Here is a 72089-nt window from a genome sequence, read left to right as displayed (position 1 = left end):
AGCTATTGGAAGCAGCACCCTCTTCCCCCAATGGATGCCAATCTGGGTCAACAACTGGGTCATCCATCACCTCCTCTTCTATGTCATGTGCACCTTCCTCTGTGTCACCGTGTATGGTGGTATAGTGTGCGGGAAGGGGCACCTGAGTCTCATCAGGGTCAGAATCTGGCTCTGTACACTGCGAGGACAATGTAGTGCTCTGAGTGAATGTACCAGCAGAATCATCCATCAGCGGCTGTGCATCAGTGCACTCCATGTCAGATTCATCTTGGCCTGGGTAATTCACCATTTCACTTGATAATCCAGGCATGGTATGTGAAAACAGCTCCATGGAGTAATCAGTAGTATGGCCTGCGTCATCCTTCAATCTTGGTTGGGGTGAAGGACACAAGGAAAGGTGTGGTTCATGAACATGAGCCTCCAATGACGACTCAGTGCTTTTACTTTTTACAACTGAAGAAGAGGAGGCGATAGAGCTGGAGGCTGAGTCAGCAATGTAAGACAAAACTTTTTCCTGATGCTCTGGCTTTAAAAGCGGTTTGCCAACTCCTAGAAAACTAAGCGTTCGAGGCTTTATGTAGCCAGACGATGACGCAGGCTCAACACCTCCTGCATTCGGTCCTATTTTGCTCTTGCCACTACCATCAGATCCACCACCAACACCATCATTACCAGCTGCCAACCCCCGCCCAATTCCACGGCCTCTTCCACCAGCCTTCCTCATTTTTGGTAGAAATGTAGACAAAATCCAACAAACTATATAATAATGTAAAACAAGGTACAAGGTGTCTATAGGACAGGGGAGATTTTGAATTTCTGCAGACACTTGTGGACACTGGACACTTTTGGATTGTGTGAGGCCCACTGATATCTGAGCGCTATGTCACAGGCTCGATGGCACAGCTGTGACAAAAGTGACTAGAGGATAAGGGAGATTTTGAATTTCAACAGACACTTGTGGACACTGCACACTTTTGGATTGTGTGAGGCCCAATGAATATCTGAGCGCTATGTGACAGGCTCGATGGCACAGCTGTGACAAAAGTGACGAGAGGATAAGGGAGATTTTGAATTTCTGCAGACACTTGTGGACACTGGACACTTTTGGATTGTTTGAGGCCCACTGATATCTGAGCGCTATGTCACAGGCTCGATGGCACAGCTGTGACCAAAGTGACTAGAGGATAAGGGAGATTTTGAATTTCAGCAGACACTTGTGGACACTGAACACTTTTGGATTGTGTGAGGCCCACTGATATCTGAGCGCTATGTCACAGGCTCGATGGCACAGCTGTGACAAAAGTGACTAGAGGATAAGGGAGATTTTGAATTTCAGCAGACACTTGTGGACACTGGACACTTTTGGATTGTGTGAGGCCCACTGATATCTGAGCGCTATGTCACAGGCTCGATGGCACAGCTGTGACAAAAGTGACGAGAGGATAAGGGAGATTTTGAATTTCAGCAGACACTTGTGGACACTGGACACTTTTGGATTGTGTGAGGCCCAATGAATATCTGAGCGCTATGTGACAGGCTCGATGGCACAGCTGTGACAAAAGTGACGAGAGGATAAGGGAGATTTTGAATTTCTGCAGACACTTGTGGACACTGGACACTTTTGGATTGTGTGAGGCCCACTGATATCTGAGCGCTATGTCACAGGCTCGATGGCACAGCTGTGACCAATGTGACTAGAGGATAAGGGAGATTTTGAATTTCAGCAGACACTTGTGGACACTGGACACTTTTGGATTGTGTGAGGCCCACTGTTATCTGAGCGCTATGTCACAGGCTCGATGGCACAGCTGTGACAAAAGTGACTAGAGGATAAGGGAGATTTTGAATTTCAGCAGACACTTGTGGACACTGGACACTTTTGGATTATGTGAGGCCCACTGTTATCTGAGCGCTATGTCACAGGCTCGATGGCACAGCTGTGACAAAAGTGACTAGAGGATAAGGGAGATTTTGAATTTCTGCACACACTTGTGGACACTGGACACTTATGGATTGTGTGAGGCCCACTGAATATCACAGCGCTATGTCACAGGCAGAAATTGGCTAGTGTATCACAAACTACAAGGTGTATGTAGAATTGGGCAGAATAGGAATCTCACTAGAGTGCAGGTCTGTAAGAACGGAACATGTCCTCGTTTTATTCTCACAGAGTGACACACTGATAGCTTCACTGTGGCTGTGATAACAGCCGTTACACGGTACTGTGTGAGGAGCGTACACCGCTGTATGGTGTGAAAAAATGCACGCTCAGTACCTCAGCAGGACAAAAAAAAAAAATTGGGATTGCTTTTAAAAAAGCAGTTTGCGGAGCAGTGGGTCAACAGCAATGCAGGAATGTCAGGAAGCCTTAGAAGGCAGCCCAACAACCAACACCACTGATACACCCCTATATAGCCTCCCCTTGCACTGCACACACAGTGACTGATGTGTTGTACAGGCAAAATCGCTAGCAGCAGAAGCAGTTTTTTTTTCTTCTCAGCAGGACAAAAAAAAAAATTGGGATTGCTTTTAAAAAAGCAGTTTGCGGAGCAGTGGGTAAACAGCAATGCAGGAATGTCAGGAAGCCTTAGAAGGCAGCCCAACAACCAACAGCACTGATACACCACTATATAGCCTCCCCTTGCACTGCACACACAGTGACTGGTGTGTTGTACAGGCAAAATCGCTAGCAGCAGAAGCAGTTTTTTTTTCTTCTCAGCAGGACAAAAAAAAAAATTGGGATTGCTTTTAAAAAAGCCGTTTGCGGAGCAGTGGGTAAACAGCAATGCAGGAATGTCAGGAAGCCTTAGAAGGCAGCCCAACAACCAACACCACTGATACACCACTATATAGCCTCCCCTTGCACTGCACACACAGTGACTGGTGTGTTGTACAGGCAAAATCGCTAGCAGCAGAAGCAGTTTTTGGTGTCTTCTTCCCTGCCTAACGCTCTCCCTACAAAATCATCAGCAGCAGCAGCTCTCCCTATTCTGAGATCAGCATGAGTAACATGGCGGTCGGCGTGCACGCCCTTTTATACCCCCTGTGACGCCCCCCAAAGCAAGCCAATCACTTGCATGCCCTTCTGAAAGATGGTGGTGACCCGTGCCTATGTCATCACGTTGCCCACAGTGTCCGTGGATTCTGATTGGCTGAAAAAGAGCGCAAAACAAACTTTTGTAACGCGACTTTGGCGCGTAAGTCGCCGACCTCGTGGCCGACCTCATCCTAGGGTCGGGTTTCGTTTCATGAAACCCGACTTTGACAAAAGTCGGCGACTTTTGAAATTTTTCGACCCGTTTCGCTCAACTCTACTCACAACATAGCCTATGACACTCTTGGGGTCCAGACGTGTGACTGTGCAAAATTTTATGGCTGTAGCTGCGACGGTGCGGATGCCAATCCCGGACATACACACACACCCACATTAAGCTTTATATCTTAGATTGGAGCAGAACCTGGAAAATGTTAGTACTAACCACGTACCGTAAAGTTCTATGCAGCATGCCCCCTTATAGTTACAGATCTCACCCATGCATTTATTTTGTGGTGACAGATCTCAAGTAATTTGTATGTAACCCCTTCTCATGTACAGCACCATGAAATCAATTGTGCTAAATAAATAAATAAATAATAATAATAATAATAATAATAAATGGTTATTAAGGTTTATTTCCTTTTTTTATGAATAGGTTCTGCGCATTGTGGTGATCCACAAAGTATTATGGGACAGAGACTAAGCATGTCTGATGTGATTGCAAAGTTATATGACTGTAGGTGATCAGCATTGTATTCATGGGCTTCACCCACAGGTTGTAAAGGACAAAGAAATTAAATACTTTACCAGTAGATCGAAGAAAAGCAGTGCATGTGTATAGTTTAGGTCCGGCACTTGCTGGTAACATATTTCTTTTCTTTCTTGTTGCTGTTGACAGTTTCTTTACTGTTCTTGTCATTTGCAGGCTTCAGGCTGAGTGTAACTCCCTCCCTCGCCAGCTCCTGCTTCGTGTCAGCTTGTATTAAACAAACTGGCCTTAGTTTCAGGCCTTGCATCCTGCCATGGGGGGTATGACTAGGGATGAGCGTTGGCATCGCTCCTTCTCTGTCCTTCGGTGGGGGGAGCATATTAAGCCCACATCACTCACATGTCGCCATGGGCTGTGCTGTATAACATATGTAGAGTAGGAGAGGCCACGGTCACCATGGATTTACATACTGTATCAGGACTTCCATAAAATGTAGGTTACAGAAAAAAACATATGTATATATACCGTATATACGTACATATACCACCAGCTCTTTCTGAAGTATATATATATATAACATAAAAGGGAAGGACTTCCTGACCAATAAAGTATCTATACGTCAAGGCGATCACACACGCGTGATCGCCACCGGGTGTTCAGCGAACATCACAGCTGACACCCATCCTTCACTGCCAGGAGCGGCGCCAGCCCCCTAAATGCTGCAATAGACATCCCCTCTCCCCTCTGATCGTGAGGGCCCAACTGTTGCAATGGTGACTCGAGGTCGTCATGACGACATCCAGGTCACAACGCTATGGCAAGCCCCTTAGACTATGCTCAGCGCACGGTTTAAGGGGCTTGTGTCAGTGCAGCACTGACATTTCTAAAGCACTGCAATACTTCATAACAGAGATTAGACTGCTGAAAGTGAAAGTCCCATATATATACTGTATATGTATGTATGTTGTGACAAGATGTGTTGGGGGGAGATGTGTTTCACTACAGTCATATAAAACCAAGAGTTTTTCCTCCAGCATACTAAGTGCGGTGAGAGGTTAGCTAATTTGGTACAATGGGCTGGCTTTTATGTCGACACCAAAGAGCAGGTGGGAGGATGTCCACCTTATTTCCACCCCAGGGTGTGATCTGGGGCGTAAGTAGCTGGCCTCCAAAGGCAATAGTGTTCAGTGTCTGGAGAGGAACATTCCAGAGAAATGTTTGTGTTTTTTTGCTTATGCCTGAACCGTGGGTCTTGCTAACCCTGAGCGAGCTGATCCCTGCTAATACATGGACTGTGCTACCATTTTGTTTTTGTTTTGCTGTTTTGCCCAGAGGCCCATATTTACTTTGTGCTTCACCTTAGTTTATGCCGCATCTAAATAAACCAAATGGATTCCTAAAGCCACAGAGTCCTCGAGTCTACATCCGTATACAGCCGAGTGAGCCGATCTACCACAAAATATATATATATATATATATATATATTACACACATTTTTTAATGTTTTTTACTCATTTATTTTAAAAAATGAAAAGCAAAAAAGCAAAGTTATACTCACCTGCCCAATGAGGACATAATCCATAGACACCTATGTCCCCTGTAAAAGACAAAAAATAATAAAATAGCATATTTCTCACCTGTCCAATGAGAACATAATCCATATCCCCTATTAAAGATAAAAAATAATAAAAGAGCATATTTCTCACCTGTCCAATGAGAACATAATCCATACCTGTTCCACAAAAATCCAGATGATTAGGAGGTCAGACACATCAGTAATGCGACTGCTCTCCATACCAGCCAGAACACAATAAGCAGATAAGCACAGCATGAGAAGCTCTACCTGTGACTAGCAGTAATCTCAATGACGTTGAAGATTCTTTTTACAGCGGGGTAAATAAGTATCTGATTTACTGCCGATTTTGCAAGTTTTCACACCTACAAAGAATGGAGAGTTCTGTAATTTTTATCATAGGTACACATCAACTGTGACAGACAGAATTTAAAAAATCCCGAAAATCACACGATATGATTTTTACATAATTAATTTGCATTTTATTGCATGAAATAAGTATTAATACAATAGAAAAACAGAAATTAATATTTGGTACAGAAACCTTTGTTTGCAATTAAAGAGGTCAGACGTTTCCTGTAGCTCTTTACCAAGTTTGCACAGACTGCAGCAGGGAATTTGGTCCACCCCACCATATAGATCTTCTCCAGATCGTTCAGGTTTAAAGGGTTGTTGCTGGGCAACATTGAGTTTTAGCTCCCGCCAAGGATTTTCTAATAGGTTCAGGTCTGCAAACTGTATAGGCTACTCCAGGATGCTTCTTAAATGATTCTTACGGAGCCATTCCTTAGTTGCCCTGACTGTATGTTTTGGGTCTTTGTCATGCTGTATGATTCAGCCACGACCATCTTCAATGCTCCTACAAAAGGTACTGTCACACTTAGCGATGTACCAGCGATCCCGACCAGCGATATGACGCGGTCAGGATCGCTGGTACATCGCTAAGTGGTCGCTAGTGAGCTGCCACACAGGCAGATCTCACCAGCGACATAGCAGGGGTCGGGGGTCATTACTTACCTGTCACACGAGGCGATCTTGACGTCCTCCCGCCCGCATCCACGCGTCGCTCGTCTCCACAGCAGGAAGACCAGCAGGAAGCTGACGACGAGAAACGGTCCAGGACGTTCTCGCGCGATCAGCGATAACCAGTGGGGGAGCGGTCGGAGGTAAGTATCAGACATAGCGATATCGCTAGCGATATCGCTATAACGTCACAAAAACCAGTGACTTTATAGCGATATTGCTAGTGATATCGCTTAGTGTGACAGGCCCTTAAGAGAAGGAGGTTGTTGGCCAAAATCTCGCAATACATGACATCATTCACTGTCCCTTCAATACAGCGCAGTTGTCCTGTCCCCGTAGCAGAAAAGCATCCCAAAAGTAAGATGTTTCCCCACCAAGCTTGATGTTTGGGACATTACTTTTTGGGTTGGACGCATCCATCTTCTTCCTCCAAGCATGGCGAATGGAGTTGATACCAGAAAGTTTTATTTTGGTCTAATCTGACCCTAATTACCTTCCCCCATGCCTTCTAATGATCATCCAGATGGTCATTGTCAAACTTCAAACTGGCCTGGACATGTGCTGGTATGAGCAGGGGGACCTTGCATTCCCTGCAGGATTTTAATCCATTACGGCATAGTGTGTTACTAACAGCAATGATTGAGACTGTGGTCCCTGCTCTCTCCATTTCATTGACCAGGTCCTTCCGTGCAATTCTGGGCTGATTCCTGACCTATCTCAGAATCGTCCTTACCCCACGAGGTGAGATCTTGCATGGAGCGGTTGGAGTGTGATTGATTGTGTGGACAGTTGTCTTTTATACAGGTAACAAGTTCATAGAGGTTTAAGTAATCCAGGTAATGAGTGCAAAGTAGGAGGCTTCTTAAAGAAAAACTAACAGGTCTGTGAGAGCTAGAATTCTTGCTGGTTGGTCAGTGATTAAATACTTATTTCATGCAATAAAATGTGATTTAATTATTTAAAAATCATACAATGTGGTAGGAAACTGGCACAGGAATGGATGGCACAACAGGCACAGGCGGGCGCTGGACAGTAACGGCTGGTATACAGGTGGACGTTGGCAAGCATGGCTGGTATACTGCAGGTACGGCAGGCATGGCTGGTATACAGGCAGTTAAGGCAGGTATTTTCAGTTATAGGTGATATAAAAGCAGGAATGACAGGCACAGCTGGTATACAGTCAGGTAGGGCAGGTGCTGGCAGGGATGGCTGATATACAAGCAGGTATGACAGATACTGGTGGACACCACTGTTACACAGGCTAGTATGGCACGTACTGGCCGGTATACAGGCTGTTAGGGCAGGTGCTGGCAGGCACGGCTGATATACAGGTAGGTACAGTAGGTATTGGTGGGCATGGCTGATATACCGGCAGGTACTGGCAGACAAGGCTGATATGCAGGTAGGTATACAGGATGCAAGAACAGGGGACCTGAAAACTAGCAAGCATGCAAACAAACTGACAGGACACATTGCTCAGGCACCATTCAACAGGTGGAGGCACCTTAAACAATAAGTGTCTTCCAACGTTTGGCTGGGGACACTTAAGGATAATGCGTGCTGTCTCTATAAGAGACTGGGAGTACGTGCCCATGTGTCCTTAGCACAGTGCCTGGGGATCTGCCAGACATTCACAGACCCTGGGAGACGGCAGCAGCAGGGACGGCAGCAGCAGGAGGAAGCACTGGCCGAGGGCAAGGGCGGAGAGTGATTGTCATCCCTGCAGGAGGGGAGGAGGATGGGAATCGCGTAGAGATGCCGGCGCTACAGATTAGATACAAGGACACAAAATTACTTCTGGAATTGCTTATTTCCTAGAGGTTTTACGATGCTTTGACATCATCCGGAAGGTTTGCCATCTTTTCCAGGAGAATAGGAGATCATCAACACCTTTCGCCAGGAATCTCCTGGATATTGTGGGAGAGTTGCCAATTATACTTTAACTTGAAGTTTGGGAGAATAGTATAATGGAGGTGCCATGGTAATCATAAAAGTGAGGGAGATTGTCTCTATAATTTTCTTTTTCTGATTGCAATGCCCATATTGACTATACTCCAAAGTAATATTGTGGGGAATCGTAGATCTGTATACATATTCCTTCTAGATGACAAACCTTGTTTTGTAAATCTGTATTAATCTGAATGACATGAAATCAACTCTGTTATATTTTATTTATAACAGTAAATGTGGCTGCAAAAAATATGGCATAAGCTTTGTACCACAGGACAATCACTCATAGCTTAAAAATTCGGCATTTCTTTAGCACATTTATTTTTAGCAATTATGAGATAAATGCTGTGATTGTTATTCATGTTTATCAGTCTATTTTTGTAGGGGATTTAATTTTAGTTTTACATTAAAAACTGCAGTTTGTTATAATTCAGTATCCAGTAATGAAGTAATAATACATTCCCAGAGCTGCTGCTCACTGGGAAAAAGCTTCAGTCATCTTGACTTCTGACATTTGCACAAACTATTGGCTATAGAAGGAAAGAATTTGAGACATTGTGAAATTATTATGGAAAATAGACACCCAGTTTTTCTTCACTCCTAGTTTGGGAAATAATGAACCAGGCAGTACCAATCTGTGACACTTTATGTTTGTTATTTTGTATGTGTAAGGGGATGAAGGAATGTGTTTCCCTTTGTTCCTTCCCTTAAGTTTCTGACATCGTTTACTGTAGTGTAACGTATAGTTAATATTATTGTATGGTATTGTTACATGTTTTCATGTATTACCTCTTATTTATAATGGTACTGCAACATTTTTATGTATTAAATCACAAAACTCAAGATAAAAAGCGGACAGCACTGCTGTTACCATGTGACTTCAAATGATGTGCGGCATACAGAAGCCCAGCAACTGGGAATCTCGGGTGCCAGACCTGGAAACAGTCAATCCTGGGAATCCATGCAAAGAGAAGAGGTCGCACTCATCGAAATGAAAGTTTCACTGATTTATTGACATATCATGAACATGTCAAGTCGGGGGAGTGACATAAGGAGTGCAAGAAAGGCTGACAACGGTCGTTTCGCGCTACTCGAGCGCTTCAACGGGTTATGTATTACCGAGCCCTGTAAATATAAATATCTGCTGTTTCTGTACTAGTAATAGGGAAAGAGTAATATTCTGGTTGGCCACCAGATGGGGATCATTCTAGCACACACTGTTCCTAGATTAAGATATAAAGTTAGGACATAGTTAAAGTAGGAGGGGCTGCTGGGAGTTAAGGTTAGATGAGAAGGAAGTTAGTTCAGACGGGGCTAGGGTGCTCAAAGTGTTCACATGGGCTATAGGCCCAGGATGGCTCAGCAGCCACGCAACATTAAGCAGCGACAGTCCAATTTATCTACATCCATCAGTTTAGTGGACCCAAAGCAGTAGAAAAGATGTGGTGACTTGTAGTCTGGGTGGGCGCCCGTAGGACGGGAGTCGGATGGAGTGATGAACAGAAGGATGCAGGAGCTTTGCAGGGAGCGGTAGACAGGTTGGAATGGTTTCCAGAGGGAACCAAACCAGGTGGCGGATGATTTTAAGTTTGGGGCAAAACAGGCAGAAGGAATTGTCATCATGGCGAGGTTAGGCCAGGAAGGAACTGGGAAGCAGTCTAAGTCGGTCCGGTCTGGGCATGTGCCATACAGATGCTGAGGAAGCAAGTAAAGTCGAATGTGTAATCTATGATGTGCCAACTGTGGATATAATGTGTGAAGTTATCAATAAAGATACCGTTCAAGTTAACATGAACTGTGTCTCAGTTACTGGGAGTCACCTCGGAGAGGGGCCATTGCCGCTTGGGAAGTGCCCAGGGGAACCCGAATCTGGAGATGCAGGTACGCCGAACAGTGGATTGCAATTTTCTGTGGGGGAAAGCCAGGACACTGATGCCGTAGTGTCTTTGGCCATGACACTGGCTCAATGATATTGAAGTCAGGAGACTCAGATGGCCACACCCGAACCTTCACTTTGTTCTGCTATAGCCAATGACAGATCGACTAGGCCATGTGTTTTGGATTGTTGTCATGTTGGAACATCCAAGTACATCTCATGCGCAGCTTCCAGCTGATGATTGCAAATTTGCCTCCAGTATTTGCTGATAACGTGCTGCATTCATCTTTCATTCAACTTTTACCAAGTTTCCTGTGCCTTTGTAGCTCACACATCCCCAAAACATCAGCAATCCACCTCCGTGCTTTACAGTAGGAATGATGTAACTTTCATCATAGGCCTTGCTGACCTCTCTCCAAATATAACATTTATGGTTTTGACCAAAAAGTTCACTTTTTGTCTCATCACTCCAAATTACCTTGTTCCAAAAGTTTTGTGGCTTGTCTCTGTGCTGTTTTGCATATTTTGTGGCATTTGCGCAGTAATGGCTTTCTTCTGGTGACTCGACCATGCAGCCCATTTTTCTTCAAGTGCCTCCTTGTTGTGCATCTTGAAACAGCCACACCACTAGTTTTCAGAGCGTCCAGTATTTGAGCTGATGTTATTTGTAGGGGTTTTTTTTAAATCCCGAATAATTTTCCTGGCAGTTGTGGACAAAATCTTTATTGGTCTACCTGACCATGGTTTTGTTTTTACAGAGCCTATGATTTTCCATTTGTTAGTCACAGTTTGAACGTTGCTGACAGGCCTTATCAATTCCTTAGATATCTTTTTGTATCCCTTTCCTGTTTTATACAGTTCAGCTACCTTTTCCTGTAGATCCGATGAAAATTCTTTTGCTTTTGCCATGACTCACAATCAGGGTCAGTCTGGTCTGGCTGGGTATCGGAGAAATCCCCGGTGGGCTCTTGGCTGTGGGAAGGAGATGAGGAGAAAAGGAAATATAAAGTCTGCGTTTTCCACTGGCGCAGGCCCTTTAAAAACACAGGCAGAATCTATGCATGGACGAGCGCACACAGTGTTTATTACCTGAACCACCGCGGCACACGTCCCAATCAACACTGAAGATTGTTCGCCTGCTGTCGCCGGCGTATGATGTCAGTGTCATGCGCCGCATGCGACGGACGCACACATTCACTGCCGGCCTCTGTTTTGTCGGCAGCCATGATACTATGTGCATGCCAGACCTGCAGAGGAGGAGGACGCCGCCCAGGGGACCAGGCTGGATATATGGGGGGCAGGATGGATGCACATGGGGCCAGGCTGGAGACACATGGGGAGCCAGGCTGGAAACACATGGGGAGCCAGGCTAGAAACACATGGGGGCTAGACTGGAAACGCATGGGGGGCCAGGCTGGAGTCACATGGGGGGGCCAGGCTGGAGACACATGGGGAGTCCTGGCTGGAGACACATGGGGGCCAGGCTGGATGGATATATGGGGGGAGGACAAGGGGCCAGGATGGATGCACATGGGGCAGACTGTAGACACATGGGAGCCAGGCTGGAGACACATGGGAGGGACAAGCTGTAGGGCTGTATGGGGGCAGGACAAGGGGCCAGGATGGATGCACATGGGAGCAGGCTGGAGACACATAGTGGGGCCAGGCTGGAGACACATGGGAAGACAGGCTGGCACGTCCATTATTACCTGCACACTGACAGCACTCCTGTGTATAATGTCACTGGTGATCTCTATATTATCTGTACACTATATACAGAGCTCCTATGTATAATGTCACTGGTGGTCGCTGTATTATCTGTACACTGACACTATAAACAGAGCTCCTGAGAATCATGTTACTGGTGATCACTGTAGTACCTGCACCCTGACACTATATACAGATCTCCTGTGTATAATGTCACTAATGATCACTGTATTACTTGTACACTGACAATATATACAGAGTTCCTGTGTGTAATGTCACTGGTGGTAATAACAGTGTTAGTATTGTGGTTTGTATTCATGATCAGTATTGTAGTATTTGGTCACTATGTGGTGGTAATTTGTGGTCTGGTCATGGTGTGGCAGTATTTCTCCTTGTATGTGGTATTATTCAGTCACTATGTGGTGGTAATATATGGTCTGGTCATAGTGTGGTGGTATTTCTTCCCTGTATGTGGTATTATTGGTCTTGGTATAGGGGATTGTGTTGTGTATAGTGGTCATATTTTCTCTCTGATATTAATTAAGAAAAGATTCTTTATTTCCATTAGAGATTAGACACTTGGAACACAGCTGCAGAGATGCACTTACAGGGGTTTTCCTGTGAAAAAAGTAATCACCTCTTCACAGGATAAATGATAACGTATTGATTAGTGGGGGTCTGACTGCTGGGATCCATTCAGCAAAATGTGGAACTTTTATCCCCATTAGACTGAAGTATCATGTCCAACTTGACCACTGATCCATTCATTCCCTCAGTGGCTGTACTTGTTTTTTTCTGGAAGCCCCAAAGAGAATGAATGGAGCTACGGTCAGACATCCCACCTGCTCCATTTTAAAATGGGGATAAGTGTTCGATCGATGTAGTTTAAAATGGCCGGATCTAAGCGATCACCTACCCTGTGGAGCCCATGGATTGGTGATAACTTGCTTTAACCAAAGAACCCCATTAATGGAAACTACCGTCATTATACATCCCAGTTATGGGGTCGCACAGTAGATGTGCAGGAGCCGCCTGTGTTTTACAGTCGATGCTCCACTATAATGAGGATAACGACTGACAGATATTTGCATATAGCTGTAGGGTGGGCCCCTAGATTCCTTTCCCATGGTGGGCCCCAGACACCCCAGTCCGACCCTGCTCACAATCCAGAAATGTCAGTGGCTGGATGAAAGATGCAAGAGTTTTTCTGGATCTCAGAAACTCACTCAGCTTTTATGCACACACACTGATTACAAGCAAACAGGTCACAGTTGAGGATGTTACCTTTAAGCTGGAGTCACACATAGCAATCTCGCTAGCGAGATTGCTGCTGAGTCACAACATTTGTGACACAACAGCGATCTCACCAGCGAGATCGCTGTGTGTGACAGCGATCAGCGACCGGCCCCCCTGCTGGGATCGCTGCAAGAAACCTCTGGACTTTTTTTTTGTCGCTGGTCTCCCGCTGGCCAGCACGCATCACTGCGTGTGACAGGTGGGAGACCAGAGATCAGCTGTAAAAAATAATAATAAAAAATAAAAAATATTGTTATTCTCACCTTCTGACTTCCCGCGCAGCCATCCCGCCTATTTCCACGCTCCCGATCCCAGTGATCCTTTGCACGAATGACCGTGAGACGTCGCACTCCTGCGAGACCGTGACATTCTCGCGGTAATTCTCGTAAAGGATTACTGGGACCGGAGCGTGGAGAGAGGCGGGATGGCTGCGCGGGACGTCGTAAGGTGAGAATAGCAATATATTTTATTTTAATTCTATTTTTTTACAGGGATGGCATCAGCGCTAACGAACACAGCGATGCCGCGCGCGGCGTCGCTGTGCTAATCGCTGATGAAGCTGTCTGTGTGACAGCTCACCAGCGATCACATAGCGACTTACCAGCGATCCTGACATGTTGATACCATTGTCGGGATCGCTAGTAAGTCGCTATGTGTGACTCCAGCTTTAGTTGCCATTCCAACCCATTTGTGTCAACTTCTGTGCATGTTATCAGGCCAAAATCACCAGGGTATGTAAACTTTTGATCAGGGTCATTTGGATGTTTTGGGTTGTCATTATGATTTAAAAAGAGAAAACACAGTTGTTTGACAATAAATGGCTTCACCCAACCACTAACCATGAGTGGAGAAAAACTTTTGGTGCTATCATTCATATTCTCTGAAAAAAGGCCAAGAATGCAAAAAATTCTGCTGAGGTATGTAAACTTTTGAGCATAACTGTATACAGTTCAGTTGGGGAAGAGCTATATAGCAATTGGATTAAGTCCCTTTGTTCCAGTGAAGGGGAGCACATTTTAGGCAAATTTGTTGGAAGAGTTAGTGTAAGGTCCTTCTGTGTTTAGGCATGACTATACCCCAGTATACAAAGCAACAAAGCAAACTCCATTTAGGCAGTGTTGGAGGAATTTGGTACAGAACAACTTGACTGCGAACACAGATTAGTAAGCTCAATGCCATCCAACACTTTTGGGATGAAATAAATTGAAGTTTGTTCAATATCAGTGTCTGAATTTCAAAATGCTTTTCTGGAAAAATGGGCAAAAATACCCATTTACACACTCAAAAAGTGTTATGGGGATAAGGACACCATGAATACTTATGGATTTATAATGTGATTGTATAAATGCTCTTCAAGATGCATTGTGTAGAAGTCTCAATACTTTTTTCTATATAGGGCATCTTTCCAGAGGCCTGTAAGTGGGAAAAAACTTGTGTGTTGCTTTGACACGAAACATGGCTCCCGAGTCCCAACTAAAAGATGTCACAGTGCAAATAGACTTACTCAGGCAGATAGGCAAGCATACCAGTTAGAGTCTCCCGGTGAGTAGACAGCTTAAAGTTTACCTAGCAATATGCATAGGTATACAATGTTGGTTACACTTCATAACTGAGGCTGTTAGGTTGGTTGTTATAGTGTTACAGGAAATATTTATAACTTGGTCACACTACTAAGAAGCAGTAGAACTTGGCATTTAGACTAGTAAGAGGTGGAAAGCTTATAGGGTGAAGACTATCTGGGACAGTCTCTTACAGCAGGGGTTTAACAAGGCGCAGGGTGATAACCATGAAGAAAGTACTCATCTCTTATGCCTCGTCATGTTACATGAAAGTGGGGGTCCGGGCTGAGTCTGTGAACTTTTGCTATGGGATCACTACGCACTTGTAGGCCTCATGATGTCGGTGATTTCAGCTGGCCAGGACCAGATGTTTGACAGTTCAATGAGAGAGACCACCAGTCAATAATAAATTTTTTACTAAATGATAACTTGCTGGAGATTATAAACAGTAGATAGTGGGGACACAACTTTATGAACATTTCCTTCACAATACAAAGCATTTTTCACACACTGTTCCAATTCTATCCTTTGTACTCACTTGTTTTCTATCTTCACCATTCCTCTTAGCTTCACCACAACCAAGTTAAGTACTACAGTACTGCTACCTTGGATCTAATCCTTATAAACAGGGAGGAAATGGTTGAGGAGGTAAAAGTGGCTGGGACCCTAGGAGGTAGCGACCATGCTATTTTAGAATTTTGGATAACTAGAGGCGGAAGACCTGTGAAGACTCAGACGTCAAGGTTAGATTTCAGAAAGGCAGATTTTAAGGGATTCAGAAAGAGAATTGGAGGGATCCAATGGCTGGATATCCTTAAAGACAAAAATGTCCAGGAAGGATGGGAAATCTTGAAAAATGAAATTCTCAAAGCACAGTTGTTAACAATTCCGAAAAGAGGGAAGAATAGGACGCATTTAAGGAAACCAGGATGGATGAACACAGAACTTAAGCACATGCTAAAAAGGAAGCAAAAAATGTTTATAAAATGGAAAGAAGGAGGCATATCTAAAGAAGAATATAATGCTGTCTGCAGAACCTGCAAGGCACAAATCAGATTATCTAAAGCTGAAAATGAATTGAGGCTTGCAGGAGATGTCAAAAGCAATAATAAAGGATTTTGGGGATATGTCAAAAGTAAAAGAAAAGTCAAAGATGCTATAGGATTTTTACAGGATGAAAATGATGAAATGGTAAGACAGGATGTTGAGAAGGCTGAACTTTTAAATTCCTATTTTGCATCTGTTTTCTCTCAGAAAGGAAATGTAACATCAACTGTTATTCACTGTCCTATTAAGGGAATAGAAGAATCCAGGATATCTATAAACGGAAAGATAGTGAGGAAACACTTAGCTAACCTAAATGTATTCAAGTCTCCAGGTCCAGATGAATTACACCCCAGAGTACTGAAGGAGATAGCAGAAGAAATTTTTGAACCCCTCTCCATAATCTTTGAAAATTCTTGGAGAACAGGAGAAGTGCCAGAAGACTGGAGAAGAGCAAATGTTGTTCCTATCTTCAAAAAGGGGAAGAAGGTGGACCCAGGCAACTATAGGCCGGTGAGTCTGACTTCTATACCAGGAAAGATCTTTGAACAAATTATTAAACAACATGTATGTCAATACCTGGATAAGAATGAAGTGATTAAACAGAGTCAGCATGGGTTTGTAACTAATAAGTCATGTCAGACTAATTTAATTTCCTTCTATGATGGTATTACTGATTGGGTGGATCAAGGAAATGCTGTAGATATAGTATATCTTGACTTCAGCAAAGCATTTGACAAAGTCTCTCATACAATCCTTATTGAAAAAATGACTAAGTATGGAATGGACAAGGCAACTGTTAGGTGGATTCATAACTGGCTTAGTGATCGGACCCAAAGAGTGGTCGTAAATGGCTGCACATCCAGTTGGAAGAATGTCTCAAGTGGGGTACCACAGGGCTCTGTCCTGGGCCCTGTATTGTTCAACATCTTTATCAACGATTTAGATGAAGGAATTGAGGGTAAACTGATTAAATTTGCTGATGACACAAAGCTAGGAGGGATAGCTAATACTAGAGAAGAGAGAGAGAGGATTCAAAAAGATTTAAATAAACTGGAGAAGTGGGCAGCAACTAACAGAATGGTTTTTAACAGGGAGAAATGCAAAGTACTACATCTGGGCAATAAAAATGAAAAAAGCATATATAGAATGGGAGGAATAGGGCTAAGTGACAGCACATGTGAAAAAGACTTGGGTATACTAATAGATCACAGACTGAATATGAGTCAACAGTGTGATGCAGCAGCAAAAAAGGCAAATGCAATTCTAGGATGTATTAACAGAAGCATACAGTCTAGATCACGTGAAGTAATTATTTCCCTCTACTCCTCTTTGGTCAGACCTCATCTGGAATATTGTGTCCAATTTTGGGCACCACATTTTAAAAAAGACATCAACAAACTGGAGCAAGTTCAGAAAAGAGCGACCAGAATGGTGACCGGTCTGCAAACCCTGTCTTATGAGGAAAGGTTGCAGGATTTGGGAATGTTTAGTTTGCAAAAGAGAAGACTGAGAGGAGACTTAATAGCTGTCTACAAATATCTAAAGGGCTGTCACATTGTAGAAGGATCAACTTTATTCTCATTTGCACAAGGAAAGACTAGAAGCAATGGGATGAAGCTGAATGGGAGGAGACACAGATTAGATATTAGAAAAAACTTTTTGACAGTTAGAGTGATCAATGAGTGGAACAGGCTGCCACGAGAAGTGGTGAGTTCTCCTTCAATGGAAGTCTTCAAACAGAGGCTGGACAGACATCTAACTGGGATGATTTAGCGAATCCTGCTTTGAGCAGGGGGTTGGACCAGATGGCCCAGGAGGTCCCTTCCAACTCTACGATTCTATGATTCTATACAGTCCAGCTAGCAAGAGTCCTATTCTCAACCCACATTTCAGCATTTTCTTTCCCATCTAGGGAATTATTGGCAGTATGGCAGGTACTTAACTTCTCTGTCATTGACACCTTTGGAACTTCCGCCTGGGGTACTCATGAACTCTGTCCTGTCTTAGCCCATTACCTCTCTGAGTTGTAAACTCTGGGCTGTACTGCAAGGTGTCTACTCCCATGATCCATCTCCAATCGATCACTCTACCTCTCAGGCACTACTTTGCTTCTTTGCCCTAGGGTCTCATTATCCTCTTTAATGGTCTCTTCTCTTGTTAGGGACAGACACGACATGCGGCACTGCTCACTGACCAGACTTTAGGTGTGCTTTCTACACAAACTCCATCCTAACTAAGTCCTGACAGGGAACTGTCTCCACCCCTTCACCATTCCCCTCCCTCTCTGGACTTATCCCAAACTTTAACTCGAACTTTCCCCACCATCGGGCAACATACAACATTAACTCTTTTAATGCATGCCACAGTTCACATTACACAATACAACATTACCCTTGTTCTTCAAGGGGGAACACAGGCCATATATCCATCTCCTTACAGGTGGAAAAGGTTTGCAAACTCAACCCAGCTACTCTAATCACAACAAACCTTTGATTGTCTGTTTGATGTAGGATGCAGTTTGTTCAGCACACTCCCTCTGAACTCAGGTTTTCTGATAGATTCCACAATTGCTTTTTCCTGCCTAAGGCACTGGGAAGCTAACACTTTTAGTCACCACATGAATGAGGCTGGCCAGTTACATCCCATGGTCCAAAACAATAATGCAGCTCAAGAATATGTCATCTGTGAGGTGTGATGGTGGTGGTGGAGATGGTAGTAATGCTCCTTGACTAACTTTGTACAGCCACCACAGTCTCTGCCTGGATTTCAATATAGTTTCCTCCAGCGTCTTCCTTTCTTCTGCACAGTACTTGATGTCCTCTTCTCCCATGTTCGCTCTTCACTTCCGGTAAAGGGAAGCCCTCTGGTGTCACAACTGTGTCACCCAAGATGCAAACTAAGCCTTGATCAATGCATCACAACATGTGTTGTGATATCTGAAGCCTACTCAGTGCCAGAATCCCCAGTGCAGAGCGAAGACTGAGGAAGAGGAAATCACATGCAGTGCAAAGGTGAAGAAGATGCTGAAAGAAACAAGGCTGAGGACCAGATGGGAGGCCGTGGTGGCCGGACAGGTGAGCAGCAAAGTAAATATTATCTCTTAACACTTTTCAATGCCCTTTAAAAATGTGCAAAATCGCTGCTGGCTGGACACAATTTTGCAGAATTTCCGCGAAGCCAATTACAAAAAATTCTGATTTAGAATCCAAATTTTTGGGAAAAATTTCAGGCAACTTCATTTTACTGTCAACGGATCTGCTCATCTCTAGTTACTCATAATATTAGTGTCTTAATATGTGACAGAGGGGCCTTCAGGCTCCTCTGAGTCCAGAGCTTAGGTGCAATGTGCTATTTTTCACGACCTATAAATCTGTCTCTGCCCCGTGAATGCAAAAAAGACTCCCTCGCTCTTCCTCTCCCTGTATATATTCATATTAATGTACACACATCTGCTCAGTAATGGGTATGTCAGGATTATAACTGAGATGCCAATTAGTTTCTTTGCTGGCACATAGCACTGGCAAGCTCAGCCTCATCCTACAAAGATCACTTTTATCTGTGCTCGCTGTTCCCTCTCCTATGCCTGACGCTCAATCCCATGAGAATTTCCCATAGCAGATTTGCTACCTAAAGACCAGCACAGTGTTACCTGGAGGGCACAGGGCTACACTGCTTGTTTTGCCAGTGCAGCTTTCATTATGCTCTGTGTACTCACTTCTCAAAATCTCATCAATGCTTAAGGTTCCCTGTAGGTTTTCTCTGTGAGAAAAATAAATAGAAGGTGTATTTTGTCATTCTTGTCTGTGTCATAAGGGAAAAATGTAATAGTTACATTGTGTTACTTAATAAAATATAGCTAAATCAAATGGAAGTTGTCTAAACTGTACATACCGGTAATGAATACCTGCAATACTTAATATTTCTTATATGTGAAATGCCATGCTTAAAAAAATACAAAAATTGGGATTTAGTCAGAGCTTGCTTTCTTGCTCCTTGATACTTATCTAGGGTTCCTAAAATATTTAGAAGTTCGTTCGCTCTCACCTTTTATCCAGCCAACACTGTATTTGAAAAAATAAAGCATAGAAGTGTTTGCACCAAGTACAAACATAGCAAACGGTGTAAATGAAATATATATATATATACATTGTTCACAAAAAAGTTACCTAACTAAATAGTCTGATAAAAAAAAGGGTACCTAATAAAAATATTTTTAATGAAAATCAATATTAAAAACGATAATTAAAAAAGAAAAGGTGCTCAAAATACAAGACCAGAGACAAACTACCATGGAGTGCCACCAATGCATAAGCTGTTAAATAAACAGCGGTCCAATGATAAGGTACAATAAATAGTATAACCGCAAAACAAACAATTTATAATGTAAATAGCACTAAAATGCAAACAAATATGTTATATTATAAGGAGCAAACACTTTAATATAAGGGCTATACTAAAATATGCCAAAAAATTAATAAAGTGCTAAATGCTCGATATATAAACAATTTTTGAAAAATAGATATGGCAATCCATGCCAAATGAAAGTGTTAAGTGCTCACAACTAGGGCTAAATGTCCATATAATGATAATTGATAGCGGTAAACAAGTGAAAAGACAATAAAAACAGGCCAAAAAATTCCTGTAAGGTGCACGTGGATTCCTGGCATCCCTGCTGCCCCGACGCGCATTTCGCAATCCTTATTCGCCTCCCGAAGAGGGGAGTCATACTGTATATCATCGTGGTTGGTAACTTCATTGATGTGAGCTCGAAAAGCATGCTCCAGAGCATATAGTGATGAGAGAGTTATTAAGCCATTCCATGACCAGGTTTTACAAGCATTCATAAGAGATGGGTGGGAATGATTGCTCACATATCCACACCCCAGGGGCGTGGTTTGGCAGATAAAATGGAGACGGAGTGTCTCATTCAGTGTCTGGCTCTGGAGATGTGCGGATCTCCTGTGTGTTGGAGTGTGCTAAGGCCTAAAGAGCAGGACACTATCCTGAGCAGGCGGACCTGCTATATTGTATGGACTTTTATGCAGTCTTAAGGAACCTGCCTGGACATTTCAGCAATACCAATTCCTGTGCCTACCTCAACCGCAGCTGAGTGAGTACAAATCTCTACAATATATAATTATATATAAGTGCTAAGTGCTGGATTTCAGACACCAATGATCTCATTTCCCAAGAGAACTCCATCTGTGTATACCCCGGCATCCATTTTCCCAGAGTCCACCCCACGCACATCGGAACACCCCCTCATCCCAGCCTGCGGCCTGCAGCAGCGCTCCACTCTTGCCTTCTCCAGCAGCGACCCTGGGGCCCTGCTCCACCGCAGCCGGTAAGATATAGCCACATTATAAGACGCACTCCCATTTTCCCCCAAAAAAATTGGGAAAAAAGCCTGTCTTATAATCCGAAAAATACAATAACATGTAAGATTGCATAGAATTTTATAGGCACTGATTGATGTGGTTATTGTAATGTAATGTGAGTGTGCAATGTGAGTAATGTGTAGTTCATAGGGAAAGTATAGTCAGATTTATTACATAAGGTTTAGTATAGGGTTTAAAGGGAATCTGTCAGCTATTTTGTCGACTATCAGCTGCCGGCACTGCCATCAGGGACTTATCTACAGCATTCTGTAATGCTGTAGATAAACCCCCGATGTAACCTGAAATAGAAAAAAAATTAGTTAGATTATACTCACCCAGGGGCGGTCCGGGCCCGGTTTTGATCCGATGGGTGTCGCGTTCCGGCATTGCAGAATGCTGTAGATAAGCCACTGATGGCGGTGCCGGCAGCTGATAGTTGAAAAAATAGGTGGCAGATTCCCTTTAAAGGATAGGCTAGGAGGAAGCGCCACTGCAGCGCGAAACATCTGTCATCATCTCCACTCCTGCTCCCATCCTCCCTATGCCGATGTTTTAAAGAAATAGAATAAAAAAGATTTTAACCGGTGAGTGCCATCTGTATTTCTTTTTTGGTGAAGGATAGCCTAGGAAGGAAGATATGCAGCGTTGGGCATATTGGTAGTAAGAAATAGCGTACTGTAAAAAATAGGATTGGATACTGTAAAAAATGTTGGAACCAGCCAAGCATGGGAGGGGTTATGGTCAAACAAAAAGGGAAAGTATTTCCTGATTTTGGCCAGACAGTGTTAGACAGAGATAAAGGAGAGTTCAAAGGCAGTAGGCTGGAAGCATGAGAAGTATTGTTCTGGCGGTGTGGGATGTTTTGAAATTTCTTGCGGACATTCCGGCAACTTCCAGAGCCTCGGGCTAGAGTCAGTTGCTATGGAGAGCCCCAACAACACTTCCACACTGAGAAAGTTGTATGTGCAACCATGGGAGATCTCATTGGAACTGTGGAACCAGACGGAAAATCCTTGAAGCTGAAGGAGTAAGTAAGCAGAGGGATAGTTCAGGCTGAACAAACAGAGAACATGAACATGAACTGTGCTATGGATTTAAGCAGAAAACCAAGTTGTGCCCAACACTCCATGGTGTCATCTATGGAACTTGGACTGTTAAGTAAAGTTGAACTGGTTATACCGAACCAGGTGTCCCCTGATTTATGTGTGTAAATCAACAGCCGCGGAGACACCATCACATGTTTCTCAACGCAAGCAATGACTAGCCAGGTCTTTCCCCGGGAAGGAACAACCACGGGAAGGGCAGTCTCCAATGAAGGAAACCACCTATGCCAAAACATGGTATCCATCCACAGACAGCTGTTTCGGGGTATTGCCCCTCATCAGTGTGGAGTAGGAAACTGGCTAGTAGGAGCAATGCCTAGTGAAAGGCTATGAACATAAGGATGAGTGACCTCATGGAGATCAACATCCAACACTGCGGAGACACCATCACATGTTTCTCAACGCAGTGATCTAGAGCAATGCCCCCATCCCTTATGGGAAATATGCAAAAGCATGTAAATCAACAGCCGCGGAGACACCATCACATGTTTCTCAACGCAAGCAATGACTAGCCAGGTCTTTCCCCGGGAAGGAACAACCACGGGAAGGGCAGTCTCCAATGAAGGAAACCACCTATGCCAAAACATGGTATCCATCCACAGACAGCTGTTTCGGGGTATTGCCCCTCATCAGTGTGGAGTAGGAAACTGGCTAGTAGGAGCAATGCCTAGTGAAAGGCTATGAACATAAGGATGAGTGACCTCATGGAGATCAACATCCAACACTGCGGAGACACCATCACATGTTTCTCAACGCAGTGATCTAGAGCAATGCCCCCATCCCTTATGGGAAATATGCAAAAGCATGTAAATCAACAGCCGCGGAGACACCATCACATGTTTCTCAACGCAAGCAATGACTAGCCAGGTCTTTCCCCGGGAAGGAACAACCACGGGAAGGGCAGTCTCCAATGAAGGAAACCACCTATGCCAAAACATGGTATCCATCCACAGACAGCTGTTTCGGGGTATTGCCCCTCATCAGTGTGGAGTAGGAAACTGGCTAGTAGGAGCAATGCCTAGTGAAAGGCTATGAACATAAGGATGAGTGACCTCATGGAGATCAACATCCAACACTGCGGAGACACCATCACATGTTTCTCAACGCAGTGATCTAGAGCAATGCCCCCATCCCTTATGGGAAATATGCAAAAGCATGTAAATCAACAGCCGCGGAGACACCATCACATGTTTCTCAACGCAAGCAATGACTAGCCAGGTCTTTCCCCGGGAAGGAACAACCACGGGAAGGGCAGTCTCCAATGAAGGAAACCACCTATGCCAAAACATGGTATCCATCCACAGACAGCTGTTTCGGGGTATTGCCCCTCATCAGTGTGGAGTAGGAAACTGGCTAGTAGGAGCAATGCCTAGTGAAAGGCTATGAACATAAGGATGAGTGACCTCATGGAGATCAACATCCAACACTGCGGAGACACCATCACATGTTTCTCAACGCAGTGATCTAGAGCAATGCCCCCATCCCTTATGGGAAATATGCAAAAGCATGTAAATCAACAGCCGCGGAGACACCATCACATGTTTCTCAACGCAAGCAATGACTAGCCAGGTCTTTCCCCGGGAAGGAACAACCACGGGAAGGGCAGTCTCCAATGAAGGAAACCACCTATGCCAAAACATGGTATCCATCCACAGACAGCTGTTTCGGGGTATTGCCCCTCATCAGTGTGGAGTAGGAAACTGGCTAGTAGGAGCAATGCCTAGTGAAAGGCTATGAACATAAGGATGAGTGACCTCATGGAGATCAACATCCAACACTGCGGAGACACCATCACATGTTTCTCAACGCAGTGATCTAGAGCAATGCCCCCATCCCTTATGGGAAATATGCAAAAGCATGTAAATCAACAGCCGCGGAGACACCATCACATGTTTCTCAACGCAAGCAATGACTAGCCAGGTCTTTCCCCGGGAAGGAACAACCACGGGAAGGGCAGTCTCCAATGAAGGAAACCACCTATGCCAAAACATGGTATCCATCCACAGACAGCTGTTTCGGGGTATTGCCCCTCATCAGTGTGGAGTAGGAAACTGGCTAGTAGGAGCAATGCCTAGTGAAAGGCTATGAACATAAGGATGAGTGACCTCATGGAGATCAACATCCAACACTGCGGAGACACCATCACATGTTTCTCAACGCAGTGATCTAGAGCAATGCCCCCATCCCTTATGGGAAATATGCAAAAGCATGTAAATCAACAGCCGCGGAGACACCATCACATGTTTCTCAACGCAAGCAATGACTAGCCAGGTCTTTCCCCGGGAAGGAACAACCACGGGAAGGGCAGTCTCCAATGAAGGAAACCACCTATGCCAAAACATGGTATCCATCCACAGACAGCTGTTTCGGGGTATTGCCCCTCATCAGTGTGGAGTAGGAAACTGGCTAGTAGGAGCAATGCCTAGTGAAAGGCTATGAACATAAGGATGAGTGACCTCATGGAGATCAACATCCAACACTGCGGAGACACCATCACATGTTTCTCAACGCAGTGATCTAGAGCAATGCCCCCATCCCTTATGGGAAATATGCAAAAGCATGTAAATCAACAGCCGCGGAGACACCATCACATGTTTCTCAACGCAAGCAATGACTAGCCAGGTCTTTCCCCGGGAAGGAACAACCACGGGAAGGGCAGTCTCCAATGAAGGAAACCACCTATGCCAAAACATGGTATCCATCCACAGACAGCTGTTTCGGGGTATTGCCCCTCATCAGTGTGGAGTAGGAGTAGGTGGAGTAGGTGGTTTCCTTCATTGGAGACTGCCCTTCCCGTGGTTGTTCCTTCCCGGGGAAAGACCTGGCTAGTCATTGCTTGCGTTGAGAAACATGTGATGGTGTCTCCGCGGCTGTTGATTTACATGCTTTTGCATATTTCCCATAAGGGATGGGGGCATTGCTCTAGATCACTGCGTTGAGAAACATGTGATGGTGTCTCCGCAGTGTTGGATGTTGATCTCCATGAGGTCACTCATCCTTATGTTCATAGCCTTTCACTAGGCATTGCTCCTACTAGCCAGTTTCCTACTCCACACTGATGAGGGGCAATACCCCGAAACAGCTGTCTGTGGATGGATACCATGTTTTGGCATAGGTGGTTTCCTTCATTGGAGACTGCCCTTCCCGTGGTTGTTCCTTCCCGGGGAAAGACCTGGCTAGTCATTGCTTGCGTTGAGAAACATGTGATGGTGTCTCCGCGGCTGTTGATTTACATGCTTTTGCATATTTCCCATAAGGGATGGGGGCATTGCTCTAGATCACTGCGTTGAGAAACATGTGATGGTGTCTCCGCAGTGTTGGATGTTGATCTCCATGAGGTCACTCATCCTTATGTTCATAGCCTTTCACTAGGCATTGCTCCTACTAGCCAGTTTCCTACTCCACACTGATGAGGGGCAATACCCCGAAACAGCTGTCTGTGGATGGATACCATGTTTTGGCATAGGTGGTTTCCTTCATTGGAGACTGCCCTTCCCGTGGTTGTTCCTTCCCGGGGAAAGACCTGGCTAGTCATTGCTTGCGTTGAGAAACATGTGATGGTGTCTCCGCGGCTGTTGATTTACATGCTTTTGCATATTTCCCATAAGGGATGGGGGCATTGCTCTAGATCACTGCGTTGAGAAACATGTGATGGTGTCTCCGCAGTGTTGGATGTTGATCTCCATGAGGTCACTCATCCTTATGTTCATAGCCTTTCACTAGGCATTGCTCCTACTAGCCAGTTTCCTACTCCACACTGATGAGGGGCAATACCCCGAAACAGCTGTCTGTGGATGGATACCATGTTTTGGCATAGGTGGTTTCCTTCATTGGAGACTGCCCTTCCCGTGGTTGTTCCTTCCCGGGGAAAGACCTGGCTAGTCATTGCTTGCGTTGAGAAACATGTGATGGTGTCTCCGCGGCTGTTGATTTACATGCTTTTGCATATTTCCCATAAGGGATGGGGGCATTGCTCTAGATCACTGCGTTGAGAAACATGTGATGGTGTCTCCGCAGTGTTGGATGTTGATCTCCATGAGGTCACTCATCCTTATGTTCATAGCCTTTCACTAGGCATTGCTCCTACTAGCCAGTTTCCTACTCCACACTGATGAGGGGCAATACCCCGAAACAGCTGTCTGTGGATGGATACCATGTTTTGGCATAGGTGGTTTCCTTCATTGGAGACTGCCCTTCCCGTGGTTGTTCCTTCCCGGGGAAAGACCTGGCTAGTCATTGCTTGCGTTGAGAAACATGTGATGGTGTCTCCGCGGCTGTTGATTTACATGCTTTTGCATATTTCCCATAAGGGATGGGGGCATTGCTCTAGATCACTGCGTTGAGAAACATGTGATGGTGTCTCCGCAGTGTTGGATGTTGATCTCCATGAGGTCACTCATCCTTATGTTCATAGCCTTTCACTAGGCATTGCTCCTACTAGCCAGTTTCCTACTCCACACTGATGAGGGGCAATACCCCGAAACAGCTGTCTGTGGATGGATACCATGTTTTGGCATAGGTGGTTTCCTTCATTGGAGACTGCCCTTCCCGTGGTTGTTCCTTCCCGGGGAAAGACCTGGCTAGTCATTGCTTGCGTTGAGAAACATGTGATGGTGTCTCCGCGGCTGTTGATTTACATGCTTTTGCATATTTCCCATAAGGGATGGGGGCATTGCTCTAGATCACTGCGTTGAGAAACATGTGATGGTGTCTCCGCAGTGTTGGATGTTGATCTCCATGAGGTCACTCATCCTTATGTTCATAGCCTTTCACTAGGCATTGCTCCTACTAGCCAGTTTCCTACTCCACACTGATGAGGGGCAATACCCCGAAACAGCTGTCTGTGGATGGATACCATGTTTTGGCATAGGTGGTTTCCTTCATTGGAGACTGCCCTTCCCGTGGTTGTTCCTTCCCGGGGAAAGACCTGGCTAGTCATTGCTTGCGTTGAGAAACATGTGATGGTGTCTCCGCGGCTGTTGATTTACATGCTTTTGCATATTTCCCATAAGGGATGGGGGCATTGCTCTAGATCACTGCGTTGAGAAACATGTGATGGTGTCTCCGCAGTGTTGGATGTTGATCTCCATGAGGTCACTCATCCTTATGTTCATAGCCTTTCACTAGGCATTGCTCCTACTAGCCAGTTTCCTACTCCACACTGATGAGGGGCAATACCCCGAAACAGCTGTCTGTGGATGGATACCATGTTTTGGCATAGGTGGTTTCCTTCATTGGAGACTGCCCTTCCCGTGGTTGTTCCTTCCCGGGGAAAGACCTGGCTAGTCATTGCTTGCGTTGAGAAACATGTGATGGTGTCTCCGCGGCTGTTGATTTACATGCTTTTGCATATTTCCCATAAGGGATGGGGGCATTGCTCTAGATCACTGCGTTGAGAAACATGTGATGGTGTCTCCGCAGTGTTGGATGTTGATCTCCATGAGGTCACTCATCCTTATGTTCATAGCCTTTCACTAGGCATTGCTCCTACTAGCCAGTTTCCTACTCCACACTGATGAGGGGCAATACCCCGAAACAGCTGTCTGTGGATGGATACCATGTTTTGGCATAGGTGGTTTCCTTCATTGGAGACTGCCCTTCCCGTGGTTGTTCCTTCCCGGGGAAAGACCTGGCTAGTCATTGCTTGCGTTGAGAAACATGTGATGGTGTCTCCGCGGCTGTTGATTTACATGCTTTTGCATATTTCCCATAAGGGATGGGGGCATTGCTCTAGATCACTGCGTTGAGAAACATGTGATGGTGTCTCCGCAGTGTTGGATGTTGATCTCCATGAGGTCACTCATCCTTATGTTCATAGCCTTTCACTAGGCATTGCTCCTACTAGCCAGTTTCCTACTCCACACTGATGAGGGGCAATACCCCGAAACAGCTGTCTGTGGATGGATACCATGTTTTGGCATAGGTGGTTTCCTTCATTGGAGACTGCCCTTCCCGTGGTTGTTCCTTCCCGGGGAAAGACCTGGCTAGTCATTGCTTGCGTTGAGAAACATGTGATGGTGTCTCCGCGGCTGTTGATTTACATGCTTTTGCATATTTCCCATAAGGGATGGGGGCATTGCTCTAGATCACTGCGTTGAGAAACATGTGATGGTGTCTCCGCAGTGTTGGATGTTGATCTCCATGAGGTCACTCATCCTTATGTTCATAGCCTTTCACTAGGCATTGCTCCTACTAGCCAGTTTCCTACTCCACACTGATGAGGGGCAATACCCCGAAACAGCTGTCTGTGGATGGATACCATGTTTTGGCATAGGTGGTTTCCTTCATTGGAGACTGCCCTTCCCGTGGTTGTTCCTTCCCGGGGAAAGACCTGGCTAGTCATTGCTTGCGTTGAGAAACATGTGATGGTGTCTCCGCGGCTGTTGATTTACATGCTTTTGCATATTTCCCATAAGGGATGGGGGCATTGCTCTAGATCACTGCGTTGAGAAACATGTGATGGTGTCTCCGCAGTGTTGGATGTTGATCTCCATGAGGTCACTCATCCTTATGTTCATAGCCTTTCACTAGGCATTGCTCCTACTAGCCAGTTTCCTACTCCACACTGATGAGGGGCAATACCCCGAAACAGCTGTCTGTGGATGGATACCATGTTTTGGCATAGGTGGTTTCCTTCATTGGAGACTGCCCTTCCCGTGGTTGTTCCTTCCCGGGGAAAGACCTGGCTAGTCATTGCTTGCGTTGAGAAACATGTGATGGTGTCTCCGCGGCTGTTGATTTACATGCTTTTGCATATTTCCCATAAGGGATGGGGGCATTGCTCTAGATCACTGCGTTGAGAAACATGTGATGGTGTCTCCGCAGTGTTGGATGTTGATCTCCATGAGGTCACTCATCCTTATGTTCATAGCCTTTCACTAGGCATTGCTCCTACTAGCCAGTTTCCTACTCCACACTGATGAGGGGCAATACCCCGAAACAGCTGTCTGTGGATGGATACCATGTTTTGGCATAGGTGGTTTCCTTCATTGGAGACTGCCCTTCCCGTGGTTGTTCCTTCCCGGGGAAAGACCTGGCTAGTCATTGCTTGCGTTGAGAAACATGTGATGGTGTCTCCGCGGCTGTTGATTTACATGCTTTTGCATATTTCCCATAAGGGATGGGGGCATTGCTCTAGATCACTGCGTTGAGAAACATGTGATGGTGTCTCCGCAGTGTTGGATGTTGATCTCCATGAGGTCACTCATCCTTATGTTCATAGCCTTTCACTAGGCATTGCTCCTACTAGCCAGTTTCCTACTCCACACTGATGAGGGGCAATACCCCGAAACAGCTGTCTGTGGATGGATACCATGTTTTGGCATAGGTGGTTTCCTTCATTGGAGACTGCCCTTCCCGTGGTTGTTCCTTCCCGGGGAAAGACCTGGCTAGTCATTGCTTGCGTTGAGAAACATGTGATGGTGTCTCCGCGGCTGTTGATTTACATGCTTTTGCATATTTCCCATAAGGGATGGGGGCATTGCTCTAGATCACTGCGTTGAGAAACATGTGATGGTGTCTCCGCAGTGTTGGATGTTGATCTCCATGAGGTCACTCATCCTTATGTTCATAGCCTTTCACTAGGCATTGCTCCTACTAGCCAGTTTCCTACTCCACACTGATGAGGGGCAATACCCCGAAACAGCTGTCTGTGGATGGATACCATGTTTTGGCATAGGTGGTTTCCTTCATTGGAGACTGCCCTTCCCGTGGTTGTTCCTTCCCGGGGAAAGACCTGGCTAGTCATTGCTTGCGTTGAGAAACATGTGATGGTGTCTCCGCGGCTGTTGATTTACATGCTTTTGCATATTTCCCATAAGGGATGGGGGCATTGCTCTAGATCACTGCGTTGAGAAACATGTGATGGTGTCTCCGCAGTGTTGGATGTTGATCTCCATGAGGTCACTCATCCTTATGTTCATAGCCTTTCACTAGGCATTGCTCCTACTAGCCAGTTTCCTACTCCACACTGATGAGGGGCAATACCCCGAAACAGCTGTCTGTGGATGGATACCATGTTTTGGCATAGGTGGTTTCCTTCATTGGAGACTGCCCTTCCCGTGGTTGTTCCTTCCCGGGGAAAGACCTGGCTAGTCATTGCTTGCGTTGAGAAACATGTGATGGTGTCTCCGCGGCTGTTGATTTACATGCTTTTGCATATTTCCCATAAGGGATGGGGGCATTGCTCTAGATCACTGCGTTGAGAAACATGTGATGGTGTCTCCGCAGTGTTGGATGTTGATCTCCATGAGGTCACTCATCCTTATGTTCATACCCTGATTTATGTGTGGCTGTTCCTGAACCTGGAAGCATGGAGACAGAAGAGCTCTGGGAACGGAAAGTGAGCATTCTGCACCACACACAGCACATATCAACTGGGGCTCGCTTTACTTGCAAGGCACCAGAGTGACGTGCGGCAGCCCTCAACCATGACTTTGCACCTTACAATTGGACCACATCATTTCTATTTTGTGCATCAGTATTTTTGCTGGAGCATCGGAAATAAGAAATTAGAGTGAACCAGAGTTATCTACCGATCTGTGCTAAAACATACTGCAACATTTTCCTCTGCACTTAAATTTTTTTAATACCAAACCATTTATATTCCTACCCTATCATTTTAGCTTATTTATGTTTTTTTATCCTCAATTCATATAATTTCCGGATCACGCCACAAAATATAAATGAAAAAAACCCTGTTTGTTCTCACCCATAATGTCTATTGATGGCGTTAATCCAATAAATGGAACACGTTACCGTCCAGTTAAATATATAAAAAAGTCAAATTACTGTCTTTAATCATTAATTATGATAATAAATAGTTCTGTAATAATTACTTAGAGTAAACAGAAAAGCAAGCCAGCGCTTATGTTATATTTCTTCACATCCTCGCTTCATCTACAGACTTTAATGGCCGTTAATTAATAAACATCTATACAGCACTACATCCTATATTTCCTCAAGGTCAAAGCAGTTAAAAGCGCATAGAAATATGAAATTAGTGACTGTATGTTCTATGTAATGTTTGTTTTCAATGTGCGGCGGTCAATTTGCAAAGCTATTACTGAAGTACATTGTCTTACTTGCCTAGACACAAAAAAGCTAATTGGTGAATGACTTCAGTTCAGGACAATTTTTTTTTATTATTTTACAACTTAAAGATGCTGAGTAATATGGTACTAATTCAAAAAATTAGTTTCTATTTCCTTTTTCTAAACACATTGTAGAGATCGTACTCACTCAGGTGCGTCAGGAGGAAGACAGGAGGCTCATTTCATTGAAAAAGTCCACGCGGGTTTATTTGCTCCATAAACCCCTGAGCAACAACAAACGGTAAAAGGCAAAACAACAAAAAATGTCCTTAGCTGGGATCTGCTCCAGCTCAGGCATGTGGGCGCACAGGCCGGGCAATGTCCAACACGCAGGCTCGGGCTGGAGCCACTCACACAGGAAGGCTTCTCCCTCCCAAGTCTCCGAACATGTGCCAAACAACAGCCTCCATTATGTAGGCTGTAATCACACCCACAGGTGAGGTATGTGGGTAGTCAGACCCGCCCATCTCTCATAGCTACCCGCAACCCGGACACAGATGCACTAAACAACATCCTAGTGCTTACGTGCACTAGAGAAAAATACTCCGGGTTACATCACAGGGAGCAGCCATCCCTGTGACACATACCTCCCATTTATTACACAGCCATTAACCTCCTTACAACATCTAAAGCACCACTCCAACACTTTATTTCAGCGCTGGGGTGGTGGCACAAATGTAAGGTCCTTGCTTGCTGTTCTCGATGCCAGTCCGGTCGCGATCTATCATCTTGAGACCTCTACATCTGACTGACCGGAAGTTAGAGGTAAAGGTCGCAATTTAAATGTAAGTCTACGAGATCTCTTTCAGGCTTTCATATACTTACATTGAGAGGTGACCTCCAAATCATCCAGCAAATGGTGGAGAAATCCAGCAGGTCACAACCTGCAGAAGATGACCGCAGCGGCATCAATAATAGATGAAGAGGGCGGCTGGTAAATATAATATTATGGGCAAGAAACTGCCAAGTCAGAGGTAACAGTCACAATTCTAAATGTTAGTCTATGAGATCTCATTCAGGCTCTCATATACTTACATTGAGGAGTGACCTCCAACTCATCCAGCAAATGGTGGAGCGATCCGGCAGGTTATAACCTGCAGAAGACGACCGGAGAGGCACCAGTAACAGATGAAGATGGCGGCTGTTGAATATAATACTAAGGGCAAGAAATTGACAATAGTGGCACCACTCCAGTGCTGAAATTCAAAGAAACTTGCTAGAGTGGTGCTTTAAAAATCTATAGCTTCCTAATATTTCTGGTTGATTGGAGGACATTGTTTTTATTTTTAAATGGCACAATTTTGGAATTGACATTAATGTATTGTATATAGAGTCGAGTGAATATATTCAGGTTGATTTGAACTTGACTAGAATATTGCAATATTAATTATTTTTGCCAAAATGCGCATTTTTAGGGTATGTGCACACGCTGCGGATTCTGCTGTGGATCCGCAGTGGATTTGGCCCTGCGGATCCGCAGCAGTTCCGCAAACACAGTACAGTACCATGTTAGCCAATGGGATTTAAAAACCGCAGTGCACATGCTGTGGATTTTTCCGCGTGGATTTGCTGCGGTTTTAAATCCGCAGCATGTCAATTCTTTCTGCGGATTCCGCAGCGGTTTGACCCCTGTTCCATTGTTCAGGTGTCAAACTGCAGGGGAAAACCGCAGGCAAATCCGCAGGAAAACCGCAGGTCACTTTACCTGCAGTTTTACCTGCAAATCCGCGCGGAAAAATCCGCCGGTGAATCCGCATTGTGTGCACTCACCCTTATAATTCACTTTTGTATGGATTCAGAAAAATGGCTTTTTTCTGAACTGTACAGGGCCATCCATAGGTCAAAAATAAAAAAATAAATACTTATACTGATTTTACCATTCACCTCTCGAGCTCCTCCACTCATCACCATCATCTGTCTGCTTTTCACCACATATTCTTATTACCGACATAGGTGCTGGATCCCCATACGTCCATATTTTAGGCCTGGACTTTCTGTTCTGAGGAGGCTCGAGATAGTTCTGCGAATGTGCATGCAAGGTCATGGCGTGCTTTGTGACATCATGACTAGTGATGACTGAGCAGTAAACTACCTGGGTGCTCGCTACTCAAATATAGCATGTCGGACCACTAAGGGGCTCAACTCTGATACCAAGCATAAGTCAATGAAGGAGTCGAGCATTTTTCTGGGAGACTTGCACTCGATGGCAGGGTAGGAGAAAGAGAGAGAGATGCTCCAGTCCCTGTAATACGCTCATTTGAATTTGAGGCGCGTAGCAATGAAGTCGGGAATTCCCCTGCTGGGAGTACAGGTACTCCACTGTCAGCCAGACTCTTTGTGAGCTCTCACCTACACAAACCAATTATATGCAGGGTTGGACTGGCCCACCGGAGAACCGGAAGATTCTCCAGTGGGCCCAGTCACTGACACCTGCTGGCATACAGGGCCAGCAGCTGCCTAGCACCCTCGCTGCTCCAGGGTCTCCTAGCCAGAGGCATGTCGCTAAGCGGCACAGCACTCAGCTGCTATGGGGTCCCGATACCAGAGGAGCAGTAGCGGGTGACAGAAGGTAGACGCCGGCTGCTATAGCTAAATCCTTTCCCCCGTGCTAAAGATAAATGAATATTCACCCTTCTCCATGCCCCAATAGGAGTGGAGAGGGGTGAATATTCATTTCACTTTAATAGCTGGCAGTGTTAGCTGCAGACTGTGGCTAACACTGCCTGCTATCAAGGCCGGCAGACTAGGGCTCCAGCTACCCAAGAGGCCCCTAGCCCGCGTGGCTGCTATGAAGCCGTATGTCAGTGGGACCCGGTGGCAGTGCCAGCCCCCCATTGCGCTCAGCATTCAACTGTATCGGTATCATAGATGCTGATACAGTTGAAAGCAATAATATAGGAGAGTGTGTCAGGTGACACTCCCTCTCCCATCATTCCGCTCTGCCTCTGACACAGACAGTGCGCGATAACGTCACTTCATCGCGCACCTGCTGTGTGTCTGGCAGACGGCAGTGCAGTGCTGAGACTGGAGTAGAGCCGGAAACGGAGTGGGAGCGAGGAGGAGAGGTAAGTATTGTGCTTGTATATATATATATATATATATATATCAATGAGTCCTGGTTGCATTGTACCTTATGAGGGGGGTGCATTATACCCTATTGGGGGTGCATTATATCCTATGGGGGTCATTTTACCCTAAGAGGGGGAGGCAGGATCATACCCTATGATGGGGCAGCATTATACCCTATGAGGGGGGTGGCGTTATACCCGAGGAGGCTGCATTATACTCTACAAGGGGGGCTGCATGATACCCTATGAGGAGAGCTTGCATTATACCCTATGAGGGGGGCTGCATTATACCCAATGAGGGGAGCTGCATTATACCATATGAGGGGGCTGAATTATACCCTGTGAGGGGGCTGCATTATATTCCATGGGGGCTACTTTATACTCTGTGGGAGGCGTCATTATACTACATGAGGGGGGCTGCATTATATTCTGAGGGGGCTGCATCACATTCTATGAGGGAGCTACATTTTATTCTATGAGGGGGCTGCATTATATACTATGAGGGGGCTGCATTATATTCTATGAGGGGACTACATTATATTTGATGAGGGGGCGGCATTATACTATATGAGCGGGCTGCATTGAATTCTATGAGGAGGCTACATTATATTCTATGACGGGGCTACTTTTTATTCTATGAGGGGGGCTACCCCCAACTCCTGCTACATAATTAAAACATGTACTACCTTATATTATACCCTGATATTAGCTCGTTTTACTGCACAATTGGTGGTCTTGCATTTATTTCTATGTAGCTACATAGTGGGCCCCAAGAATAGTTTTCTCTGGTGGGCCCAAGGTGTTCCAGTCCAACTCTGATTACATGTACGCTGCTCCCTCCAGAGAACCAGCCACAGCAGCACAGAGGATATCAGGAATCCCTGCCACAGCAGCACAGAGGATGTCAGGAAAGCCAGCCACAGGAGCACAGAGGATGTCAAGAGAGCCAGCCACAGCAGCACCAAGGAGGCAAGGGTAGCCAGCCACAGCAGCCCTGAACATGTCAGGAGAGCCAGCCACAGCAACACAGAGAATGTCAGGAGACCCAGCCACAGCAACACAGAGAATGTCAGGAGACCCAGCCACAGCAGCACAGAGGATGTCAGGAGACCCAGCCACAGCAACACAGAGAATGTCAGGAGACCCAGCCACAGCAACACATAGAATGTCAGGAGACCCAGCCACAGCAACACAGAGAATGTCAGGAGACCCAGCCACAGCAGCACAGAGGATGTCAGGAGCCAGCCACAGCAGCACAGAGGAGGTCAGGGGAGTCATGCACAACAGCAATGAGCATTTCAGGAGATCCACAAACAGCAGCACAGAGGATGTCGGGAGAGCCTGCCATAGTAGTACAGAGGATGTCAGGAGAGCCAGCCACAGCAGCACAGAGGATGTCAGGAGAACTCGTCATAGCAGTACAGAGGAGGTCAGGAGAGCCAGCCACACCAGCACAGAGGATGTCTGAAGAGCCTGCCACAGCAGCACAGAGGATGTTATGAGAGCCCACAACAGCAGCACAGAGGATGTCAGGAGGGCCAGCCACAGCAACACATAGGATGTCAGGTGAGCCAGCCACAGCAGCACAGAGGATGTCAGGAGAGCCAGCCACAGCAATAAAGAGGAGGTCTGGAGAGCCTGCCACAGCAGCACAGAGGATGTCAGGAGAGCCAGCCACAGCAGCACAGATGAACTCCAGAGAGCATGCTAGAGCAGCACAGAGGACCTCTAGAGACATCCTCTGTTCTGCTGTAGCTGACTCTCCTGATATCTTCTGTGCTGCTGTGGCTTGATCCACTCATCTTTTATTGTACATGTTTTTTTATCATTTTTTTAAGAAAAACATAGTATTCAAACACATTTAATTGCCTTCTTGTTATGATTAGGTAGTTAAGTGTAGCCTCTTTGTGCCAATATATTGGTGTCTCCTAATGTGGCAGAGGAAGATGTGACTGTTCTCTTTGTACCACCTGTAGCTATGCCCCAATGCCTGATTTCAGGGGGTCTCACTTTGAGATCCTAATATATCAGGAAAAAAGGAAAGCCACAGAAGCTGGGTGGCTATAAATGTAAGGAGAAGCTGTAAGGGGGTGACAGGGACTGTCATATGCATCTCCTCCTTATTACAGTGTTTGTAATTGAGTATGTTCTTCTATGTAATTTTATTTCCTTTTTGAGACTTTTGTGATATGTGAAATTGCATAGAGTTTTATAGGTACTAACACATGAGATTCTCCTAATGTATTGTGATTAAAGAACAATGTTATTGGGATACAGTTTAATGCTTAGGTTAGAGATAGCTAGTGAGTTTAGATAAGATATAGTATATGGCTGATAGTTAGATTTAGGAACAGGAAATTTGCAGAAGCTAGCATATTAGGAGTAGGAAGTGGAACACAAGGTTAGATACAGTTAATATGTTTTGGGACCAGCTCAGCATGGGAGGGGATATAGTGATATAATAAGGGTACCACTTCCTGATTTGATTAGATTGATCAATATATAAGATTTAGTAAGAATTCAAGGCCAGAGGGCTGGAAGGCACAATAAGTACGCACTATTCTGGCAGTATGAAAACATCAACAATGATCTTCAGCAGACATTCCTGTAACGCTCGGGGCCTATGGCCCAAATTAGGCACTGGGCAGCGTGCCTTATTCTCTGCCAACAAGTGGAAGCCGAACAGGGAAAAGCGTGAGGAAGACAGGACAGATCTTGTGAATGCTGTGGAGCCAGACAGAGTATCCTGGGGACCGAAGGATCCAGTAAGCAATGGGATAGCTCAGGCTGGACAAATGGAGAACATGGAAATGTACTGTGCTGTATTATCAATTCAACTCGGACTGTTAAGTAAAGTTGGACGACTGTTTGATAAGAAGCAAGTGTTCCCTGTTTTTTGTGCTGCTGATTCTGGACCAAAAGACGTGGATGCAGCAGAGGCTTACAGCTTGAATGTGAGTATACTGGATTGTGCACAGCATGATAATAAGGGACTGGGACACTATTTATTTGTGGGGTACCAGGGTGTGGGAACGCAACCCCTCGACCATGACTGCCACCCTGCACACCATACAAAATGATGAAAAACATCGACATGTGCATGACTATTTGCATTAAAGTTTATGGGAGTTATAGAAACTGCTAGCTTGTCACATCAGAATATCCCTGAGAATTTGGTTTAGGATTCTGGAGTTTCTTGTTTCTGAGTGCTGCTACCAGTAGACACAAAACTCTTGGAATATGTCATTTTTAATCCAATGTGACCAAATCCATTGCTCAAAGAAGAGAATCAAGTTGTGGGAAGTCTTTGTAGAGATGTTGGAGTTCACCTGAATTTGCTCATGAGCTGTCAGCCATGTGATCTGGGTCACATTTATTATGTAGAAAACTCTTTCATATATTAATAAGAACTCAGTTATACACTTATTGTTCCATGAATTAATTACACGACACACAGTCTTACCTTTTCTGCACCTATTAAACTTCAATGAGCGCTCTTTCGACAATCAATGGGTATTTAATCAGGGGCGTTCATAACAGAAAAGAATTGATTAAATATACACGAAGCACTTAAATAACTCGTCTCGGTAAAAAGAAGCCACAAAGTAAATTAGAGCAAAAACTTAGAAATGTAGTCGGTAACAACTAGAACATTTAAAAAAAATGCAGATCCACCAGCTAAATGTCATGTATGAACTCCAGAAGGCTTCCTGGCCAGAAGGTGCCTTGTAGGCTTCGACACCAGATGTTAGCATGATAAAGGGTTATTCCCAGAATTGCAGTATCAATATCCTTCTTATTTCCTTCAAATATAATAAAAATAACTACATTACACATAGGATAACCCTTGTACTACATGGTGAAGAATATCAGCGACACCTCTATAAGCTAAGCACCTTTATATATATACAGTAATACCAACACTGCTAAAATAATATAACCTCTTTGTGATCGTTTTTTTTGTTATTGAACTTTAATAAAGTATGGATGTGATAGAATTATGATGAACTAATGAGAAGCAAGCATAGGGGGATAGAAAGTGGGGGAAATACACTAAACATTATTGAAGGCTTTGAAATTCGTAGCAAGGGGATTAATGTAATAAGTTCCGACTTCCATTACAGTCTGGAATATTTGTGGCACACTACTAGGCCCATATTATCATGAATTTCAAGGCTGTGATACAGTTTTCCTGTTTTAAAGCTTTCTTTCTTTCAAACTACAATGGGAAGCCATCCAGTAAAAGAAGAACAAGTCCTATACTTACTCAATCTGATTCTTGTTTCAATGCTTCCATTACAATTTTCTCAGCTGGTCCAGAAGTGATGACGTCCCAACCACCCTCTATAGATCCTCTAGCCGATCAGTGGCCTTGGTGGTCCAGATGACTGGTGGTCATGGCCTTCCAAAGAAAGCTGAAAAGGCTGGTACCATTCCTCTTATGGTTATTTAATTTGTTGATCTTGGTGTGCAACTGGATTTATACGTTTACGGCGGTGCTCAGCTACTATAGCTATGGTTTAATTGCATAAGTGTAAAAAAAAACAAAGAAAATTAGCGTCACTCACCAGTGATAGATTCTTCTCTTTATTTCAAAATAGCCGTAAACAAGTACATATTTAAAACCTGGCAGAATAGGGTGGCGCACTCACTCTTACGTCTGTTTCGCATCTAATGAAACATCTTCTGGCCGGTTCCTACCATTGCTGGTCTTGTCGGTATCACTTTTGGTCTGGTGGAGAAAGTCCGAGCAACAGCAATGGAATATGGAGCGAAGTGGCGGTGTGAGTAGAGTATATCTTCTTATATTTTTTTATAACCTGGATGTTTTCTGTCTGTGAATAATAAAAAAAAAAGGCCAGAAAACCCCTTTTGATTTTTTTCAATGTTTTATGATTTTTACCGAAGCTCCTCAAGTAGTTTTAGGCTGGACCGTAAAGCAATAGTTATAGAGTAGCACTATAATTTGTAAGTTTAGATTTAGTTCTCAGTGAAAGAAAAATAAAAATAAAGAGCTCAGTAGTAAGACAATATCTCCCACCATGAAAATCAATAGGATATGCTTCATGCAGATGTCCAACCAGCATGAGCTGCAGAGAAATGCTAGCTAAGCAACCAACAGAATTCTGAATGCACCATTGAATGCTAATGGCTTATAAGGCATAAAACTCGCTATTAGCACAATATAAGAAAAGTAAAGAAAAGAGATTTTATCAAGAAGATGCACACTTACAAATTTACATGTTAAAGTGGTTGTCCATTACTGGATAACCCCAGCTTCAAGGGGTTGGACACTACATTTTTATTGATAGCCTTAGCCTTTACTTAGGATAGTCAATCAATATCTTATCAGTGGGGGTGTGACACCCAGCACACCCAACGATCAGCTGTTACCGGCACTGGCCATAAGTTCTTGGATGCTTCTTTGTCTTTCTATATTGGCAGCAGCTATGTACTGAAGATCCATTCCTTATTCAAAAGTATAGAACATCAATAAAAAAATTATCGGTCAACTTTTTTAATCCATTCAGACCCCTAATTAAAATTAAAAACAGTGTGTACTCACGCTCTGCAGCGGCGCAATTCCAGTGGTGTCAACTTGTTTTACGTGCAGCCAATGAACAGTTATCATCAACTGCAACCTCTACTATTCCATCTGTCCTCATGGGCTGCAGCCAAAGAGCGGCCACCAGTTGCCTACAGCTGGCATGTGGCACAACAAGTCACTATCAAGGAACAGCGGCGTCAACGTCGTTTGGATGGTGCCGCTGCAGGACGTTACAGGAGGCTGGAGCTGCACTCACTTTCAGCTACTTTCAAAGTAGATGATCAATTCTGAATTGATTAAACTGGCCTTGTTCACTAGTGGAAAACTCCTTTAATTATCTACAGTAACATAAATTTGACACATCCATTAGCTAATGTTTCCATCATACATATACTGAAAGTTCTCTGAATTCTCCACGATTCCTGCTAGTTCTCTGACTATTGCACATCACAGTTTCTCTGTTGGAATAATTTCCATTTTGCTTATAGATTTGTATCTTTGTGTTTTAAAAGTTTAATGTATTATATATTTATCACCAATTTGGATTAGAGCTATTGGGTCGCCCTCACACCCAGGGCGGCGGGGTACTCGGTAGCGGGCCCGCAGATCTCCACGAGTGGGGTTGTTGTCACGGCAGCTATGACCCGGTCCATGGCCCTGGGCGCCCATTGTAAATAGCAGAAATGTTCATTGAATGATTCGTGACGCAACCTGTGGTGTTTGGCAAGAAAGGTGTTAAGCCGACGCTGCAAGTAGATCCTCTGGGACAGATGGTGTAGTGCAGCAATGATGTTGTGGCCCTGCACAGGTAGGGCAGTAGTCCCAGGGCAGTGTATGTGAAAAGATAGGAGAGAGACGTAGATGGTGCAGTGTCAGGCACAGATATGTAGCAGTGCTCAGGGTGTTGGCGCAGGAATAAGTGGATGACACCAGGGCATGTAGTTCCAAAGCTTTACTCACAGTCTGTTGTGCATGCAGGTGCCCGCATCCGTGCCGTGTCCTCCGGGTCAGGAGCTCAGCCAACTTCCAGGCAAGATGAAGTACTCCATTCCCACACTCTGCCAACATATGTGCCTTTTCTGAACGTCTCCCTTTTGCGCCTATAGTGAAGTACTCTCAGTACTGAGTTACACTGGAGTTCCTCCTGTCAGATGTTCCTATGAACTCTACTTGTACGGCAGACAGCTGTAGCCTGCTTCGGGGACTCCTTGCTACTAAGTCCCAGCTCTCTCACGTTGCTGTTGTGCCCCCAAGTCTTGTGTGGGAATAAAGTGGTGACAACTTCTATTCCTCCGGTGTCTGTCGCAGGACCATTAGTATCCATACAACCTCGGGGACCGGACCCTGGCCTTGCGCTGTGAACTTGGAAAGGGTTCTGCTCTAACCCTAATCCTCAGTCCTCCTCTTCTCCTTACGTTCCGTTCAAATCTATCTTTCTTATAAAGAGTCAGGCTTTGCATCAATGTCTTTTTCCTGTGCCAGCAGACCCAGGTCACTGAGGTCCGCTGCAGCACTTCCCTCGTCCATCCCTCTCCGGGGATCTTCTCTCATAGACTCACCGAGTCCGACTGACTAAATCCTAAACTCTTCCCAATCTTTTGGTGCAGACTAAGCTCCACCCACCTCCCAGCACTCTTCGTGTTCCAAGCAGGGAGCCACCAAAGGGTGCTTTGCTACACTACTATGTTGTGTGGGATGCAGGTCTTGGAGTGTGGTCAGGTGTCTCCACCTTACCTGAATGGTGGGGCACCACACCTCAGGAGGAGGTGCAGTACCTCTGTGGTGACTGAACCCTCAGGGGCGCCACACTATTATATTGTTTTATATTGATATTTTAGTTAGAGTAGATCTGTCATCAAACTATTACTATGCTATTCATACCATTCATGAGCAGATCACTCACTGCACACCTCCAAACCTTTCATGCCCCAATCTACAGTATTTGCCAACTTATCAGATGCCCTAACTATGCGGCTCCACCTCCCCTCTCACAGCATGTATCTCACACAAAAGCTGAAAGTGAGACTTAGGGTCCCGTTACATTTAGTGATGCACCAGCGACAATGATATGACCTGGTCAGGATCACTGGTGCATCGCTAAATGGTTGCTAGGGAGCTGCCAAACAGTGATGTAGCAGCGGTCGGTGGTTGTTACTTACCTGTCAGACGCGTCGATGAAGACGTCCTCCCGCCCGCGTCCACGCGTTGCTCGTCGGCGCCAGCAGGAAGCCCAGCAGGAAGCCGCCGATGAGAAACGGCCTAGGACATTCTCGCGCGATCAGCGATAGCCAGCGGGGGAGCCGGACGGAGGCAAGTATCACATGTAGCGATATCGCTAGCAATATCGCTGCTGCGTCAAAAAAAATCGGTGACGCTTTAGCGATATTGCTAGCGATATCGCTATGTGTGAAGCCCCCTTTAAGTCTTCTCCCTCTCCTCTGTGTCGTCAGTTGCTGTATTATTAAAGATAAACTTTTTAGGCCCACCATAACCACAGCCACATTTACCATTCATGCTGTCCTAAACAATGAGAATGAATATGTCCCTGTTTAGTCAGTGAAGGTCACAAATGAGGCGTCATACATCCATGTGATCATGCAGGCAATCACTGGCTTCAGCAGGCTTCAGCCTTTCCAATGAAGCCATCAATTGGTTGCATCATTCACATGGGTATATATGGGAGGGTACATCTCCTCCCTTGTTTCAGTATACCACCCTACCCGCGCCCTCCGTTCTGCTGATGACCTGAGGTTAGCATCCTCAATAATCAGAACCTCCCACTCCCGTCTCCAAGACTTTACACGTGCTGCACCAATTCTTTGGAATGCACTTCCCAGGTCAATACGATTAGTCCCCAATCCCCACAATTTTAAACGTGCCCTAAAAACGCATTTATTCATACTGGCCTATCGCCTCAACATATTAACCTAATCTATCCCTGTGTGGCACAGCCAAAAGTTTTACCATAACCAGGTTCCCCGGATCATGTTCCCACATGCTTTTTGCATCCATTAGCCCCCTGTGTCTGTACTGTTACACACTTAACATTATGGCTGGTCCATACAATCAGGGTAACTGTTACCACCCACCTTTCGTGTCTCCCCTTTTTTCCTCATAGACTGTAAGCTTGCGAGCAGGGCCCTCATTCCTCTTGGTATTTGGTATAATCTATGTGATTATTGTTATGCTGTAATGTCTATTGTCTGTACAAATCCCCTCCGAAATGTAAAGTGCTGCGGAATATGTCGGCGCTATAGAAATAAAATGTATTATTATTTTTATTATTAATGAGTGATCATTGCAGGGGAGTAAGCAAAAAATCAATTTGTACTAAAAATGAGTGAATGTTTTGAATTTCAAATTAATCTGATTTGCCAAATTTAATCTGGAAATTCAATTCTCGGTTCATCGAGTCACTGCAAATTGAAAGTATTTCAATGTCTCCAATTGTCCTGAGAAAAATAGATGAATCTATTCACTAATCTTCACTGTTGTGCTGTCAAACACTATCTTTAAAGTTTTTTCAGAGGCATTTCAAGGCTCCTTAAAGGGTCATTTGCGGCATGTAAGATTGCTGCTTCCAAGATTGGCATGCCAGAGCCAGTATGCCACTCTCCACAAGGAGAAATGTTACCCCTTACAGCTTAGATCTGAAAAGTAATCTGCTCAACTAAATGGGACAAGTAAAAAAATAAATAAAGGGAATCAGTTATCTAGTTCATGCTGCCTGAGCCCATATGCAGCATGAATAGTTGTACATTTTGCTATGTTCGTTTAAGTGTTTCAGGGAAAACTTACTTTGATGACAAGCTGGATGGGGACTGTGGGTGTCTAATGACTAGTCCAAGGTCAGTCCCTGTCTGTCTACTCCACACTGCCCTCCCTAGACTGACAAATATGGCCGTATATGTCGTCATAAGTCCTGTCAGTCAAAAGTATCAGGGCGGGGAAAGCTTGGATATTTTAATGGTCTTCTTTAGGCCACGTTCACACGTTGAGTATTTGGTCAGTATTTTACATCAGTAGCCAAAACCAGGATTGGAACAGTCAGAGGAAAAGTAGAGTAGAAACACGCCACCACTTCTGGATTTTTCACCCACTCCTAATTTTGGCTTTCAAATACTGAGGTAAAATACTGATCAAATATTGAGTGTGTGAATGTGGCCTTTATGATCTGAATTTAATAATGTGTTAAATGTATGAAATAGTTCCTTTTCATATTGTAGTACAGCTCCATCCATTTGTTAAATCCATTTGCCAACATTGATTTCCAGTTTGTTAAATCCATTTGCCACCAATTCTCTGTACTGTCAGTCCTTGAAAATCAGTGCGTTTGGATGTCATCCGATTTTTTTCCATGGACCCATAAAGTTGAATGGGTGAGTGCCATCTGATTCTGTCCGAGGAAACCATCGGACATGTGCACAGCCCCATGGAACACCATGGGGACACATGGTATCTGACAAAATTACGGTGGAAAGAAATCATCCGAATTATACGATCGTGTGAGCCCTTCGAAAAGCGTTTGACTCCCTACATGGTAAACAGAAATAAAATGAAAAAATGGGAAGATGCTTTAAAGGAGATAAAATTTAGCTTTAAGAAAATGTCCCACATTTGCCATTGGATCAGATCACTTACAGAGACTGACGTTATTTGTTTAATAAACCAGTGTATTACTCATTGTGGTCTTCGAAAAGTCACCAGCCGGCCATAAACCCTTTGAACTTTCCTGTGTTTTTTCAACCCACTAAGTCAACTCTGACTTTAACAGACAAACATAAAGCCTCTGAAGGGAAAGCATTTAGCAGATTAAATGACATGGAATTACAGAGAAGGGAGCCACATGAAGGAAATAATTAGTACTTTTTTTTTTAAAGCAGGATGAATATTTTTAATCCTTTATCTGTGGTGCATGATTTAATTAGGTACTCACTTCTCATTTAACCGCACGCACATTATGCAAATAGGTCAGAAAAGCTCAAACAGGCATGGGATTAAGTCAGGTTATTCCCACCACGAACGGGGTCAGCTGTGTGCAAGGGCGGTGTAGTTAACGGCAGCAGGGGGATCCGGATAAAAGGGAATGGGGAGGGGGGCGTAATCATCTGTTTAAACTGTTTATTTTTATATCAAGCATGGCTGGATCTAGATAAGAACCTGTGAAAATATATTTTATGAAAGCATGTAATTTATGTATGGAACACTAATGCCATCTTTTATTATAAGGAGGATGGTGCCAAAAGAGTCTCACATTTTCCATTTGTTTATCACGAAACTTTGTTATTTTTAAAAGTTCAAAAAGTTTTGAAGCAGAGCTTTAATTTTTAGAATTTTTTTCATGTATTAAAAGACAAGTTGATACTCTCACCAGTGACCAAGGCCATTGTGATATGCAATACCCATTATTTATTTCTTAAATGTTTGGTTGATCCTGCCCCTGTGACTCCCATCCTGCCCCCTGTCTCCCATCCTGCCCCCTGTGTCTCACATCCTGCCCCTTGTGTTACCCATCCTGCCCTGTGTCTCCCATCCTGCCCCGTGTCTCACATCCTGCCCTCTGTGTCTCCCATCTTGCCCCCTGTGTCTCCCATCCTGCGCCCTATGTCTCCTATCCTGCCCCGTGTTTCCCATCCTGCCCCCTGTCTCACATCCTGCCCCCTGTGTCCCACATCCTGCCCCCTGTGTTACCCATCCTGCGCCCTGTGTCTCACATTCTGCCCTGTGTCTCCCAACCTGCCCCCTGTGTTTCCCATCTTGTCCCCTGTGTCTCCCATCCTGCGCCCTATGTTTCCTATCCTGCCCCGTGTTTCTCATCCTGCCCCCTGTCTCACATCCTGCCCCCTGTGTCTCACTTCCTGCCCCCTGTGTTGCCCATCCTGCGCCCTGTGCCTCACAATCTGCCACATGTCTCCCATCCTGCCCCGTGTCTCCCATCCTTCCCTCTGTGTCTCCCATGCTTCCCCGTGTCTCCCATGCTGCCCCATGTCTCACATCCTGCCCCGTGTCTCACATTCCGCCCCGTGTCTCACAATCTGCCCCCTGTGTCTCACATCCCGCCCTGTGTCTCACATTCTGCCCCCTGTGTCTCACATTCTGCCCCGTGTCCCCCATTGTGCCCCGTGTCTCCCATTCTGCCCCCTGTGTCCCCCATTCTGCCCCCTGTGTCCCCCATCCTGCCTCCGTGTCTCGCCTCATGCCCCCGTGTCTCACATCCTGCCCCCGTGTATCACTTCATGCCCCCATGTCTCCCATCCTGCCCCCTGTGTCTCACATCCTGCCCCTGTGTCTCACATTCTGCCCCCTGTCTCCCATCCTGCCCCATGTCTCCCATCCTGCCCAGTGTCTCCCATCTCGTCCCTTGTGTCTCACATTCTGCCCCTGTGTCTCCTGTTCTGCCCCCTGTGTCTCACATTCTGCCCCCTGTCTCCCATTCTGCCCCCTGTCTCCCATCCTGCCCCATGTCTCCCATCTTGCCCTGTGTCTCCCATCCTGCCTCCTATGTCTCACATCCTACCCCCTGTGTCTCACATTCTGCCCCCTGTATCTCACATTCTTCCCCTGTATCTCACATCCTGCCCCCTGTGTCTCACATTCTGCCTCCTGTGTCTCTCATACTGCCCTTCCTTTGTGTCTCTCATCCTGCCCCTTGTGTCTCCCATTCTGCCCCTTGTCTCCCATCCTGCCCCTTGTCTCCCATTCTGCCCTGTGTCTCCCATCCTGTCCCCTGTGTCTCTTATCCTGCCCCAGGCTTGCCGCTTCCAATAAAAATTAGAAAAAACGAATTAACACTTTCTCCTTACCTGGCCACGCTCCTGCGGCGAAGCTCACTCCACGGCTTTCAAGCATGCACTCATTGGTGAACGACAATGATGTCATATGCCGGCGACATGTGCGCTGATGTAAGCTGCCAGCCTCCGATTGGCTGGCGGCTTTTAACTATTGCTGTGCGGGCCCGGTTCCGCATGGCAATAGAGTTTAACTGAACCTGCGTCTCAGACCCAGGTTCATTTTCTGCACTGGCAGATAGCTGCTGCTAGGGCCCGGTAAGTAGATGAGATGGGGCCCGATGCGGACCCCTCTGACCACCGTGCCCCATTCGCCAGTCAGGGCAGTAATACCCTGATGGTGGCCCTGCATTTCAGGGGAAGAGACTGCAGCTTTAGAAGCAGTGACTGTGCCATGAGTACTAAAGATTTGGTCACTTCTCTATCACGTCTTGTGAACCAGGATGTCATCAGGGATAACAATGACCATAGCTGTGTCATGTGACTGCCCCATGATGACGTCCTATATCAGGAGAAGTGATAGATGGTGCAGAGAAAGAAATGTTTCCTCAGCCTCCTGTGATGTCTTGTTTGAGACTTTTTTCAAGCCAAATGTCACAAGAAGTGCAATAAAAAAGATACACATATAGGAAATAGCAAGATAGTTAGATGAGTCTCAAACAGGACGTCACAGGATGCTGACGCTGCACTCACTCTCAATTATTTACTACAGTTTCTTTCATTGCCGCCCTGTGACTGTATTTCATAGCAGATGATCAACTCTGCTATGCATAGCAGGGCTGAAGCTCTGCAATGTGTAACACAGGGGATCGGAGTATCGTAGCTTCAAGTCTCCTATGTTGACTATTACAGCAAGTAAAATGTACAAAAAAATATTTTTCAAAATATTTAAAAAATTTGAAAAATATTAGCGTTCAAATCAGCCCCCTTTTACTCTATTCAAAATATACAGTGCAAAAATAAAAAATGCACGTTTTGTATTGCTATCAAAATATAAAATTAATGAATCTGATCATCAGTAAACGGCATAACGAGAAAAAAATTCAAACGCCAGAATTACGTTTTTTTGATCAATAAAATGCAATAACAGGCGATCAAAGCATCGTATCTACACAAAAATGGTATATTAAAAAAAGCTTTGTATTTTTTTCATCACCACTTAAATTAAAAAGAACCTATACACGTTTCACATCTGCGACCTCATAATGACCTTGAGAATCATAGTGGCAGGTTATTTTTTAGCATTTAGCAAATATGGTAACAAAAAAAAACAATTATGCAATTGCACTTTTTTTTTGCAATTTCACCACACAAACACTGGTGTCATTCAAAAGTACAACTTATCGAGCAAAAAAACATTCCCTCACACGGCCATATTGACCAAAAAAATAAAAAAGTTATAGCTCTGGGAAGGAAGGGAGCAAAAAAAAAGAAAATGCAAAAAAGGAAAACCCCAAGTCATGAAGGGGTTAACTCTGTTAATGTAGCCAGCCATATAGTGCTTATACAGTATATATACTTATAAATTGCTTTTTCTTTTTATGTTAAGTAGATAGTGTTGACTAAGTGCCACTGTCTCCTTGTCTGCGCTGTTGCATCCAAGTCGCTTGCTTGCTCACTGTGATGTACAATGTCTGCAAGATATGTTTTCTGTTGCAATGTGCTAACAAACCCTCCATTTTCTTTGAGAAGCTGCCTGCCAGTGTCTCAGTTACATTGCACACTACAGCAGCTTCCCTTCCCCCGAGTGCCATAAACCAATTTCCTGCCACCCCATTTGGCTTCTCTCAGCCTCAGCTGAAAGAGAAGAAAAAAAAAGTGCGGGAAAAACTTCTTTGTTTGAAACGAATAAACCTATGAGAGACTATACCATAAGAACCAAATACCCTAGAGATATGAAAATCACATTTTTGTAATCCGGGCGGTCACAGCGTCGCTGCCGTGGTTCTTGCGAAGCCTAATCCTTTCAGAACCTGAGATATGTGTTCCAGCTAAACGGTGTATCAGAACTACTGCATATTTGGTCTTGAATTATTGTACTCAACAAATCACAACCAATGATGCCCTATATGTGTCTGTGCGGGCTGCCCCCACGGAGTTATGATTAGTATAAGTTTTCTAGTGTAATTCTAAATCCAAAAGGGAGAGGTGGGATTAACCCAGCATGCATCTCTCCGTGATGTCACATAGCAAGTCTATAAAGCATTTCCTGGACAAAACCAGGGCAGAACAGCTCAAGTCGTCGTGCTAGAAAGACCCAGGTGAGCGGAGAAGTGCAGCTCCGCCTCCACCCACCTTAGCCGCATGGTCTGCCTAAGGAACAATATGGAACTGTGAGTGTAATCTCTTTGTTTTCTCCACTTTTATTTTATACCTATATAAGAAAAATATATTTTATTTTATAAATATATTTGTATAGGCTGTATTTTGCACAGGTTTATTAAGGAGATGGACTATAAAGCCAGTGAACTCACGTGGCTTGGCAAGATTAATCAAGTTTTTAATAATGGAGCAGATGCTCAATATTCTAATGGTCATAGTAAAGTGGATTTTGATAATTCTATTAAGCAATTGTTGTCCAAAAGAACTAGACTTTGGTGGAATATGAGATTTTTGGAGAATTATATTACAAAGCAGTTAATCCCTAGGGGACTGCGTATTAAGATTATCCCATCGTACCCAGTAGATGATGAGAACTTTATTAAAACCTGGGAAGAACTCTGTAATGATACATCTAGGAAGTTTATGGAAATGTTGATAGATTCTAATAAAAAAACCTTGATTGAGCTAGACAGACACTTGGATGAATTACTTAAGCAAGCTAAATCTGATCTGTCTGCCGAACAATTTCAAGAGATGAATGGCAGTATGGATAAATTTGTGGAAACAATTGTCAAAAATATACAGGAGACTCAGTTGAATAAATATAATCGTGACTTGAAGGACTTCCAATCCAATAATGTATATAGATGGAGAAAGTCTAAACAGAATCGGGGGTTCTTAAGGACTCCGTCTACATCATCAGTTACATCTATGAGTGACACATCTGCCAGTTCTTCTTCTGCCTCCTTTAATATGATGACAAGATTCCGTAGCAGACCTAAACGTAACCGTGAACAAAGACAACTTCCTTACAAAAGGAGTAATGGGGCTTCACCAAGCAATGATAGACATGAATTGAAGGTAATTAATTTGAGTGAACATATATTAACTGTGACTGATCTACATGTACTGTCAAAAGGTTTGTCTTTTTCTCCTAAATCGGATTTTGATTTGTTCACTGTTATCAAAGACTTACATATCTTTGCTAGGTCATTAATTTTTAAGAAGCATTTTCATGATCAAACTCTACATGAAATGTTTCCTACAGAAACGGAGCAGGAGGCTTTAAGAACCCTTGAAGGACTGGCAGTTGAACATGATACTCTTGAAAATGATAGAATTCCTGCATCTATACGTCCCAAATCTAGGAAGTTTCCGGCCCTTTCAACATGTGCCAATGTAGATTTATTCGTTCAATTAGTCTCTAAGGATCTGGAGGCGATTCCAAGACATATGAAGAACGATAATCTGTCAGGTGAGGAACGTAAATCGTTATCAAAAATTCGATGTTGGGATGATGTTGTTATTAAACCTTCTGACAAAGGGGGAAATATAGTTATATGGCCAACTAAACTATATGAAAAAGAAGCATTTCGTCAGCTAAATAATCAACAATGTTATAAAAAACTGACATTTAATCCCTCTGGTAGTTTTTGTCTTGGGTTGTCGAAGATCTTAACACAGGCTCACAACGATGGTGTTATATCGAAAGAACTTTATACAATTCTGCAAGTTCCTGAACCCATTATTCCCACATTTTACTTATTGCCTAAAGTTCATAAAGATATGAGGAACCCACCCGGTAGGCCGATTGTATCAGGGACAGGTAATTATTTGGAAAAGGTTAACCGGTTTATAGATAGCAAATTACAGCCATTAGTAGAATGTCTTCCCTCTCATGTGAGAGACACTGCTGATATATTAAAAAAGATTGATGGATTACATGTGGATGAAGATACTATATTGGTGACTTGTGATATAGAATCATTGTACACCAGTATACGGCATAGTGATGGATTAAAAGCAATTCGATTTTTTCTGGAGTCCTCCGATCTTGGAATCAGTATGGTGTCATTGATTTTGCAAGTGTTGGAATTCTCTTTGTCCCATAATTTTTTTATATTTAAGGGGTCCTTCTTCCTGCAGCTCCAGGGGACAGCTATGGGTGCATCGTTTGCACCATCCTATGCCAATCTGTTCCTGGGGCTGTGGGAGAGGGACCTCTTCCTGTCGGATCGGCTGTCGTCGGTGGACCGTGTTCTCTTTTGGGCACGGTACATCGACGACATCTTTTTGATCTGGCAGGGTTCCTTTGAGACATTGGATGTATTTATGAAGAGTCTCAATAACAATGATATGAATATTCGATTGACTTATAATGCAAATCCCAATTGTGTTGATTTTCTTGACATTACTATTAAACGTGATTCGAAAAATGTGCTGCAGACGAATATTTTTCGTAAACCAACGGCAGTCAATTCATTATTGCATGCATCATCAGCCCATCCACAATCTGTAATCAGAGCAGTGCCTATTGGACAGTTTCTTCGGTTGAGAAGAATCTGTTCATCTGATGAAATGTTTGAAGAGCAGGCACTTGATCTAAAAACAAGGTTTTATGCTCGGGGGTATAGTCACCGGATAGTTAAACGTGCCTATTTAAGAGCCAAACATTCGTCACGTAATTCGTTGTTATATTCCAATAAGCAAAAGGAGACAACAAATAAGGTTAGATTTTTTACTAAATATAATGCTCAAGCTGAGCAGATTAGAGAATGTCTGGACAAATTTTGGCCTATTTTATGTGCTGATTCAACTCTGGCCAACTATCTTTCGAATAGGCCTCAGATTACGTTTAGGCGATCAGACAATTTGCGTGATCAATTGGTAAAAAGTCACTATATACCGGCATCGATACCTACCTTTTTGAATAATTTCCCAAAAAAAGATCTTGGGTGTTTCCCGTGTGGCAATTGTGTTGCCTGTGTTAATGTAGAACGAACTAAAACATTTTTTAATCAAGGTGAAACACGTACATTTGAGATTAGACATCATATTACCTGTACCACGAAAGCAGTGGTATATTTTGCAATATGTCCATGCCGGAAAATTTATGTGGGTATGACCACAAGGCAATTTAAGGTGAGGGTTCGGGAGCATATCTTAGGTATTAAAGCTGCAGCAACGGAAAATGATGTGAATGCCCTAAAAACAATTCCAAGGCATTTTAAACAACATCATAACTGTGATAGTACCAAATTATATTTTCGTGGGATTGACATGATACCCACCAGTGTTAGGGGTGTGGATGTCAGTCGTAAGCTTGGACAATGTGAGACCAGGTGGATTTGGACTTTAAACACTGTCCAACCACATGGTCTCAATGAAAACAATAGCTTTGTTCCATTTATCTGATTTTCATATAAACATATTACATATATATATATACTGATTTTATTTTATGTGTGTGTCTTTTGGAGACATTTTTAATATAGGTTTATATAGTCAATAAATGTAAAATTTGCTATATGGGTATGATATGGGATATATTATGTGAGCATGCTGTCGGATTGATTATATTTTACATGTATACTTTTTAATAATTGTTTATTTGTATTTACGACAGTTTAGGGCAAGGCTTCATAAAACATTGAATTCCTGATCTGTTCCTCTACATGGAATTTTTCAAGCGTGAACACAAGAATGGAATAGCAGAATTTCTTGTGTTTTAATGTATTGTGGTTTGATGTATTATATTTTTCAATATTTGATATCAATATCTATATGGATGTTATTTTTCACTATGTATATGGTATTTATGGTTATTTGTACACTTTTATATAATTTGTATATGTACATGTTCATCACTTTATATATTGTGGTTTCAATCAATATTTTTGCACTTATGTTTATTCATGACTAATTGGTATTTTATATTGGTATGGTTTTCGTGCTATCCTGACCTATGCAGGTACGCGCATGTGGCGGTGGCATGCGGTTTTGCCCTGGTGGGGTCGCGTTTTTTGCCGCCTTTGCGGCTTGACGCGCCCTCCCCAGTGCTCCCGCCTCCCCTGCTCTATGTGCGTCGGTTTCTGCTGTGGTTAGGATGTGCACGTTATGTTTTTAATGCTAGGTAATCCTTACTTATATGCCAGTTGTCAGATAGTGGTTATATATCTAGTACCGGGATGATCTGATAGCCGTAATGGTTCGGCCAAGTGTTCGCTTGTTTTATGTGATTAAAATTGTTTCCGGATCCGTGATTGTTTATTACCTGCTAATTTCAATGATCCTGGAATTGGTGATATGGTTTTTGTTACATTACAATTCATATGTCCGGTTTTCTGGTGAGGATAGTTTATACCGTTCATCTCTGTTCCGGTCATGTGACCACTAGTTCCTTAGCAACCATGACGCTTTTGAATGTTGGCTTTATTGTCCTGGTCACATGATAATGTATGCGTCTTGGTGCCGGGTAATGGTCACTTCCGGTTTACGGATTCTTGGTGGTCATCTAGTAATGTTTTTTATATGTTGGCCATTTTTCTTTTGGTCATGGGATCGTTTGTCCCTTAGCAACTATGATGGTTATTGCACGCTGGCTTTATTCTCCCAGTCACATGACAATTCAAGCGTCTGGTTGCCGGGTAACGATAACTTCCGGTTGGCGGACATTTTCTTCCGGTTTTATACTGATTACTGGTTCTGGGTTACCAGCATTCAGTCTTTGCTTCTGCGCAGTTGCGCTATGACGTTTGTATTTTTTTGCATATGCCCTTTGTAGTGATTGGTCCTTTTTTACACACCCACATTTGTTATTGGTTAGTGCTTGTATTTATACTTACCTCTCCTTGTGAGACGCCACCCCCTGATGAAGGCTTAGCGCCGAAACGCGCGTCGGGACCGGGTTGCTTTCCCAGGAGACCAGGAGAGGTTGTATGTATTTTCACATATTTTTTTATTATTTCTACACCATTTTCCCCTTTCCTGGTTGGCAGACATCGTAATACTGTGACACATATTGTGCCCTTTTTTCAGCTTTACCACACAGATGCACTATATTGGTATATTGATATATATAGGTTTACGGTGGTAGCGGTTTACACTTATGTTTATGGTTTCTAGCATATACTCTTTGGTGCTTGTGCACTTTATATTGTTTATTATTTATTATTATTTTTTATAAATATCAATACCTATTTTGTTTAATCACTACTTTTGTTTACACATTTTTGTCAATATACTTTATGCCTCATATCTGGGTAGCATAACCCCTCTTTTTTAATCAGTATATGTATTATATATTTTAATTGTATGTTTTCTAAATAATTTTTTATAATGACTCAATAAACACATTATCTTTCTGGGACTTTTTGGTCGTTTTTTTCTGTAAGTTTGGTTTTTTATTTTATACCTGTACTGTACATATTTTATGTCTCAATTTTATAGCAACTTTGATCTGTAAGCACTGTCCTCTTTCGGAAAATAAATGAAATAATTATTTAGATCTGTCTCTATGCTCTAAGACTCGAACTATACGCCTTTAATAGATAATCGCTACTAAATCAAGGGGTTTGCCATGGACCCTCTTAATTTAACACTGTGAATTAAGTAACCGTGACTGGTGGCAGCGCGTTGTGTACGGCTATTGCGGCTTGCTGGCAGTCTAGAAGAGTCTTATATTGCTGAATGAGGGGCTGCGGCCACAGCATTAATAATTCCCTTACTGCAGAAGCCTGATTGCCGGTTCACAACAGGCAGCCCGTCCGGCGACCAATTATCCTAGTTGCAGTTCCCTGACTGACCTGAGGGTAAGGGGGGCGCCAGAGAGCTGCGAGTTCCAAAGTGGAACTGAGAAAGTGGGATATACATAAATCCCCGCAGTACTTGGAAGATTGATAGCAGTGGTGGGGCATCCAAATTAAACTCCCCCTGCGGCAAATTGTAGAGCGAGATTAGCTTGCTGGATATTTTTGGTCACATGGTGCCAGTGGTGGGATAACTAAGATAAGCCCCAACGGTGCCTGTGATAGCCGTGTGCCAGCAGTGTGTCTCGTCCCTCCGTCCGCTGATACACCCGTGTCAGTGGTGGGACTGTGACATAGTGGTGACACAGGGTCCGCTGTCCGTCGCATTTTGGTGGCAGCGGGACCCCCGTTAGTCGCCTCCGTAAGTGGACGAACGGCTGTGGGCTGTTCGTCACATATTGGTGGCAGAGCGGTGGGATAATCCTAGAGCATTAGTGATTTGGTTTGAGCAATCATTCCTCTCACTAAAAACCTGCACGGTTCCTGCGGGAATCCTGCATCATAGGTTTTGGAGAACAGACTCAGTGGTTACTAGTTCTGAGACATTTGTGTGTACGTACAAGTATTCCCTCCCATTTCTTCGTTTTTCTTTTCTATCTTTTATTTGGCAACCATGGCTACATGGGGAGAATCTTATTATAAGCAGCTTAATAAGGACATCCTGAGGTCCCTGTGCACGTCAAAGCAGATTGATGTCGCCGACAGGACCAAAGCCCAGTTGGTCGCGGCTCTAGTGCAATGGGAAGAGAGCCAGGGCGCAGAAGGCAGCACCCGTGCCGATGGTGCAGCCGCAGGGGTCCAGATGGTGCAGACCGCCAGCCGGGAAGTCCTGGACCCCTATCTGCAATTGGCTCTACAGCAACTCCCTGCCGAAGACCATGTTGGACGTCTGCAGCTGATCCAGCAAGCTCAGGAGAGAGCTGAGCGCCAAAGAGAGGCTGAGAGAGCCGAGTGCCAGGCGCAGAGGGCACATGAGCTGGACATGCTCCGACAAGGGGGGCATGCCCCCACAGCCCGAAGCGGTGAGCCCAGCAGCGTCCAGACTCCTAAACCCCGGCTAGAGCATTTTCCCATGATGGAAAAAGACGGGGACTTGGACACGTTCCTGCGAGCCTTTGAGAAAGCCTGCAGACAGTACCAGCTGCCTAGAGACCAATGGGCAAGGTACTTGACCCCAGGGCTAAAAGGCAAAGCCCTGGAGGCATTTGCTTCTCTTCCGCCAGAAGCCGATGACGACTATGTCGCCATAAAGCAGGCGCTGATCGCCAAATACCGGCTGACACCTGAGGTATACCGAAAGAAGTTCCGGCACCTCCAACGTGGCCCACATGATAGCTACAGTGATGTGGTGCAAGGACTCAGGACCCACTTTGACCAGTGGATCCATGGACTGTCCGTTGAAACCTTTGAGCAGCTACGGGACCTGATGATCAAAGACCAGTTCCTGCATCTCTGCCCAGCTGAGGTCCGACAGTTCATCCTGGACCGCGAACCAACGAACGCGGACAAAGCGGCGCAGATCGGCGACAACCACGAGGCCAACCGGAAGCCCGAGACGCGGAGGCCAGTCGCCACCAGCTGGAAAGGGGGTAAGCCAGCAACCAACCCCAATGCCCCAGCTAGCCGTCCCTCCGGAGGCCCTGTCCCTGTTGCCAACAACAGGCCGGCTACTGACAGTCGCCTGTGTCACCACTGCCAGCGGCCTGGTCACTTCTTTTACGCCTGTCCGAACAGGCCGAAGAACCCCCCAGCCAAGGCCCCCGGGCCCAACGCCTCTGTTCTTTTGGTGGGAGGTGTGGTTGGGAGGGCTGACGACAACGTTCAACCTGCTCAGGTGGGGGCCCGTCTGGCTACAGGCCTCAAGGACACCGGGGCTGAACGAACCCTCATCCGTCCTGGACTGGCGGCCCCTGAAGAGTCAAAATCCCCAGGGAGACAGCATACATAGCAGCTGTCACACGCAGTCAGAGTGCCCAGATCGCAGGTAACGCACTGTCTTCTGGACCCTCTGCTGCTACAGGAGAGACTGAACCAGAGGTGAACCCAGTGCCGGTTCCAGAGGGTCCCAGTAAAGGATGTACCCTGACGTCACTTCTGGCAGCCTCCAGCATGGAGTTCCAGGCTGCTCTGCACTCAGATGCCAGCCTGGAGAAATTGAGAGGTCTCGCCGAGACGCCCACCTCCAAGCCTGATAAGGAGAGGGTGTTCTGGGAACGAGGAAGGTTGTACCGGGAGACAGTACCCGGAGATCCTAAAAAGGAGTGGTTGAGGGAAAGACAGCTGGTCGTCCCCTATCAGTTCAGAACTGAGTTGTTGCGGATTGCCCATGAGATTCCACTCGCTGGACACTTGGGGATCGGCAAAACAAAGGCACGGCTGTCTCAACACTTCTATTGGCCCAAGATGGGGACAGATGTAACACACTACTGCCGCTCCTGTGCCACCTGTCAAAAAGTGGGTAAGGCGGGGCCTGCTCTTAAGGTTCCCCTTATTCCTTTGCCGGTGATAGAGGAGCCTTTCCAGAGAATCGCGGTGGACATTGTAGGACCGCTGTCCGTCCCCAGCAGCTCCGGAAAGCGATACATTCTCACCGTGGTAGACTACGCTACCCGGTACCCAGAGGCAGTAGCTCTGTCTTCAACCAGGGCAGATAAGGTGGCTGACGCACTGGTGACCATCTTTTCAAGGGTAGGATTTCCCAGGGAGATGCTTACCGATCAAGGGCCCCAATTCATGTCTCGCCTAATGGAGGCTCTTTGTGAGAAAATGCAGGTGACGCACCTGGTATCGAGTCCATATCACCCACAGACTAATGGTTTGTGTGAACGCTTCAACGGTACCCTCAAACAGATGCTCCGCATACTGGTTGAGACCCAAGGGCGCGACTGGGAGCGGTACCTCCCACACCTGCTGTTCGCTTACAGGGAAGTTCCGCAGGCCTCGACCGGGTTCTCCCCCTTCGAGCTCCTGTATGGCAGGCGAGTCCGGGGACCCCTTGGGTTGATAAGAGAATCCTGGGAAGATGAGCCAAACCCCACAGAAGTGTCCATCGTGGATTATGTCATGCGCTTCCGTGACAAGATGCAGACCTTGACGCAGTTGGTGCATGACAACATGACGCAGGCTCAGGCTGACCAGAAGCGCTGGTACGACCAGAACGCCCGGGAGCGGACCTACCAGGTGGGTCAAAAGGTCTGGGTGCTGGTCCCCGTACCAACGGATAAACTTCAGGCAGCCTGGGAAGGCCCATACGTCGTCCACCAACAGCTCAACCCGGTCACCTACGTGGTCACGCTTGACCATGCTCGGGGTAGGCGCAAGGCCTTTCACGTCAACATGCTGAAGGCGCACTACGAACGTGAAGCTTGCGTCCTACCGGTCTGCAATCTGCCAGAGGATGGGGAGGAAGATCCCCTCCTGGACATGCTGGCCCAGGCCAAGGCCAATGGGTCCATTGAGGACATGGAGATAAGTGGTTCGCTCACCGTGTCCCAGCGGTTGCAGTTGATGGCCACCCTGGAACTCTTCCGGCCCGTGTTCACCAACCAACCGGGGAGGACGGAGTTAGCGGTTCATGAGGTGGACACCGGGAATCACGCCCCATTACGGCGAACACCTTATCGGATCTCTGAAACGGTGCAACAAGTCATGCGCCAAGAGATCGATGAGATGTTAAGGCTGGGGGTGATTCGACGGTCAAAAAGCGCGTGGGCTTCACCTTTAGTCCTCGTGCCTAAAAAGGATCGAACCACCAGGTTCTGCGTGGACTACAGGGGGCTCAACGCCATCAAAACCTCTGATGCCCACCCGATGCCGCGCATCGAGGATCTGCTCGAGCGGTTGACAAACGCTAACTACATATCCATCATGGATTTGAGTCGGGGATACTGGCAGATTCCCCTGAGCCCTGAGGCGCAGGAGAAATCCGCCTTTATCACCCCCTTTGGACTGTACGAGTCCACGGTCATGCCCTTCGGCATGAATAATGCCCCTGCCACTTTCCAGCGGATGGTCAACCACCTGCTTCGGGGAATGGAGGAGTACGCAGTGGCGTACTTAGACGATATTGCCGTCTTCAGTTCCACCTGGGAGGAACACCTTCAGCACCTCCAGGAGGTGCTCAAGCGTCTTCACCAGGCAGGCCTGACCATCAAGCCGGGGAAGTGCCAGATAGGCATGCGCAAGGTCCACTACCTGGGGCACCAGGTAGGCGGGGGTTCCATGAGTCCGGAGCCAGAAAAAGTGGACGCAATCGTGTCCTGGCCCACCCCCAGGACCAAGAAACAGGTGAAGTCCTTCTTGGGCACTGCAGGGTACTATAGGCAGTTCGTACAGGACTATAGCGCCCTTGCCAAACCCTTGACTGACCTCACCAAGCAGAGGCTACCCCAAACAGTCAACTGGACAGATGACTGTGAGGCGGCTTTCCAAGCTTTGAAAGCAGCCCTGTGCAACTCTCCAGTGTTGAGAGCAGTCGACAGCAGTCGCCCGTTTCTGGTACAGACCGACGCCAGCGAGTTTGGCCTCGGTGCTGTGCTTAGCCAGGTCGACTCGGGGGACCAAGAGCACCCCGTGTTGTACCTGAGCCGGAAACTTTTGCCGAGGGAAGTGGCATACTCGACCATCGAGAAGGAGTGTCTGGCCATGGTGTAGGCACTGCAGCGTTTGCAGCCCTACCTGTACGGGCGTGCCTTCACGGTGGTAACTGACCACAACCCTCTGAGCTGGTTGCACACAGTGTCCGGAAGCAATGGAAGATTGCTCCGCTGGAGCCTTGCCCTTTAACAGTACGATTTTACTGTAAAACACAGGAAGGGCAGTGAAAACGGCAATGCCGATGGGTTGTCCCGCCGGGGCGAACCCGCTGAGGTGCGCATGGCCGATTACCGAGAGGTAATGCCTCCTTAGCGCCCTCTTAAGGGGGAGGTGTGATGTACAATGTCTGCAAGATATGTTTTCTGTTGCAATGTGCTAACAAACCCTCCATTTTCTTTTGAGAAGCTGCCTGCCAGTGTCTCAGTTACATTGCACACTACAGCAGCTTCCCTTCCCCCGAGTGCCATAAACCAATTTCCTGCCACCCCATTTGGCTTCTCTCAGCCTCAGCTGAAAGAGAAGAAAAAAAAAGTGCGGGAAAAACTTCTTTGTTTGAAACGAATAAACCTATGAGAGACTATACCATAAGAACCAAATACCCTAGAGATATGAAAATCACATTTTTGTAATCCGGGCGGTCACAGCGTCGCTGCCGTGGTTCTTGCGAAGCCTAATCCTTTCAGAACCTGAGATATGTGTTCCAGCTAAACGGTGTATCAGAACTACTGCATATTTGGTCTTGAATTATTGTACTCAACAAATCACAACCAATGATGCCCTATATGTGTCTGTGTGGGCTGCCCCCACGGAGTTATGATTAGTATAAGTTTTCTAGTGTAATTCTAAATCCAAAAGGGAGAGGTGGGATTAACCCAGCATGCATCTCTCCGTGATGTCACATAGCAAGTCTATAAAGCATTTTCTGGACAAAACCAGGGCAGAACAGCTCAAGTCGTCATGCTAGAAAGACCCAGATGAGCGGAGAAGTGCAGCTCCGCCTCCACTCACCTTAGCCGCATGGTCTGCCTAAGGAACAATATGGAACTGTGAGTGTAATCTCTTTGTTTTCTCCACTTTTATTTTATACCTGTACTGTACATATTTTATGTCTCAATTTTATAGCAACTTTGATCTGTAAGCACTGTCCTCTTTCGGAAAATAAATGAAATAATTATTTAGATCTGTCTCTATGCTCTAAGACTCGAACTATACGCCTTTGATAGATAATCGCTACTAAATCAAGGGGTTTGCCATGGACCCTCTTAATTTAACACTGTGAATTAAGTAACCGTGACTGGTGGCAGCGTGTTGTGTACGGCTATTGCGGCTTGCTGGCAGTCTAGAAGAGTCTTATATTGCTGAATGAGGGGCTGCGGCCACAGCATTAATAATTCCCTTACTGCAGAAGCCTGATTGCCGGTTCACAACAGGCAGCCCGTCCGGCGACCAATTATCCTAGGTGCAGTTCCCTGACTGACCTGAGGGTAAGGGGGGCGCCAGAGAGCTGCGAGTTCCAAAGTGGAACTGAGAAAGTGGGATATACATAAATCCCCGCAGTACTTGGAAGATTGATAGCAGTGGTGGGGCATCCAAATTAAACTCCCCCTGCGGCAAATTGTAGAGCGAGATTAGCTTGCTGGATATTTTTGGTCACATGGTGCCAGTGGTGGGATAACTAAGATAAGCCCCAACGGTGCCTGTGATAGCCGTGTGCCGGCAGTGTGTCTCGTCCCTCCGTCCGCTGATACACCCGTGTCAGTGGTGGGACTGTGACATAGTGGTGACACAGGGTCCGCTGTCCATCGCGTTTTGGTGGCAGCGGGACCCCCGTTAGTCGCCTCCGTAAGTGGACGAACAGCTGTGGGCTGTTCGTCACACTCACCTCTCCCACAGCATTTCTAACAATGGATTCAGGGCATCTTCAGATGGGGCGGCGATGCATGAAACTATAGTAACTGCAGCACTGCAGCACTTCCTCTTGATGAGGTCCTGTTCCTGTAGGAGAGTAGGACACTACAGGGAAGTGATACTGCAGGGTAGTGACAGGTCCTGTGCGCATAGAAGAGAACAGCCTAGCGACGTCATAGCAGGTTGTGAGTGTGAGGGGCTGTGGTGGGTCTCTGGGAAGGCGATGATGGGGTGTATGAGGGGGCGTGCGGCTTATCTCCCTGCAGTGTGGGAAAAATAGAGTCCCAGGCGGGACAGCGAGTGGGTGGGGCAAAAAGCGGGACTGTCCTGCTGAATCCGGGATGGTTGGGAGCTATGGTAGTGAGTGCAGCCCCAGCCTCCAGCGACGTCTCATTTGAGACTCCTCTCAAACAAAACATCACATGAAGTGAAATAAAGTAAACATTTAGGGATTAGTTGTATAAGGAGAAATGTAGAGTACTGTATAATGAAGCAATAAGAAAAGTGGTTAGGGTACAAAAACAGATATTTAAAAGGGACTTTTTAGATACTGGAACACCCCTTTAATAATAAAGCTAATTGAAAAATGGTTAGGACTGAACGATAGGTATTCACAAAGGACTTCATAGGTATTGGACCGGCCTTTTACATTTGCTGAAAAGCTCAGCAAGCATTGATTTTAATATACAGTGCCTCAGATTTATCTGGTTTTAATATTCTGTAAAACATTTAAGGTGTAAATAAATGAGAAGAATATTTTAGTAATAAAACTGATATGATCTTTCATTACGAAACTTCGTTTTAATTTTACCATGAGACAAACATTTTCAAATCAATCTGCGCGATGTTACATCGTCGTAGTTATCCCCGAACTCATCTTATTACTGTGTAAAACCTCCACCTTTATTGCTCGCTCATGCAAATGACACTGAAACTGTCACAGTTCCCCCTGAAGCACTTTGCTGCAGTTTGGAAGCAGAAATGGATACTCAACCTGACACATCTAGCATTCATTTACAGTAATGAGGAAGAGCTGAGAAGATTGGCGCAAAAATTCAGAAATTATGAATTAAATATTTAACTCTGAGTAACATAGGTATGTCTGATCAATGTAGGGGCTTTACGGGATTGAGGAAAGTTTCTGCAGCCTCTCAATCTGACAGCAGAATGGAGAATCCAGACAGTGTGCGTTATGCAGATCATCAAGACTTTAGGCTAGTTTCACACTAGCGTTTGGCAGGGCTGCGGATGGCAGCCTTCTTCCTCTGTGAAGCCCTGCCCACTACTCCACCTCTTCATTCAGCTCCGCCTATGTCGGCATATGTCCTGGTGCACCCTATTTTTAACATTAGGTACGCAGGCCATACGGATTTCTGCGGATGCCTCCGCATGCGTCGTTTTGATGCTGTGCTGAATGTATCATGTTGCATTTTGTTGCGGTCGGAGCAGCGTCAAAACGACGCATGCGGAGGCATCCGCAGAAATCCGCATGGCCTGCGCACGGTTCACGGAGGAAGAAGGCTGCCATCCGCAGCTCTGCCAAACGCTAGTTTGAAACTAGCCTTATTCAATTGTAAGATTGAATGGAAGGTAACTTGACCACCAGTATATGATTTGTACCCAGACATTCATGTGCAGGCTACATTTTCATCCAATACTCTCAATGAGACAAAAATTTACTTTGAGTGCAGAAAACGTCATAAAATGGCTCAGACGGAAAAGCTTATCAGGTTGTTCAAGTTTTCAAGAATATTCAAGAATCAGTTTAGGAAAATCCAAAAGTCTGTGACCTCATACTGTCCAAATAACAAGACTTTCAGACTTATTAAAAGAACGCTCTAGGTACAATTATTTAATGCTGGCATCTGATTAAAGGGACACTCTAGGCAACTGTCTTATACATAGTGAAAACATGTGAAAAAGTAATCCAGCACCTAAAATGTCCTTTCTAAATGTCTATATTTACACCCTAAGCACTTTTGTAATTAGATTTACTATACAATACCCTACACTCAGAGGTGTAGCCAGGGGTTTGATTTTGGGGGGGGGGGGGTGAAACTTCTTAGTGGGCCCCTAATCAGGTATCCCTGATTGCAACTATGGTGGTGCACCCTAATAGTGGATGTAAAAGAACCTCAGCAGATGACAGGGCTCTTATTGAAAATAATCTCTATACAAAGACCAATATTGATATTACTGTCATATGGTGAAACATATTGGTGGATACCAGTCCTGCAGGACATGTAAGAGATTATGGGTCACCCTCCCAGGGCTGTGGGGTACTCGGTACCGGGCCAGTCTCTCAAAGGGAAATGTCACAGCAGCGGTGACCCAGTCCGTGGCCCTGGGCGCCCATGTAAAAGGGGTTAAGTGATGGAATAAAGTTTATGAGTGAATGATTCGTGACACCACCTGTGGTGTTTGGTAATGGAGATGTTAAGCCGACGCTGCAGACAGATCCCCTGGGACAGATCATGTGGTGCAGCTATGATGTTGTGGCCCTCTGCAGGTAGGGCAGTAATCCCAGGGCAGTGAGGATAGGTGTTGAGCAAGAGGGTGTAGTGTCTGGCACAGAGATGTAGCTGTGCTGATGGGGTTGCGGGAAGAAGGCAAGGACACAACAGGGTGCAGTTTCTTTACCTTTACTTTGCTTGGCAAATGCAGTCCAGGGTCCAGATTACAGATGGTACAGAAGCTGGCTAGCCTGGAAGCAACTTAGGAATCTCTCTGGGCAGATGGGTTGTGTAGTCTCCTTCCTAGCGTCTAGCTTTAGGTACTTGCAGTACTGTGTTACACTGAAGTTCCACTTGCTTATTCTCTTTAGAACTCCCTCGTATGGCAGACAGCTGTAGCCTTCTTCTTCTGGCTCACACGTCGCTGTTGTGCCTCCGAGTCTTATGTGGGAATAGAGCATTTACAGCTTCCTATTCCTCCGGTTTCTGTTGCAGGGCCATCAGTGTCTGTATGTACAGCCTTGGAGACCGGGCTCCAGATCATGTGCTATAGCTGGGAATGAGCCTGAACTCCCTGCTCAATCTCCCAGCACTTCTCCTCCACGTCCATACACATTGCCCTCCTCACATGAACTCCTAATTTCCCCTTCTTGGCCCCCAGAGAGTAGCTCTTCCCCCAATTTTGGTTTAGAGCTCCCTCTGCTGGCCTGGAATGAGAACTGTGTTGTGTGTTGTGGTTAACTGCCAGAGAGATCCTTTATTGATTCCAAGCATGACATCACACTCCCTAAGAGGAAGGCAATGCCACTGTGGTGACCATACTCCTGGGGGCGCCACAATTACAGTACAGTTACAGATGGTGACCAGACCGACATGACAACTTCTCCAGCCAGGACTCATCTGCAGAGAATACAACAAAGACACATCTGACTACTCACATCCAAATATCCGTCCCCATCCATTCACAAACTACACAACCCCTTGTCCTGCTGATACCCCAATGCTGAGCCACTGCCGCTGTATGTGTCCCCATTACTGCACCTGCTGTGTGGTTCTGTGTGCCTCTAGATGGTAAATCAAACCTCTAGAATATATCAATTCCCCGTGCAAGTGCCCCAGAATACAGTGCCCCCATTTTCCCCCTAGAAATTAGGAATGCCCTCAGTGTACCCCTTTGACAGTTGCAATAACCTAAGTTCCCCTATAACAATAAGTACCCCCATAGAGCTTCCTTCTACACAGTATAATGCTCTCTTATACATAGTATACTGCCCCCACACTGTATAGTACCCTATACACAGTATATTAACCCTTTAGTATCCCCCAAACTGTTTGATGGCTACAAAACTGTATGACGGCCACCATGCTCTACAAAGGCCCCACATTATCTCCCACATTTTCTGATGGCCTCCTCAATGTAATCCCCACACTATATGATGGGCCCATAAACAGCGTCCATATAGTATAATACACAAGATAGCCCTCCATATAGTACAATGCACTCTCCATAGGCCTGTAGGATGTCCCAGAAGACTGGGGCTGCATTCACTTCCCCACAGCATCTATCACCCCTTGTAGAATAGGACGTCATCAAAGGGCAGCGCTGCAGTTAATTACTACAGTTTCTTACATCACCATCCTCTGAAGCTGTCCTTGATCAATGGTGGTAGACGCTGTTGCTTCTAACTGTGAAGCAAAACGTCATCAGTTGCTTCTAACTGTGAAGCAAGATGTCATCAGGCAGCAGAGATAGATTCCCATTATCGGGAATCTGCCACCAGCAAATACACTATTAACCTTCAGATCCGGGGTTAATCTGCAGATTAATAGCATTACTAACCTGCTCGGCACCTGGACATAGCCGGACACTGCTGGGGGAAGATGGTCTTTATTATCCCCAGGAGCACTCGGTTTCAGTCACCAGGGCGGTGCTGGTTTAATAAACTCCTCTAAAGCACCTCCATGGGAGAAGTGAAGTATTACAAGGTTCTCATAGAAATCTACTATGCAAAGCAATGGACATGCTGAAACTTTCAGAGACATATTTTTTCTAGCTGCTCTTTGCCCTAGCTGATAGATGAAAGTCTTGAACAGACAATCCTCTTCTTTTAACTGACAATTCCATGGTAGAAGATTTGAAATTGAGTTTTCGAAACCAGACAACCCCTTTCATTTCAGCTTGAACTTGAGCTTTATGATGATTTCTTCTCTCTTTGTGTGACAATGGTGAAAACTGTACTATTGGGATGGTTAAAAAAATTATTTTTAGTATTAATACTAATAATTATATTAATATTAAATATAATAGATGAATTTTCTTACTAATCCAATTTCACCAATAACTTTGTTTAGTGTTCTGACCTTTCTCTTCAGGTCAATAATCTTCTATAGAATCAGCTTACTGCTGGTCTCCGAGGGGATTGAGGCACTTGAGTGGAGAGTCTGTTGGTCACGGCTGTCTGGCCAGCTCACATGTTTACTAGATAGGAAGAGGACACAAACCATAGTAGAGAGATGGGTGGCCACGATCTACCTCCAAGGCTTCCACCTGTCTTTATTCAAGCTGCATAAAGCATTATAGTCTTATCAGGGACACATCTGCTGTCACCTTCATGATTAATGTGCCTCTTCACCTTCTGCTCCGAACACAACCTCATGTTCACATGGAATGTGCATTAAGAGCAGAAAAGGTTTTGGTAGCAAAGAGTCGAGAACTAGGTTACAGTTCTTAAAGAGACCTGGGCAGGCTTTTGAAGATGCCTAATAAATTTGTATATTTTTATGTAATAAATTATTTAAAAAGTATAAAAATGTATTAGATATCTTCAAAAAACGATAATAATAGTAAAAAAATATATATAATTTCCTATCTATGACAGAAACAAATTTAGTTCAGTATTTACTGATGAACGAAAGATTCTAAACAATTAGAATAAGTTTAAAGTTTCCCAAAACACGTGGATTCAAGTGAATCTGAATTCTGGGTGATTTATCTTCTGACATTTTGTTGGATTCTGTGGCCTGTAAGGGAAAAAACTAACTACCGTAAATTAAATAAGAACAGGAGCGTAATGATCACAGTTGCAGAGGAAGGCCCATGGACACCAGCGCATATTTCAGCTGGATGTGCATCCAAGGACGCTCATTCAGATAAAATGCATTGTGGCTCAGACACCTACTGGAAACCGGCACCGCAATACAAGCTGCCGACCAATCAGAGGCCTGCAGCTGACCTCAGCATGCAAGACAGTGGCTGCACATGAGGATAAAATCAGGTCTCAAGTGACCTTATTTTGGAAATGTTTCCCCTTTGTGAATTTATTTACAGCTGTACTGATGATTTTAACTCCACAGGTGTTTTACAAAAACAAGCAACAGTGGATGTTGCTGATTGATAGTTTCAATCGTAGTGCCCAGTACGCTGTAATGCTCAGAACATTGTGCCCAGCTCTTGCTTCTGGAAACATGCACCCATAAATTAAGCGGACTCACATTGCTACAATCATGTGGACACTAAACGTGGTTTAGGCACACTGAGGGGCTAAGAAGAGAGGGGTCATTTGGAGTTGGAAGTGCAGAATTTGCTGGAATTCTTTTGGAAGCGAGAAGCCATAGTGCTTTTCCAGAACCTTGCTACTACCAGTAACGCAGAACCCCCCTATATTTCCGTTAACAAAGTGGAAGCCCCCTATGTTTCCTTGAAAAGATGACAGACCTGAGTGAGACCTTGATTTCTTTTTGGAGTCAGTTGAAGCTTTTATTGGGAACATTTTACATAGCGTTTGGGATTACATTTATCTGGCAACCTAAGCTGAGCACTTATATCTAGGTTTCCATCTAAATCTCCAAAGTTACTCTGGTCTCCATCTTGCCTCTGTTCAGCGGTGTCCTTCTTTTCAGATGTGCACAAAACTGTGGCCAACCGCACTTTTATGCACGCCTAAAAGATGGACATCGCCAGATCACAAGCCAGACAGCATCCACAGTTGCTCATATTGCCTCATTTTAGCGAATCTTCCACTGAGGGTTCTGTCTGAGTCACGTATAAGTAAATAAGTATTTTACATGAACACCCCAGTGTACGCTCTCAGTGGAGAGAGCAGGATAAATGTGAGTGGGGGCCTTAATGCAATCTTTGGGAGACAGAATGAACAAATCAACAGCAGGTAAAGAATTGTTTTTATTTATTTTTTATGTCATTCCTTGATAAGTCATGGAAATTTGAGAGAGTATTCTGCTCTTATAGCACTTAAGGGCTCTGTATATGGAGTCTGCAAACTATCCTAGGAAAATCTGCACTCCAGGAGGCAAATAGCGTTCTTTCCTTCCCGAGTCTCGCCATGAGGCTAAGCAATACTGTACAGCCACATATATTTCCATGTTCAGCAAAAATTGTGCAACAAATTTTGGTGCCAATTTTTTTCCAGTTCCCCTTGTGAAAATGTAAAATCAGGGGCTAAAACAAAATTTTTCTGGTAAAAAAATGTAATTTTCTACAGTGCCCAATGGTATAAAATTTTGTCACACACCTGTGGTGTCTATGTAAGGGGTCACAGAAACTGTTTAACCCCCTAAACTCATCCAGGCTCTGAATGCTTTACTTAGTAAATAATATTGTGTACTTAGTGCTGTGACATGTATATTGGCGTAGTAATTTAGTTAGCCACTAGAGGGGGCATTTTAGCCTACTTAGATTTAGGATAGGATACAGTTAACTCAGGAGGTGCCAACTATGGGTAAGCCAGCGAGTTCCTGGCATTTTAGATAGTAGGGCCAGAGAGCCCGGACATTGCAGCAGTGCCATAGAGCCTGTGCAACACAGTGGACCATGAAACATTCACACTAGGAGCCCAGTCTTCCAGGGCTTGGGAATCGAAGGTCTCAGCAGCAGAGGAATGCAGGGCAGCACAAGGTGTGACTGATTACTATGTGGGCAGATGCCCTTAAGTCTACGGTGAAACAGACAGGGGAACTCCTAAAGGTAGTTAAGTTGAACAGAAGTAACTCTGCGGTACCTGACAAATCAGTACGACCCAGGAGCATTCTAGAAGAAGTGAGGGAAAGCACAGAAATAGACAAGGATGTGTACTGGGATGTTCCCTATGATGTTGCTGTAACTGAGCTGTCCTTTTGGAAGTGCATTGAGCAGCAGGGTGGTTTGCTGGTAATAGGGAAAAAAATCTCTTTTAAATCTTCTGCCTGAGCGAGTGTGAACGAGCTGAGTGTGACCTGAGCATACGAGCGAACTGTGGTAAGTGACTTGTGATTCAGTGACTTTGGTTTCAGGGAGTTTTCAAGGGGGGTATTACTGAATTACTGCTATATTTTATTAATACTTTTTATTTATTTTTACTTATCTTTTCTGTCTGGTGCAATCCCCGTTAGGATTTGCTCCACTATTGCCAATTCCATCCAGTGTACGTCTTGCCGCATGTATGAAATCCTTGAACAGCCGGTCGAGGATGCATACTGTTGTGCGAGATGTGAGCATGTTGTGCATTTGGAAGCCCAGATACTGGATCTAAATGTGCAGCTGGCAACACTGAGATCCATAGACAATATGGAAAGGAGTCTTCTGCTCACTGAGCAGACACTCAATGGGATAGATGAGGGGGGATGCTAGGCTGGAGCTGCAGGACAGTGAATCAGCCAGCTGGGTGACAGCTAGAATGCGAGGTAGAGGGAAGAGCGCCAGGGAGGCTAGTCCTGATCTGGCACACCCCAATAAGTTTGCTAAGTTGGCAGATGAGGGGAGTGTCAGTGCAGGAGTAGCACTGCTGTAGCAAGGCATGTCCTCTGAAAGCTGGAGGAGTGTCTGATCCAGTAAGGGGGGAAATAGGAGAGCAGGGCAGGCCAGACAGGTGCTGGTAGTGGGGGACTCAATTATTAGGGGAACAGATAGGGCAATCTATCACAAAGACAGGGATTGTCGAACGGTGTGCTGCCTACCTGGCGCTCGAGTCTGACACATCGCTGATCGGGTTGACAGATTAGGCCTCTTTCACACTTCAGTTTTTTGCAATCAGTCACAATCCGCCAGGTTTTGAAAAAAAACGGATCCTCAATTTTCTTTTGAGGATCCGTTTTTTCCCCATTGACTTCCATTAATGGCGGATTGTGACGGATTGCCGTCCGTTGCATCTGTTTTTTTTGAGGATCCGCCAAAAGTTGCTGTCCGTCACCATCCTCAAAGATTTGAAAACGGAGCTTGCAAGGTTTTTTTTTTCTGGCGGATCCTCCAGACACTCATTTAACCCGAAATTCTTTCTGGGTGCCGGACAAAAAAAAAAAATTCTCTCTCTCTCTCCCCTTTTCCAGGCTGTGAATCCTTTAAAATTCTTCATTTTGCGGATCCGTCAAAAAAAACGGATGGGTGGCATCCGTTGTCATCAGTTCTAAAACGGATCCAGCATCCGTCCTTTTGGCGGATTTTGACTGATGCAAAAAACTGAAGTGTGAAAGAGGCCTTACTGGGAGGGGCTGGTGAGGATCCAGCTGTCATGGTGCACATTGGCACAAATGACAAAGTTAGGGGTAGGTGGAAGGCCCTTAAAGATGATTTCAGGGAATTAGGCTGCAAGCTTAAAGCAAGAACCTCCAAGGTGGTATTTTCGGATATACTTCCTGTACCACGTGCCATGCCAGAGAGGCAACGGGAGATTAGGGAGGTTAAAAAGTGGCTCAGGAATTGGTGTAGGAAGGAGGGGTTTGGGTTCCTGGAGAACTGGGCTGACTTCTCAGTTGGCTACAGGTTCTATGCTAGGGACGGGCTGCACATCAATGAGGAGGGTGCAGCTGTGCTGGGGGAGAAAATGGCTAGAAGGTTGGAGGAGTGTTTAAACTAGGGACGGGGGAGGGTATTTCTTTTATAGGAGGGGAAGACAGTGCAGATAGAGACCTGGGCACAAATAATGAAATTGGGGGTGGGGGTTAGAACAGTTAATTATTTTAAGAAAGAATAGAGGTACAGAGAGATAAATAAAGTGCATGTATACTAATGCCAGAAGCCTCACCAACAAAATGGAGGAATTAGAGTTAATTTTGTTGGAGCATAATTATGATATGGTGGGGATATCTGAGACATGGCTGGACGAGAGCCATGACTGGGCGGTTAATTTACAGGGCTATAGTGTGTTCAGAAATGACCGAACAAATAAGCGAGGGGGAGGCGTGTGTTTATATGTAAAATCATCCTTAAAACCCATCCTGCGTGATAATATATATGAATCTAATGAAAATGTAGTGTCCCTGTGGGTGGAGATAAGGGGAGGGGGAAAAAAATAATAAATTACTGATAGGGGTTTGTTATAAGTCTCCAAAAATAATGGAAGCAACAGAGAATATCCTCATAAAGCAAATAGATGAAGCAGCGACTCAAGGAGAAGTCATTATTATGGGGGACGTCAACTACCCTGAAATACATTGGGAAACCAAAACCTGCAGTTCGAGCAAAGGTAATAGGTTTTTGACAATTATGAGAGACTATTACCTTTCACAACTGGTTCAGGACCCAACAAGATGGGGGGCACTGCTGGACCTAATATTAACCAACAGGCCAGACCGCATATCAAATATAAGGGTTGAGGGTCACTTGGATAATAGTGATCACAAGATAATTTATCATGTATCCTTTAATAAGATGTGTAGTAGAGGGGTTACAAGGACACTAAACTTCAGAAAGGCAAATTTCCAATGGATGAGAGATGATCTTGGTGCAATTAACTGGGGCGATATCCTGAGACATAAAAATACGCAAAGAAAATGTGAGACGTTTATTAGCATCCTGAATAGGACCTGTGCACAATATATACCATATGGGAATAAACATGCGAGAAATAGGAGGAAACCACTATGGTTAAATAGAGCTGTAAGAGGCGCAAAAATAAAGCAGTTAGAGAATTAAAGCAAGTAGGTAGTGATGAGGCATTAAATAAATACAGAAGATTAAATAAATTCTATAAAAAGCAAATCAAGGTAGCAAAGATTGAGACAGAGAGACTCATTGCCAGAGAAAGTAAAAATAATCCCAAAATATTCTTTAACTACATAAATAGTAAGAAACTAAAAAATGATAATGTTGGTCCCCTTAAAAATAGTCTGGGTGAAATGGTGGATGAGGATGAGGAAAAAGCCAATATGCTAAATGACTTTTTTCAACAATATTTACACAAGAAAATCCCATGACGGATAACATGATCAGTGATAAAAATTCTCTATTAAATGTCACCTGTTTAACCCAGCAGGAAGTACGGTGGCATCTAAAAATCACTAAAATTGACAAATCCCCGGGCCCGGAAGGGATACACCCCCGAGTACTGCAGGAATTAAGTACAGTCATAGATAGACTATTATTTTTAATCTTTAAAGATTCCATATTAACAGGGTCTGTACCACAGGACTAGCGTATAGCAAATATGGTGCCAATTTTCAAAAAGGGGACAAAAACTGAACTTGGAAATTATAGGCCA

General features: G+C 44.9%; 1 protein-coding gene across 2 annotated transcripts; it reads left to right on the top strand.

Annotated features, from left to right (window-relative positions):
* The first annotated feature begins 20734 nt into the window (after positions 1-20734).
* LOC141083168 (uncharacterized) lies at positions 20735-54209 on the top strand. 2 transcript variants are annotated; one of them, XR_012230660.1, is made up of 3 exons: positions 20735-20887; positions 50125-50331; positions 52483-54209. XR_012230660.1 is itself a non-coding variant. In XM_073567340.1 (2 exons), the coding sequence occupies exons 1-2, from the start codon at positions 49203-49205 to the stop codon at positions 52485-52487; spliced, it is 1134 nt and encodes a 377-aa protein (XP_073423441.1). In that variant the 5' UTR covers positions 49195-49202; the 3' UTR covers positions 52488-54209. The 2 variants fall into 2 exon arrangements, 1 of the variants encoding a protein (XP_073423441.1); XM_073567340.1 differs by lacking the exon at positions 20735-20887 and having other exon boundaries at positions 49195-50331.
* The last annotated feature ends 17880 nt before the right edge of the window (positions 54210-72089 follow it).

Source organism: Dendrobates tinctorius, unplaced genomic scaffold, assembly GCF_039654945.1.
Source record: "Dendrobates tinctorius isolate UK_male_01 unplaced genomic scaffold, ASM3965494v1 ptg000020l, whole genome shotgun sequence".
NCBI classification, from domain to species: domain Eukaryota; kingdom Metazoa; phylum Chordata; class Amphibia; order Anura; family Dendrobatidae; genus Dendrobates; species Dendrobates tinctorius.
The sequence above is the reverse complement of the archived record's forward strand: the minus strand, read 5'-3'. Positions and strand labels throughout refer to the sequence as shown.

Excerpts from the sequence above, each read along its gene's own strand:
- LOC141083168 (XM_073567340.1), top strand. The coding sequence starts at position 49,203 with ATGGACTATAAAGCCAGTGAACTCACGTGGCTTGGCAAGATTAATCAA.